Source organism: Centruroides vittatus, unplaced genomic scaffold, assembly GCF_030686945.1.
Source record: "Centruroides vittatus isolate TY-2023 unplaced genomic scaffold, ASM3068694v2 scaffold_3315, whole genome shotgun sequence".
NCBI classification, from domain to species: Eukaryota; Metazoa; Arthropoda; class Arachnida; order Scorpiones; family Buthidae; genus Centruroides; species Centruroides vittatus.
The window spans coordinates 31,911-101,882 of NW_027122703.1; the positions used below are offsets into that span (position 1 = coordinate 31,911).

General features: G+C 30.9%; 2 protein-coding genes and 1 long non-coding RNA gene across 3 annotated transcripts; all 3 read right to left on the reverse strand.

Annotated features, from left to right (window-relative positions):
* Positions 1-6,166: 6,166 nt before the first annotated feature.
* LOC136988433 (uncharacterized) lies at positions 6,167-9,083 on the reverse strand. The gene is made up of 2 exons (XR_010882759.1): positions 7,819-9,083; positions 6,167-6,313 (listed from the first exon to the last, which is right to left on the reverse strand). It is a non-coding gene; the product is annotated as an uncharacterized lncRNA (long non-coding RNA).
* Positions 9,084-9,127: 44 nt separating this feature from the next.
* On the reverse strand, positions 9,128-60,671 carry LOC136988420 (PR domain zinc finger protein 15-like). The gene is made up of 16 exons (XM_067286264.1): positions 60,613-60,671; positions 60,306-60,361; positions 53,472-53,719; positions 48,473-48,683; positions 47,129-47,292; positions 44,936-45,364; positions 42,106-42,300; positions 39,705-39,828; positions 32,292-32,710; positions 31,969-32,220; positions 27,444-27,659; positions 24,719-24,888; positions 21,657-21,867; positions 20,076-20,252; positions 12,683-12,920; positions 9,128-9,902 (listed from the first exon to the last, which is right to left on the reverse strand). Exons 2-16 carry the CDS (start codon positions 60,349-60,351, stop codon positions 9,514-9,516), a joined length of 3,489 nt encoding a protein of 1,162 aa, XP_067142365.1. The 5' UTR covers positions 60,352-60,361; positions 60,613-60,671; the 3' UTR covers positions 9,128-9,513.
* Positions 13,576-14,388, reverse strand: LOC136988508 (uncharacterized). The gene has a single exon (XM_067286385.1). The coding sequence runs from the start codon at positions 14,386-14,388 to the stop codon at positions 13,576-13,578; it is 813 nt and encodes a 270-aa protein (XP_067142486.1).
* Positions 60,672-69,972: the final 9,301 nt, after the last annotated feature.

Consider the following 69,972-nt stretch of genomic DNA (forward strand, 5'->3'; position numbering starts at 1 on the left):
CGACAACGCCCACAATAGGAAGGCCAGATGGAGAGGGACGGAGCCCGACATATATCTAGGACCAACCACACCCTAAAAATGCTTGATATTTTTTGATTGCTTAGGATTTCCAGAGCGGAAGACCGACTCCTTATCCGCCTGGGTCGTCCGGCTGCATATAAATGTTGTAACATTCCACAGTTCACAACAACGCAGTGGCGTAGCGTGGGTATCAGCCGCCCGGGGCGGAAGAAAATTTCGCCTCCCCCTTATTTAGGTATCTCAATTTAAAAGACTAAAATATACAGTAATTCTAAAGAACTTTTCAGCAAGAACAATTATCATTATTGTGTATTGTACAGGTTCAAATTTTTACAAGATATTATTATTATTTATTGTGAAATTTTGCCGCCCCTAAAAGTGCCGCCCCTGCCGCCCCCACTACGCTACGCCACTGCAACAACGAACGTTTATTTAGATCGACGATTCCTCATCTTCAGGGAGGCGCGCCTCCTCGAAGATGAGGAATCGTCCGGTGACATTAAAAATCATTCTTGATGCATGCTTTGCACTTGTGCCATAGACTGGTGGTTCCTAGTATAAAACGAAGAAAATTTATTGATAAAATGAAAAACAAGTTGCATACATTTCTTCGCGTATATAAACATTTAGAATATGTAACAATTATAATTTAATTTTTTGTTAAGGGGCACCTCTGCATCCAAATCCGCCTATGTCTGTCAATGCATTTTTTCCCCCCCCTAAATCCAGCGTCGAGTTGCTTAACTTTCCCGGCAACATTTGATGGCGCTATCTGTTATATTTTTATTTACAAACTTTATATTTTTAATTTTTATAAGATGGCAAAAACCTTAATTTTGAGGATAGGGATGGGTTTTATAAAAAAAATTGTAAATGCTAATAACGAGTAAAATCGTCATTAAGAGTCATTAAGTCCGACCCTACTGGAAATACACATTGCCCACTTTATCTCCCCACCCCCGCGACCTTTTTTTTTTTTAAAAACTCTTTTCGCCCTGTGGGCACCAAGAGGGCCTCTTTTAGTAGGCCCATTATGGGTTCGGCCAGGCCCACAATGGGGCGACCGGGTGGTGAGGGACGGGGCCCGACATATCCGAACGGACCACCCCCCGAAAAATTTCTGGGAATTATTCGACTCGTTCGGATTCGATCCCGGGTCCCCCAGAGCGGTAGGCTGCCATGTCCGCGACCTTTAACCATCAAACTTTAATAGCATCAATCCCCCCTAATAGAGAAACCTCCCGGCAAAATTTCAGAAATTTTCGACAAGAGTTATTAAACTTCAAAGAGGCTCTCCACATACACACACTAAAATTCATACAGAAATTAGCCGCGAATTTTAAGGTCCCGTCTCCAAAAAAGTGTAAAATTGGAGAGGATCATTTTTTGCCCGATCGCCATATTTTCCCCCCGTTATATATAACAGAGCCGGGAAAGTAAAATAACATGTTAAATAAATGACATTTAAGAATTTTGCAAATTTTATTCTCTTATCGCTTTACATAAATACGACGAGCCGAAAAATTTTATTACAATGCCAAGTAAATCTCAGATATGTTTTCTTCGTGTATTTTAAATTGTTGGTGGCTACGTAAACCATCCTTGAAAATCGAAGAGACATTTAATGACGGAAGAGCAAGTGCTGGTTTTACAAGAATTTTCCATTAGAGATAACAGAGAAGATGTCAGAAAGTAAGTTACTAACAAGGGTACTAGGATGTGGATTAATAACTGGAGAAAAGATGTCATCACTTCTGTTAAAATCTTTGCCAGGTTCACCATGATGATCGATGCAATCAGAGCCGTAAGAAAATCGAATAGATCTTTCACATCTAAATAAATGCAAAGAATTGCCATGCATACCACAAAGACCAAGCTCCAAAGCAAAGACTTCATTGTGCCCATTTGTTTCTTCTTTTTTTTTAATGCTTCTGTAATCTAATGGAATTTAAATGATGCCAACAAACGAAACTTTACTTTGAACTTCCGATTAGAAATTTAACAATGATGATTGATGATAAATTCTTGAAAACGTGTTAATCAATTGTTATCAATATAATTAACAACAATAACATCTTTATCTAACAATACGTTTCTACTTTTTAAATATTTGAATAATACAGCACATCCAAGCGCTTTTAATATATGTTTTTAAAACTTATTCGATTTAACGGACTTTCGACAACAGCGGATATTTCTTTACCCAATTTGTTCGTTAAATCGAGGGTTTACTGTATTTCTTCTCGTTAGCATTAACGGCAACGGTAATTCATTTATGTTAACTATACAATATTTCGAATTTAGTCCCGATGTCCGAGCGGCTAAAATAGCAGCCCATTGATCGGGTGTACCCGGATATAGCAGTCCGGACGAGTCGAAAAACCCTAGGAATTTTTCGGTGGTGGTCCATCCGAAGACGTCGGGTCGCGGGCCTTCACTACACCTATTGCTTTTCTTCTTCGTGGTGGATACGTTCCAGAGAATGCCACGTAAAAAAGTATTGCTTAAAAAATTAAAGTAAATACATCCCGAAGAAGAATGCTTGATAGGATTCACAACTTCAATGGAACAAAAAACTAAGTAATTTAGAAAAGAAATATGGGCTTTTTTAAACTAATGGTTTTATCAAAAATTTAAGTTTAAAAATTTTCAATAAACTGTTTATTTCCGTGAAAAAAGGATTAGTTTTCTTTTGTCAACCACATTATTTCAAAAGCACATAAAAAAGGTATATTATTAACAAAATCGTGTTTTAATCATAAAAATGAACTTAAAGGAAACTTCAGGAATGTCATTTTTGATATATGGTACACAAAACAGTATGGTCTATCAGATGATCACTCCTCAAAGTATTATCATCATTTTGCCCAACCAGATAATAGTAGTGTTCATACTGATCTGTCAATGTCATAAATTATGATAAAGAATGTGAAATTTATTACAATGCTCATCCAATTATTCATAATGGTTGGGCAATATAAATAATGCCTGTATTAACCACTTTGCTCGTATGTATATAGATTAATCATTAATCAAGATATATATATATATATATATACAGTTGGTGATCGGTTAACGAACATAATCCGTTCCAAGACCGTGTTCGCTACCCGAATTGTTCGTTAACCGATTATCGATTTACCATAGGTTTTTATGGGAATTTGATTAATTCGTTCTGGAGATCCCAAAAATAAAAAATAAAAAAAAATACACTGCTGGCCATTAAAATTGCTATACCAGGAAGGAATGCAAATAACAGAATGATATTTATTAGACACATACATTATAGTGGGAAGAAGAAGTAATTAAATTTTAAGGAAATCTGGAGGTATAGATCTTGAGAAATCAATACCCAGAGCAGTCACCACTGGCAGCATTAACAGCACTTATCCGCCTGGGTATGGAGTTGTGAGATCCAGGATTTTAGGATATCATATACTCCCCCTTTGCACGAAAATTTAACATAATTTCGTCGCAATACTTAGAAAGACATCGCACAAGAAACGGATCGAATGACGCTCTTTCTGTCAACGAATGGACGAGAATTCTAACAGTCAATTGCAAAATGATAACATCAGATTGTAAAAAAAAAAAAAACGGGAAAGTCAAATGAGGTTCGAATGAAGTTTTGCAGCGGATGATATTGAGGAATCTTTTCGGGTAATATGATTTTTCATTCAGCAGTAGCTACGTTTCAATGTTAGGTTAATGTTACCTATGGTAGCGAGCATGGCGGCTCGTCTCTGAAACAGTCGGGATGCACATTCTAATCTAACCTAACCTATTCTAATAAATCACCATAATTATTGCCAACCAAATTATTAGAATAGGTTAGAACTTGCGTCCCCACTGTTTCAGAGACGAGCCGCCATGTTCGCTACCATAGGTAACATTAACCCAATTGTATTATTCTAATTTTAATTTACATTAATTTGTTAGTAGAAAAAACAATTTATTTGTGAATATTGATCAAGTTTACATACAGATCATATTGTTCTTTTAAAATATTTGAAAATTAAAACCAACACAAGAAAATAATTACAAAAAACACCACGTAAACTTTTCTTTTTGTATTATTTTCTATTCTGTGACTGATTTAAGTGTCATCCAACTTATCGTCCAAGTCAGTTATATTTTAATTAATATATTTACTTTTATATATATATATAAATTTATTTATTTAAAGTTTTCAGTAATTCATTTCTATAAGCTACGACCTATCAAGAATTATATATTGTTGTTATTATATAAACATATCTTAATTCAAACCTGTTTATCCAAATTAGCTGTTCCACATCATCACCGGAAGTTCCACTCTTTAAGTGATTTCAACATCATTGGCAGTTAATTGATCAACAGAAATATGAAGCAACATTTACAAATAACACAATATCAAAATCACTGCAAGACATCAAAGATGGTGTTGTTGAGTTTGCAAACAGCTATCTGAAAAACAGTCAGCAAAAAAATGACTACAGAGAATTCACGGAACTTGTTATTATCTTTCTTGGTTCAATATCACAGAGTGGGATCTGATTTATGGCACCAGGAGCAATGCATCTTGCATGCTGGCTCTCAGAGGTAATTTACAGTTTGAAGGTGTAAATGTTTAGCAGCCAGTTCAACTTAAAAAAAGAAGAGAAGGGATTACAGGATGTGTGTCTTTGCTGCACACGTGTACTTGAAAGCCTTGACTCCATTGGCAGCCAGTGTTCCTAACAATGACCTTCATCTTCTGAAATCACTTCTTGAATACTCGGCAACAACGTGACAATATCCAAGGCAGCATCTCTCAAATTTTCTAAACACATATGGTATTTGTAGCCAGATTTGGTTGCTTTAACTTTTTTCGACAACCATGAAAATTTCTGTTAAAAAGAGGCTAATGATTACAGCGATGCAAAGTGATTATGACACTGAACAGGGTCACACGAAGAGAATCAATGTTGACCTGGAAACATTCGTGAGAAAAAAATCTTGGACTTTATATCTGCAAAGTGGCAGACTCTATTTGAATTAATGAAACTTCCAGATACATTTCTCACTGTAGATCCTGATCTGTGGAAAGACAGAGAGGACTGCCAGAAGGCTGCAGAGTCAGTACATGCCATTAAAGTTGTTAACAACCATCAGAACACAGAACGCATGGTTGCACTCATCCAGGAATTCATTGGCCTAATGACTCACGATGAATTACAACTTCAGTGTTTGATACAAGTTGTTCAACAGCACCATTAGGCTTATCCAGGCAGCAAGAAAGAGATGCACTACCTCTACCAAAATAAACTGATAAAGTTGCATTGAACGTTGTACTGAAAATTTCAAATTTTGTAAATTGTGACATTTAAAAATTTTTTCGTTGCATTTTTGGTTTGTAACCCATTAAGTTTTTAAATATTGTACAGTTTACATGACTATTTAATTTGTCTGTAATTGTTGAAAAAAGTGAAACAAGTCTGGTTTACCAAAAAGGTCTTATATGTTTTCATTTGTCATAAATCACTCTTTTTATAAAGTTTGTGGTCATTAAGCTATCTCTAAATATTAATACACCAAGTTCAAATTTCTTCTTGAATAATTTGAGACCAGTTGGAAAAGTTCTGGAGAGTAGAACCACAAAAAAGTAAGCAATTTATTTTTTTCCTATTTTAAGCACCACACTAATATACTAATATTAAAAAAATCATAATTTAAGAATTCATAACTTCATGGCTATTTATATTTATTGTCTTAATTAAATGTATATTGTTTAATTTTCTATACCAATAATCAAAATCAAATGTATCACCTGTAATTTTATGATTATAAATAAAATATCAAATAAAACATCTCCCCAAGCCAATACAACAAGCAGCTTTATCGATAACTTGATTTGAAAAATGGACCGAAGTCAAAAGTCTAAAACTATCTGCTGATTGTATTGTAAAAATTTGGGACTGATCGAAATAAAATTTATTTCAAGGGAGAAAAACAAATTACAAAGTGTTATAGTATACCGAGTTATAAATTTTAAATATAATGCAAAATATTACGATCTCGAGACAGTTTATAACGAGAATCTGAATACAGTATATGTATAACTATATACCGTACAGTGTACAGTATATTTATAATATAAGGTTTTTAAAATAATGATGTTCAAGAAAACAAAATAATGGAATTTATTTTATCAATATAATACATATTTACATAAAGCAGTTTTATATATTGACTGCTATGTAATTTATTTCTCACAAAATTATAGCATATTCTTCGGGCTCATTCCAAAGAAAGATTTCTTTGCCAAATGTATCTGGAATAAATTTTAATAATTAAATTTAATAAATAAATTATATCATATAAAATTATATGAATATATTAATTTTACAATCTCTATATTTTTGAGAAGTTCATAAATATATTGACCAGATAAATGTTGTTATACAAGTACTATATAAATGTACTGTTTACTAGTGTTGTAAGCCTACTGAAAATGCATATTTCTTGCTAAATATAGCATTAATGAGAATAGTAATTTAACTAAGTTATTAAAACATTGAACCAACATTACATTATCTCATTGCAAAGTTGCATTATACATATTGTGCAGTGCTATATCATCCATTGATATAAACGAAAGACACATACTAAATTGGTCATTTCGATGTCAGCTAATGCTGTGTGCAGTTTGAGCATGTAACTATTGTGTTGACAACTAACTGTATGCCCAACATATGCAAGATGAATCCTAGAATGAAGAAATGCACTGAAAGTTTTACACAAGGAAGGTCTGAATATGACTCAAATTGTTCTGAGAGTGAATTGTTCCTGTTCCAGTATTATTTAAGTATTTAAAACCATAGATATTTTATGCCATATTGGACAACCACATTTATCCTCATGGAGGAATGATAAAATTCTCATATTGTATATGTCTGTCATATAAGAATAAATTACAGTAAATCAAACTTTGCAGGTCTTATCTTTCTTCTATATTTATCACCACTTATAACATCAGATAGTCCAACCTGAATATCTGATTCATCTTCAGACATCACACTACATGATGCATTTAAACTTCCATGTGTTGTGACAGCAACTTTCATGTTGAATCTGAGCCAAGGTTCAAAGGACTCAATGACTAGCCAATTGACTCAAATGGAGCCTGATTTGATCCTCCCATTTATACAAAGCAAGGGCCAAAGCAGTGTGTTGGGAACAGTATGTCATCCCTCAACTGCAAGGATCCCTCTATTCGTCACATGGGTCACCACATATAGCAAACACGTGGGTGAGCGTTCAGATCCCAAAGATAGGTTGTGCATTTTGAAGCACAAAGGTTTAATGTTTAATGTCAATATGACAAAAAGACATTTGAACAGTTGATTTTAAGCAGTGCAAGCTTATTTTAAGATGTTAACTGTTGTTAATTTGCTCAAAATATTTTAAATTATATAGATTAAATGAAACAATGCATGAAAAATTTTAGTGTGTACCGTACATGTAAATAATATATCAAATTTAGACTGTTTACAAAGAATTATTTTAAATTATTAGTTATAAAACTGAAGATCATCATAAAGTGATACAAAACATTGTGATTGAATCACTGAAAATGATCAGAAGCAGAGACTATAGCGTATCATAATGAAGTTAAACTAGTTAAGTTAATATTTAACAAATAAAAAAGAGCAATTAATAAAAGGCTAAAGAATTTTCTATCAGTTTCAAATGTTTGTATTTTTTCTTTAGTAGTAGTAATAAAGCAATTTATTTCTTAATTTTTATTATGCATTATATTATAACTAAAACACTCACCTTGATTATGATTATATGATATAATTTTCTTGATAATTTGCTTATATACAATGCAAATATTTCTACTGTAAAAGTTATTTCCAAATACAATGTTGATCAATGCTATCTTGCATGTCAAACTTTATATTATGCCATTCATCCTTTCTTTTTATTCAGTTTTTTTGCTTCCAAAATGTTTCTTCATGCTGATGAACCAGTTAAAAGTTTCATACATTCATTAATCAGTTAAAATCCATGGTTTGTGATTCTATGTATTCTTTAATGTGATCTTTATCTATGGCAACATAATTTAAAGTTCAAATAAACACATTCAGTTCAAAGATTGATTTTAAGACTATAGTCTCCTTTTTCCTGCTGCTCACCCTTATCAGATTGGGCATAAGGATATGTATGTATGTAAACAAATACATTACTACTATAATAAATAAATAAATATGAACACAATCATTTAACAGTAAATATATTCTTATATAGGCTTACCAGACGTCCCGTTTTGACTGGGATTATCCCGGCATCCCTGCCAGTTTGTCGTTTTGTCCCGGTTATTTGGTAAAATTTTAAAAGTGCCGAATATACAAGAAGTAAAAATAGTGCTGCCACAAGTAAAATGGCAATTCGGCAACTAAATAATCCCCTCTGTTACATTCACTGTTGCCAATTTAAATATTTTGTATCTAGATCTATGTACTTTTAATGTTGTCTAGATGTTTTCCCCAAAATTTATAATGGCATTTAGCCTATGAGATCCAGATATTTTTATTTCATTTTTTAGATATTTTGTTTCAATTAGAGTTGGAAACGCGTCACTGTTGCACGTCTTATCTTAGTGGAGTTCAAATTGCTAGTCGGCATTTGAGACTATTTTATACTGTACATTAAATTAATTAATTTAATCTCCAAAATGCCAAAAAGAAACTGTGTGTTTACTGATGATTTAAAAAATGATTATCCGTTTTTGAAAAAAGTCTGTGATCGTATTGACGAAGTGAAATATGAACCATGCTTTTCAGAATTTTCCGTAACTTGTCGGTGTTCAGACATTAAAAATCATTCGAAATGTGCGAAACACAAAGCAAGCCTAGTAACAATAGGAACTTCCTCAAATATATTGTCATATTTTAAAAGTTCTGATTTAAGTGACAGAGAATTTTTAAAGGAAGTTTACCCTAGTAATAAATATTAATAACTTCTTAATAATAAGGTATGTTCAGTTGAGTTATTAAAAATTGCTTTTAACTCACTTTTTTGTTAACAACTTTTTATACAGCCTTTTCAATCATAGGCACTTATCCTAGTAGGTTTTATTTTCTCAAAATTGTCCCAGTTTAAAAAAAAAAATATGATGGTAAGCCTACTGTTATATATAATTTGCATCCATATTTATTTATTTAGTGAGTGCTACCAAACAGAATAAATTTCCAAAGAAAATCTGATTACACATCATTACAAATAATAGTATACTTTATCTTATTCAGAATGATTGTTGAAGTGATTGAAATACTTTTGGAAATTTACTCAGCAAATTTCAAAATAAAACAAAATTGCTTATTATTTTTTGTTTAATTTCGAGAAATGCTGAACTAACTTGAAATAAACAATGCAAATTAAATTATATAAATAATGATTTAGTAAAAATACTGAATCTTAATTTCAAACAAATATTTCTTTGTTTCACGTTATTAAACTATCTGATACTTAATGACTTTCCGAAATTATCTCTTCTGTTTGTAAATTGACTTCACATTCTTCTCTCATACTGTTGAATTTTTGAACTGAATTTCCAACTGTCTGTATTTTCTTTAAATCATTTTCAGAATCCAAATCATTACAGTTATCAACTGAATGTGTGATATGTTCATTCTCATTTGGCAAACTTTCTTCTTCTACATGATTATTTGGTTCTTCTGTATCAGCAGTACAGGAAGTTGAAATAATCTGTCCACTGTTTTTATCACCAGATCGTTCACTATTTAAAGGCACTGATATTTCACAAACATCCGACGACACTGTTTTGTTTATTATTTTGTTACACGTTACTTTTTGTCCTCCTTGATTTGCATACGTTGATAATGAAGATTTTATTCCTGTAAAAAAATAAATGATCAAAAACAAGATTAAATGGAAATATCTTACAACTAATCTCAATATTGAGTTATCATTATTTCAGATAAATAGGTATTTTTTTTAAGCTATCCGCTTCAACATATGGCTGATCTAACAAAACCAGAATTTATACTAATTAGTCTTATTTTACTTATCCCACTTTACTGTTGAATATAACAGATTGTCAACATGTAATCACTTTGGCAGTTGTTAAAGAAAATTTACTGTATTTTTTTTTCTACGGTATTAAAGATACAGCAGACATTATACAGACAGCAACAATTTATGATATGTCATTTCTTGGCACATATCTGCTGCATGTAATACCATAGAAAAAATTACAGTATATATATAAAGAAAAACAAAATGTATATTCTCTCTGATAATTTCAAATTCAAACAAGGTTTATTTTTATTATGAAGAATTAAGTTAATAATTGGAAAGATATACACAACAATCTTACCAGACTTCTTGATGAACATTTTGAGTCACTTATTTGTGGATGTTAACAATGCACAGTTTTGAATGATGAATAATTTGAAAACTTGTAGTTAGAATAAATCTTTATGATGTATGAAAAGTGCCTAAAATTATGATATAATAAAACATACAACTGAACTATCTAATTGATAATTTTTCAGCAAATCTTTAAAAAATGTGTGACTTGGCATCGGCAGTGTTTGTGTGCATATGTACTGTACATATACATACAGTAAAACTGAATTTTCCAAAATGGCTAAAAAAAGCCAGAACATATAGCATTGTACATACTTTAGAATATACACTGAAGAGCAATTGAATTAGGGATAGCTGGCATTATGAAAATTTTGAGTTGTGCGTAAGCGTGAAAGTGATTTGCAGATGAGATATGAGGCAGTTTGACAAGATAAGGAGTGCTGCTAACGGTATTAGTAATAGTCAGAAGCAAAATGGGTAAGAGTAAAGATCTAAGCACATTTGATTGTGGACAAATTGTCGGGGGGCCCAACGAATGAGTCACTCCATTTAGGAAGTAATGGAAATACTGGGATTTTCATCACCACTGTATTGAGGATGTACTGTGAGTACATCAATTCTGGTAAAACCATTGCTTCAGGGTCAACTGCCGCAGACAACTTAATGAATGGTGATCAACTTCTAAAGAGAAACTAGTGATGTGCATTTGATACATTTGAAACTGCATCACCAGAAATGAATGAGAAACATTAATCCACACCATGCCCGACAGATTGCAAGCACTAATTATGGCAAACGGCAACGTCACAAAATATTAAGTTTATTTTGTTGTATTTCCTATATTTAACCCACATTTAGCTAATATTCTAATTTTTTGTCATGGTCAAACTGTTATTCTATTTTTTTGTCATTTCATTTCCATTTGTAACAAAAAAACGTTTGAGTTAATTTGTCTGATTAATGAGTATAATAAATATAAATAGACATTGTTTATGTAGGGTCAAAAAAAAAGCTTCATATTCTGTGTTGTTTATGAGAAAATGTACACTGAACTTTCAGTTAGGTAAATATTCTAATCTTTTGTCTAGAAGTTGTAGTTGTTATTGTTGTTATTATAAATTCATTGTTAATTTCTAAATAAGCACTCAAAGAAAAATGAAATAACAATAATGAGAAACTTTTATTTCTATCATATATAATATTTAATTTATGACTGGTGTTGCCACCAGGCCAGTTTTTAAATTTATGGTCTGGATTAATTATTAATTTGTCCAGTTTTCATAGAAATTGTGAAATTATGATGAAACAAAATAAATTTATAAAAATATTTGCGAGTAATTTATTTTAGCAGTTAAAGACTAACTTCACACTCCCATCCAAACTTATCCCTAGGCTAAGAGTGACAAAAAAATGTACTTTTAAAATTCTAACTTGCGAATATCTCTGGCAAATATTACATCTGTTCCAACACAAGTTCCTAACTGGTTTAAAACTGGTCTGCACATTGTTCATTTCTTGGCTGTAAAATGAAAATAACATTGCGTGCGCCTCATATTTATATTATATATTGTATCAGATACAATGTATACTTTGTAACTTAATGTTATTAATGTTGGTATATGTTATTATTTATTATTCTTACTTTTATGTATTATTTTTGCAATCAATATCAACATCGGACTGTTATTAATTATTTTTGGATATGCCACATGATTATTGTATTACAGTACAGCGTCGTTTATCCGAAAGCCGGTTAACCGAAAGCTTTCCAGTCGGACTGTGTCATGCTGAATCAAACGTTTTTGATACTAGATTAACTTCTAAAGTATAATTTTTTTGTTTTTATGTTTTTCAATATATTTATTTTGTTTGTACAAAATAAAGAAATAATTTTTAACGATACAATAGCCTTGATTATTATAAAAATTTTCGTTAGGCTTAAACTCGATGAAAATTCAACACGAAGAGACACGCAACAGAGAAAAATTTCAGCATCGGATAGGTTAATATATTTTCTCGTACACAATCGGTTATCCGAACAATCCCAGTCCCCAACTGATTCAGATAAACGATGCTCTACTGTATTTTAATAATATATAATGTACATGTTTTCTTTCTAATAAAAAAAAATATTTATTTTCTACTCACAATAAAAAAACCTAATTTTTTTATTTCTAAGTATAACATCCTAATTTTAAAATGTCCAGGTCAGTAATTTTGAAAAGGTGGCAACACTGTTGATGACTGACAATTAAAAAATAATCTATTATATCATATAATTTTTAAATTTAATTAAAACCATTACCTAGACTATCATCTCCTTCTGAAGGTAATTTCGACTCGGGCAATTCTGAACCCTTTTTTTTCGTGATTATCATTGAATTTATAACACCTGCCTTTTTCCATTCACTCTCGTGTTCATTATGTTTTTCTTTAAGATGCCTTATCATGGATTGTCGTAATTTGACAGTCTGGCCACAATATTTGCAAATGTAACATTGATTACTATGAAACATTCTGTGATGGTTTCGAAGTTGTTCCTCCTGTAAATAAAAAAATTTTTTAATTATGCACTTTCATAAGACTGACAATTTTTATGTTATGAATTATGATAATCAGGGCTTCCACTTTCTTCTAGTCAAGTTGCTTTTGTAAATAAAATTATTTGTTTTGACTAACAAAATCAAGTATGCATTTGTCACATTGCAAAAGGATCTCTGAAGGTCCTTCATCAGACTGGAACCAATGTTCATTGGCAGCAATTCAAATTAAAAATTACGGAAAACGAGTGGTCATTCGACCCCTCGTTTTCCGTAATTTTTAATTTGAATTGCCACACATTGGCTTCTCATCAGTAAGTTGTGAATTACGTCATTTCACAATGTTGAGGCAGTTCAAATCAATAATTGTTTAAGCAGAAAAAAAGCTTAATGCTCGCTGTGTCTACCAATATACAGGGGTGTTTGTGGGACCCCAAAAAATCCCCTGAAACTTTTACGGACTTACTACCGACATTTTGGAGTTTCGAGAAGGGGGGAGAAATGAAAAATTACAATTATGAAGTATTGAATGACCTAATTATAAAAGTTCAATGAATTACTTTTTTTGCAAAATTAATAACCATAAATTTTCAAACATATAAACTACTACATTTTATGTAAATATTTTAAATTACCTGAATTAATTCTTTAAAAAAAATTATCTAATTTCTGCTGCTTTTTTTTTATTTTCTGATGTTTGTGGGCTTGTCTTTCTTTTGTGGTGAACTTCATAATTGCAGGAAGGTTGACTTTTATTTTCCTCATTTACAGTTGAAGAAATTTCCTCGAGAACTGCACATGCAGAGGTAGAAGCAGTTTGCTTTTCTGCTAATGTAGAAGGTTTTTCAGAGACTTTTATAGGTGACTCATCTGAAATACATGTTTTTAAGTCCTCTTGATATGTTTTCCAACTTCTGTTCATATTCAGTAAGAGATCTTTGTGAATTGGATCAGTCATTGGATTTTTTGAGCCATATTTTTCACATGAGGTTTCTTTAGAAGCCATTAAATCATATTTAATAGTCTGCACTGCATCTAGGGAATCAATCTTAAGAGAGGTTCTATAGTCAGTGACAAGTGTATCCATTAAGTTGAATGCACTTTCCACTAATGGGCCATGGAAGCAGCTAAGGCAGGCTTTGACCAATTTAGCCAATGTAGGATACTTATAATCATTTGTGAAATCATCTTTTAAATTAAAAACTTTAGACCAATATTTATCAATTGTACACTTGACTTGATTTCCACTTTCATCAGATGTGTAGAGCATTTCTTTGGTGATATCAATATCACTCTGGTATAACCTTATTTCAGCTTCTACTTTTGACTTTTCATTATCACTAAAAATATGGGACATAAAAGATGATAATTTTTCAAAAGCTAATATTGTACTGGTTTTACCTCTTAGCTCTGGATCTAATGCTGTAAAACTAATTAGATATGAATTTTTAAGGGGTAATTTCTGTTTCATATGCTGTGCTGTATTAGTATAAGCTTTCATCAGAGAAATTTGGAATTCTTTTGCTATTGGATGATTTTTTGATAATTTCTTCAGGAGAGTGGAAGCTTCTGCACCAGTAAATATTACTTTGCTAGGTAGATGGAATTCTGGATTTGTGACATCAACCTTTAATAAATCATTATAAGATGTGCACTCTATATTTTCTGGCTTCATAAAAAAAGAGAAAAATTTTGCCATCAATTTATAAATACTGGAATGTATTAAATGAAGCATTGGTTTTTTTGTTTCAAATAATTTAATATATGTGTTGAACTCTGGTAATACTGCTGAATATAATGCCATATGCAATAAAGTTTTGTTTTGCATAACAAATAACCCATTTAGTATTCTTTTTTTCCGAGCTAAAGCATCCTTTGTGAGTTGTTGGGAATGCAAGCAAGAATACACCCCTTCAACAATTTTTTTCTGAGCTGCAGAAATATTTCTTTTATTGTATACAGTTTCAACATAAGAAAAATAATCCCCTTTATCAGTTTTATCCAAGTAGTGAAAATAAAATGCAATAAGAGCATCCCACAGATCTTTGATTCTTTCTAAAACACATAAAATGTACACCCACCTATGGTCTGGTCTCTTCAAGGGCTTAAGTTTTTTAATGGCAAGGGATTCACAGATTTTGAAAAAATTTTCTCTTTTACTGCAGCTTTTCATATCAAAATAGATGTCATCAAACAAATCTTCTAAGTATCTATCAAAACATGAAGCAAATTTTTTTGCACAGTTATTAGCTGTGTGACATGTGTCACCATCAATATCTAATAAGTGGGGTGCTTTGTTTGATCGTAGTCTGGTTTCAACACCCTTTTTTTTCCACGCATGGTGTTACATGAGTCCATTAATACACTAATTAAGTTTGCCCATGGAATATTATTATCTTCAATAGTATTAACAACTGCTTTAAAAACAGCTTCTGAATTGCAAGATTCCATCTTTAGAGATGCAAAATGATGAACTACAACTTCATTTTGATTGTTGTCATAAAACTGCACCAATATTGCCAGTATACTTTCTTGAGCATTGCTAGTACTTTCATCCAAATTTAGAGAAAATGGAGTCTCCTTTAAAGTTTTAATGATATTTTCCTTAATAGTTTTTGCGAGCCCATATTTCATCTTATAACATGCAGTAGTCCTGGACATTTCCAACGAGTTTAGTGCCGTCTGATCGCGGCTCAACTGTTTGCAGAGTTCAATTAAATTGGGAGCTACATTGAAAGAAAGAGAATTCTCGGCGATAAACGAAGTTATTAATACCTCTTGGCGTGCTTTTCTTGTCACTATATCCAATGGCCGAGCATCAGTCTCCAGTAAGTCATCAGTATTTTTTGAATTAGCATAATTACTTAAAGTCATTGAATGTCTAATGCACTTTGAATATTTTATGTGCGTCACAGTTTTAGAATGATTTGTGAAAGCCTTGAATCCTTCCCCACCATACTTCAGCAGTGAGTTACAAAAAACACAATATGCTTGTCCAGCAACATTTATTTTCTTGCACCATGTGCCGATGGTATCCCCATTACCATCTCTCCGTTCAATCCAATTCCACCTAAATGCATTCCGGACACCTTCTTCTAATTGTATAATATCACTATTTATATCGAGAAATTTCATAGTGAAATTCTCTTGCGTACATAAATAAAAAAATATTTCAATAAACGAAACGAAAAATTTACACGTGCATCAATAAATGAAACGAAAATTTTACACAGCGGAGAAAAAAAAGTTGCGAAGCGATCAATGACAAATAGCTAATACGGCGAAAAATCCCCCTTCTCTACTTATTGGCGCCACGCCAGGAGAGATAAGACCTTTGAACCCAGAGTCACGTGATCGCACATCTGGTCGAACGAAGTCTCTCCCTTTTTTTTCTGCCGCGCCTACTTGCCGAAAAGAATCCAGAAGAGAATGTCCGAGAACCGGGGGAATGAGTCATAAAGGAGATGCACGACCACACAAGCGGCAATCCGTTTACATTTCGGCGCATGCATTCAGTATTCAAGATGGCGAACGATATCGACACTCCGCTATCCACGTGTTTACAAATTTTGTTTTGTACCGTTTGTTTTATTTAGCTAGAAGATTTCGTCGAAGATTCGAATGAATATTTTGGATTAGAGATATCGTATTGGCAAGAATCTTGCCGAGATATTTTGTTGGATCGATAAAGAACTGATGTACAAAATAGGCTTATTCTTCGATTAAGATCTCTCGATAAAGAATACTATTTCGAGTAAGATTCGGTTGTTTTGTTCTTTGAATTAAATAATATATGATTACTGTATCTGTGTAGAATTTGTGTTAAATTTATTATTCTTTCCTCTTTATTCTGATGTTAGTTATCTCGGTTAACCGCGTCGAACTTTCCGCCATTAAAACACCACGTGATAGTATTTTCTCACGTGACTGCCAGACGAAATGTTATTGGTTGATAGAAACGCGTCTTGGCGGCGGCCGCCGCGAAAGATAGAATTCGACCAACTTTCGCGGCATGAGAAAAGCGGCACGAAATAGACCTCCGCGGCGAGAAAAAGTGACGTCATTCTGCCGCTTTTCCTTGCCGCGCCGCATGTGTGCATCCGGCTTAACTCGCAATAAGGAAAGAACAAAAAAGAAGTTTTTTCCCCCTTTTCACGCATTATCACTGCCTTTGGAGAAAGAAAGGAAAAGTTTTCACCACACACACTGACCTTGCGTTTTCTGCTTTCAAAGCAAACAAAATTACCCAGATCAAAATAAATAATTCATTATTATTCCTACTTCCTTTTGAACGACGATCCCCGGAATTTCCAGGTATCGAAGTTCAAAATCCCCGGAATTCCGGGGTTTCCCGGAGCACAAACACCCCTGAATATAAGAAAATGGCAACAATGAACTTAACATTGTATCATAAAGACTAATATATTTAATAGTTTCTGTTCTGAAGACTTTGTAATATGTGAGAATGCATCAAACTGATGTCATTTTGTCACACACACAATCTTAAATCCAGCTTAATGCTTAAAAATCTATAATACATATATATATCATAAAAAATTATTTCAATCAAGTTATATATTAAATTAGATTTTAATATTAAAGTTTCACAAGTAGAAGGTTTAACAGAATTTATAGAAATAAACAGTGTGAAAATAACAGCTTTTATAAAAGAACTCAAAAGTAAAGTGAATGAGAAAAAATTTCTGAATATCTTAAATCATCACAATTTTATTTATTTGTTATTGATACAAGTACAAATACTGTACTTCCATACAAGGGGGAAATAAAACAAAATTAAATAATAAATAAACAGTCACACAATAGTCTCTCGATTGTGCTTAAACAATAAATCCTTGTACTGTTTGTGTTAAATGTAACGAAAAATTATACAATTTATATACATTTATAATTACAATTTATCACAATTTATAATACATTTTTAACATATAAATAATTCTCCGAAAAATCATCAGTGAGAACTTCTCTCTTTAACAAATATAAAACTGGACATGATGCAAAAGTATGTATTAGTATACAATCATGGTTGATAATACAATATGGGAAAAAATGCCCCTTAGAAATATCTATATACCAACCACTTGGCATAATCTGATATTTATTAAGACGTTGTGGCATAAACAAATTTTTCATAGAAAATTCAATGTTATAATTTAAGTAATTGGCTGTCTGCCAACCTGTACTTCTTTCATAAATATCATATTGCTGAAATGAAATGTAAGTTATATCTTGATTCCATAATTGATCACATCTAGTTTGTATTATATCACACAAATAACTTCTCAACTGTAGCTGTGAATGATTCAAAAAACAAAAGGATGGCCTAAATTATCAAAAATGTTTTTAATCGATAAGACCCAATTTCTCTTTCTTGAATTTATTTTCTTCAATAAATCACTAAGGGACATTTGCCAGTGAGTCAACACTATGCAAAAGCAAACTATTTTTGTTTTGAGATTCCTGCTTAAACTTAAAAATTTCCTCCAGTTCAGTTTCAATCTTAGTCAACTTCATCACTTTTGTTATGCAAATTAACAAGCCAATCAATTCTAACACATACCGTCGTTTTTTTCTGACTAAAAAACAGCGGATTTAAGCTTATACACCTGGTAAATATGAAAGTATTTCATTAGGAATCAGCTTACTTGATTTAGATTTAGCAGGAAAAAAAATCATCCAAATTTCACGATTTTCGACGTAGGTTCGCTAGAAGAACATCTCTTACTCTTAACATTAGGAAACTGAATCAGTGAATGAGGATGAGTATGGGATAAAGGACCAGGATTTTCCTCTATTCCACCAAGAATCAACAGAAATAATGGTAGAACTACAAAAAAAGCAATATTTTCCACAGTTTTTCACTTTCCAAAAGGTCACTAATAAATTTCACCAGCACTCTTGACTAACTACAGCACCTCTAAATCACCAAAATTAAGTGTTCAGTATTAAAAATGAAATAAATTAACATAAAATAGCCTAGTATCAAAAGTTTAGGTAAATATTTATTATATTTTACAAATATATTACACTATTATATTGATGTACAGATATTTCAGAAAAACTTGATTTATTTCAATAACTTATTTGTATTTAAGGCAAAAAAATAAAATTATGAAAACTTAATTTATCATTTAATCTATTTTGTTAATATTTGCAAAACAGTTCATAAATTAATTTTGTGAATAAATACAAAACATTTATCATATAATAATATAGTAGACATAAATACACTGTATGATGAAATTTATCATTAACTCTACTTTATAAATAAGGATATTTAAATTGAGACAAATAATACTTAAACTGAACATCAAACATCTAAACTAAGCATCTAAAATGGAGGAGAGTAAACCTAGAATCCAATTTGCAAAAAAATACTACAGAACTGTAGGGTGAAAACAAAAAATTCTCCATTTCTGTAGTATAAAAGGTTCAAAAATGTTTAACTTCTATACTGCCATACACAGAAACAGAAAGTCAAGATAACAGAAGTTAAGAAAAATTTCAACATAACATCACATATGATGTGATGTTGAAATTTTTACATCACATCATTGCATCTGTGATATTCCAACATCACATCATACTGGAATATCACAGATGCAACAAAACTAAAAACATTGACCACATTCAACAAAATACAAACATATTGCTACATAATAAAGTTTTTAGCTATTCACTGATATATAACATTTGAAAAAATGCACAAGAAAAAGAAAGTGAGAGTGAAACATTATATGATTAGTGAATAATTTGTCATCAACCATGCTGCCATCCAAAAGCTTGAAATTCGAATGACACCAATAGTAAAAGTTATTTTAATTTCTACTTCCCATTAAAAAAAATATTCTACATTTTAGCAAATTGGAACTGAATTTTTCTTCATTTCTGTTTGTTTTCCATTGCAATTTTTCTGTGAGTGGAAATTACATCTTCACCTAGATGTATGTCTTTTGATTAGCTTACAATTTAGAAATTTATTATTTATTTGAAACAATAAGCCATTATGTCCAGTCTAACATGTTTCAGACATATGAGAGTGATTCAAATCAAATTTTTACTTAAACTGATTATCAGTATGAAATCGTTTTTAAAGACAAAAGAAAAACTATAAACGTGATTACAAATTTTAATAATTACCTTCAGAAAAGTGCGTCCGCAAACTCCACAGGTTTTTGAATGTTCGAGGAGATGAAGATACTGATACTCCAGGCTAATAAAAGATTTTTGACAAATGGAACAAACGTATTTATAGCCTTTTCTATTATTATTATGAGTCTCTTCATGTCTATGTAAATTCTTCTTCTGAAAAAATTCCTAAAATTGAAAGAAACAATATAATTAAATTAAGATAATAGTAAAGAATAAAATATTAAAAATTTTTTATAAAAATACATATAGATACCATCATGGAAGTTTGACTATATTAGAAATATAGCCTATCAACATAGATATAACAAATATATGGTTGATTACCAAATAAGAAAGTTTGATAAGCAATGGAGTGATGGCAAGGAAAATCACAAAAAAGGACCAATAAAGGTAACAATATATAACAGAAGGCTGGGAAATAGAAACAGTAACAGGTAGCAACAATTTGTTTTAGAAGAATCCTAACTATGTTTCAGTTGCTAAGAAAATTCAGTGAAAAACACCAGACAGCTGATATAGTGATAGACATAGGGTGACAATCAGTGCTTTAAGGAGAAGCTTAAATAACACATATATTTGGTGAAGTAGGGTTTAATTATGATGGTCCTTGTGAACTGAAAGTGAAAGTACAAAGGAAAGTGACAAAGATTATACAACCTATGCAGGACATCGTGGACTTGTTTATGATAGAAAAAATTGAAATCTATAAATTGGCTGAGAAGGGAGAATGTGTCAACTCCAGAGATGTGAAGGACCTCTTGAATGCACAAGGGTGCATTATGAAATAGTGTAGTACATTCTTTAAGAAGATACACACTATAATAATTAATATTCTACAATATTTCATATGGTATATGTTTTTGTGAAATTGCTGGACTGCTGAGATAAGGTACACTAGTTATTGAAGTATTTAGAATTTTTGAAAATATCATTTAAATTACTAAAATTAACATATGACTGTTTATATTCTACTTAACATAAATTCAAATTTTTTAAAACTCTCTTTTGAAATTCACGATTCAAAAATTGAAACTCAAATGTTGGTTGAGATATTCAGATTCTACAGTTTAAACCATAAAAACCTGAAAAAGGATATTTAACACATCTAAAAACATTAGTATGTATTATGAATAGATTTTGCTGGACTTTATTAAGGTGTACTAGTTATTTTAAAGAGAGGTTAAGTGAACATAGGAAAAATGTATATAAGCATAAGATAAGCTTATGTTAAGTGCAAGAAGCATATGACAAGGAGATGAAGTAACATGGGATAAAGCAAAAGTAATTTACAAGGAGGATGTGTTTACAAATGTGAGAATGATGTTAAAATATGTATTTATTTGTTAAATATGGAAAATAATGTAGAAAATAAGAATGATGCAGATATGTTATTGGAAATTTGGAGCTGCTCTTAGCGAAGATAAAAATATGTTAATGCTGCTCTCAGTGTTTTTTGACTTTCTTTTTGTGATATTTGGTGTGAGATTCAAGCTATATGATGTTCAATATATGAAATAATAATATATTAAAATATAAAACAAAAATAATAATAATAAATTCTAAAATTACTTTTCCACATTTTCCACATTTAAATGGTTTCACTCCATCATGTATCATCTCATGTGTACACAAAGATCTCTTTGTTTTAAAGAGTTTATTACATGTTGGACAACGATAAGTTGGTTCTCTGTGTACAGCTTGATGCTGAGTTAACATATCTTTTCTATGAAATTTTTTCCCGCAGTCTTCACAAGAAAAATTCTTTTGACCATGAATAGTTCTGTAATAAAATATATAAAATAAATGTTTCAACATTCAATTAATAATAAATTATTATTTTGTAAAAAACCAATATTGCTTTCTGGCTTGATTACTAAACAATTAATACAAAACAAAAAAGTATTAATATTTTATTTTGATTTATTTTATGTAATATTAATAAATTATTTTATAAACATTTATAACTAAAGGAGACAAACTGCTTATATGAATTCAAGGATTAAACCAAAAATATTAATGTTTTTGGCTAATACTGGGTCTTCACACACCTTTAATGTGTGAAGGCTTCCACCTCTTTTACGGACCATCGGAGGTTGGAAAAAAACTGCCCTTGTATATGCTCTCCACCTCAAATTAGTAGTGATTTGCCCCTGTACATCATACTTTTCCATTAGCAACAGAGTCATGCTGGTCATCTATCTAACTCCTTTTGGGGGAAAATTTTTAAATTGAAATAACATGATTCCAGTTTGAACTGGAAGTCCATATATAGTTAATTGAGGCCTCCTGCCTCTAATCTTTCCATATTTAGTCTCAGCTTTCACCTGTCTAACTCTGTTCTTGAGATTAAGGAATGACAGATGGACATATGACAGTGGGAATTTGTAGGTCTACAATTTTTTAAAATTGAGACCTAATTATTTTAAGCTTTTTAGTTACAAAAAGCAATCTCAGACATATAATTTTTATCGCATATTCCTGCTTGAGTTTCTAAAATAAAAAAATATTTATTGATAATTATATATTAACTAGAAAATCCCCCATCAAACATGATGGAATACTTTTTATGAGAAAGGTAGAGATTGTAGAATTGAGAAGAGTAGGGATTTCAAGATATTCAAGAAGTGTTGTTAGTATTGTAAGGAACTGAGTCCAAGCGTTATTTTTATTTTATTATTATTTTTCATTTTATTATCTTTTGTTTGGGGCTTATGTTTATTTAGGACGAAGGTTCCCCACCACTCTCTTATTATTAACAAAAAAAGAAGATAAACCAACTCACACGGAAAAAATCTCGCGTACTGCGCTGCCCAGCAAAAGTAAACGGTCTGCAGGAAAAAAAAAATGGAGGGGGGAATCCCCACACTCACTAGCAAAGAACTTACTAAACCATCATAACATCCCAGAAAATTGTGCTAAATACTTTGTAAACGGTTTATAAGCTTTAGTCGGAAAATTAAAGCTGCCAGAAAGAAACTTAATGTTAGAAAACTAAGTATGTAAATAAGGGGAGTAACCCAGCTGAGTTGTGACGTCACCTCACAGCATAAAACCAGCACGTCAACCGAAGAAAGCGAGGTGAATTCCAGAGCGAGGTGATTCCTGGTCAAAGTCCAGATTGAGAATTAGGCGATCCAAGGTGTTAAAGAGGAATTCGATTGACGATTTGACGATAGCGAAAAGATTGAAAAAACAGGTTCCTAGTATAGTGAGGTGACGGATAGACGTTTAGTTTGTAAGAGATTCTGTTCATAGTTCCTAAGTATTTGATTTGTCGAATTTTCAAAGGGGAATTAATATTAAGTTAAGCTAAGTAGCTGAGTTTATTGTCGGGTTGACTTGTTGATTTTCGTTAATAAATTTTGTTTGAATTATAGACAATTGTACATAGTAAATTCTATTTACTAATTAAATATATTTGAAACTTTGACTTGATATTTGTCATTATTCTCACTAATTCTTTTCAGTGCACGCGTAAAAGCCCAGGCCTGGCAAACTAATCTCGAATCCGCGTAAAGTACCCGTTAGGTTAACGGAAGTTTTACCGGCCGCAGTTAGTGTCGGTTTCCTAAGATACTAAAAATAGTACTTTACAGTATAAACTACGGTACTTAATTTGTAGAAATATTATCTGTTGTAACAAACAACAACAAAACAAAACTTCACCTGGAGCAGACAAAAATAGCAGGAGTTATAGAAAATTCTTACACACTCAAACAGATTTAGGCCTTTATATTAAAATCTTTCTTTATAAAATTTCTTTATACACTAAATTCTGAGTAAACACTCTATTGTCTTTTAAAAGACTTCCTTTCTGTCTTTCTTTAGTAATAGACACCTTAATATTGTTTTGATGACCGATTCTGTTTCTGCAACCCTTGCCAAAGCCATTCTTACTCGACATTGCTCAAGTTGGACTTCGCGGCCTTCATGGACTCAGTTCTTATACTTTTAGATCTAGAATTTACCTTACCAATTTTACTCTTACACTTTCCCCTATGTATTTTTGTTTTAATTCCATATTGATAAAATACAGATGAATTGTATGTATATTAGTTAGATGAGTAATAACACTTTCTAAATAATAGGCTCATTAGATCGTTACTTCTGAATGGATAATAGAACGTCACGTGGTCACCATAGAAAGATTTTAAAAAAAATTTGTCATAGAAGTGACATGATATGGCTATCTTCTTTTAAAGTTTAAATTTAATGAAGTAAATTTAAAATATGCCATTTGCCAAAATATTTAAAAATGCAACTTAAGGGAAATCATCTTGTCAAGCATAAACTAAACGAGGTCACTGCAATGTAAATGCGATCACTGATCCAAAAATCAATAAAACGTTTATTCTATAGCTAATATTTCTGCAAAATAAGTAGCCCATACTTTCTGTCAGAACATAAAATGAATATAACCAAAATTTCATCTGTATTGGACAAAAATTGCAAGAGTTATAAGGAATTCACATATACACACACACAGATAATGGCTTTATATTAATATTTGATTATCATGTGATAATATGTTTTAAACTTCACCATAAAGTGTGTAATAATTATTATTAATTTTAAATACAACTTATAACTAGATTAGATATTAAATAATAGCAAGATAAATAAATTCTTACTTGTGGATTTTTAAACTACTGTTACAAGAAAAACTTGAGCCACAAATATCACAAATTAATGGCTTTAAGTTTGAGCTCTTTAAATTAGATGAAGTAACAATGTCTGGTTTCTTGCAAGAATGTTTTAAAAGGGAATCTTTCCAATGAAAAGTTTTTTCACAATCTGTGCACTAAAATTAAAATGAATTATAACAATTAATTTTTATAAACTCAATTTCTAAATTCCAATATTACATAAATACTTCTTGGCTCAATCTTAATGAAACAATGAAACACAAAGTTCTTTTATCTAATATGAATAATTTTGTAAACAACAACTTTACCAGAAACTAGAACTGTATAGAGTAGAGAATCACACTTAAATGCAAAATTTCCAGCAAAGAAACTCTTAACTTCAATGTTCTAATGTTTTCGGCCACTATTTCATCGGCCCTCGTCAAGAATTGTAAAATGGAAAAACCATTCTATAAATAGAATGCTGTTGCGTTCTAATTTTTAAATGTTTCAAATATGTTCGAATAAAGGCTGTGATGTATCTTTTATGACATATATTATGAGTCTAGATAGTATTTCCATGCATTTGGTACATGGATGGCATCAGTGTTGATGCAAGCTCTTGTCCACCCTGTACATCTCTATAGCTTCTAACGTTCTGATATTTTGCCGGTCGAAGACCCTGTATATTAGGGTAGCTTGGTCTCAACTGGGAGAAATCTCTGGATCATGTGCCAGAGCCTTATTAATGTTTCTTTTTTGTACGTCATATTTGTGATCTTTTAGTCTGGCTTGCAGAAATCTGTACATGGATCCTACATATGATAGTATTCTGTCAAACCTATTGTTATTATGCTATTTGTCCTGTTTTTATTTTGACAAACACACCTACATCCAAAATAGAGGAGTACCCATGAATAGCCCCATTTCAGGTGATCTATGTGAACTGGTCTTACAATTGGAGGAGTGGTCCTTAATAAACATCAAACATAATATCCTTATTTACACCTGATATGTTGATGATATTTTGATTGTATGGAGAAATAGACCAGATATTGGGGAAGTGTTAAAGGTGTTTAATAACAACAACTACGGATTAACACTAAAATTGGATCAAGAAAGCTACAATATCATTAATTTCTTAGACATCAAGATTCAAGTAGTGCATAATAAGTTCAACACCACAATTTACCACAAACCTACTTACATCCCCATATTCATACTGGCCAAGTCAGCTGACCCATGGTCATATAAGGCATCCTCATTCCACACACTGGTAGTGAGAGCCTACTCGCATTCTACAGAGATGTCAGATACTAGCAAGGAACTAGAGCATCTGAAACAAGTTGCATCCAACCATGGGTACAGCACCTCATTTATCAACAATTTAGCATCCAAACATCTGGCTTGGTCATCTAACACCAATAACAAAGTTAACAAAACAGAAGCTAATTGGGTGATCCTAAACTATGAACTGTCCCATCATCATGTATACAGGAGGATTGCAAATGATTTAAAGGTAATCGTAACATACAAAAGGAAACCCAACATTTTCCACTTCCTATCTAATGCAAAGGACAGCAAGAGCTCCTGGGATTTACTGCATCCCACTGTTGCAGTAAATCCCAGGAGCTCTTGATGATAGGTTTGACAGAATACTATCATATATAGGATCCATGTACAGATTGCTGCAAGCCAGACTAAAAGATCACAAATATGACGTACAAAAAAGAAACATTAATACAGCTCTGACACGTTATGCCAGCGATCCGGAGATTTCCCCGTTGGGACCAAGCTACCCTAATACACAGGGTCTTCGACCGGCAAAACATTAGAATGTTAGAAGCTATAGAGATCTACAGGGCAGACAAGACTGGAGCTTGCCTCAACACTGATGCCATCCATGTACCAAATGCATGGAAAACTATCTAGACTCATAATATACGTCATACAAGATATGCCACAGCCTTTATTCAAACGTATTTGAAATGTTTAAAAATTAGAATGCAACGGCATTCTATTTATAGAACAGTTTTTCCATTTTACAATTCCTGACGAAGGCTGATAAAATAGTGGCCGAAAACATTAGAACATTGAAGTTAAGTAAAGACCAACAACTGCCGAATTATCGGGCTAGCAAATGGCTATAGTAATATTAATAATTTAAGTTAATTTGGTACTAGAGTTAGGCATTAGGCGCCATCTCTTGCTAAATTTAATAATTAGAATTTTAATTAAATAATTTAAATAAATTTAGGCTTAACTGGAAGAAAAGAATCGGCCCGAAGCGGGATATTACTATAGCCCTTAATAATTAATATTAATATTACTATAGCCATTTGCTAGCCCGATAATTCGGCAGTTGTTGGTTTTTATATATAACGGGTTAGTTGTTGTTTATTTATTGAAGTTAAGTGTTTCTTTGCTGGAAATTTTGCACTTAGGTGTGATTCCCCACAATAATTTTGTAATTAAATAATGGAGAATAAACCAACTTTTCTTAAATTTAATAAAAGGTAGTGCCTAATGCCTACTTCTAGTCCTTTAGCATTTAGCATTTATTTACTAATTGTAGCAGTAATATAGCCCAATCTAATCTGGCAATCATTTGGCTTTAGTATAATTATTGGGCTTAAGACTTGTTTATATCAAATTACAATATTATTGCATAATTTAACGAACGTAATAAAAGCATGATTTATATAATTATTTAAAATAAAATGACAATTACCTTATAAACTGTTTTGCCATGATTGGATTTGTGCCGTTGTAAACTTTCATTATTAACAAAAATTTTATTACAAACATCACAGATTAAATCTTTACCCTGACAAACATGAAGTTTTAGGGAAAATCTTTGACGAAATCGTGCACCACATGTCTCACAAGCAAAAAGATGCGTATGCTCATATTGATGGTGTCTAAATTCAGCCACGTCTGTAAATATCTATAAAAAATATTTAAAAAATGTCCATTCATGTTAATTTTAAAGAAAATATTTAATGCATAATATCAACTGTTCAGAAAATATCGATTATGAAAGCAATATATAAAGCATAAATATAAAAATTTTATTGTTTAACTATTAATAATGTTTTAAAAATATCATGCAATAATGCTTGTTTCTCTTTAACAATTTTAAAATGTTTCAAATGAATAAACGTAGATATATTAGTTGATATATTTAATAAAAACACACATAACATTGTATGTGCATCTAGAAATTATTTTATGAATTCTATTTATAGTAGAATCTTCTTATTATAATTGTAACCGTAGTTAGTGAAAATTCTGGTTTTATTAAATCCGACATTAAAATGACACTCTTAAATAATTAAAAATGTTTATCTCAAAGATTTATAAGTTATAATTATCTTTAAATAGGTAGCCTGACAGTTCAATTAATGTTAACTCGCTTAAAATTAAAATTTTAAAAAGCAAGCAAATTTATAAATCAAAAATTAATGAAATTACTAAAACTAAAATAAATTTAAATTTGATTATCTTTTGTGCTAAACAACACTAAAAAAATTTCTATACTTATGTCGCAAAAGAAAAAAAGAGTTGCAATTTAAAAAATTGTAATTAAGGGTTCAAAAATGCAGGCACAATTAAATAAATACTAATAATAAATAATTATAAAAACTTAAACTAAATTAATATAAAATAAATTAAACCAAAAAATAATAAAATACTGTAATTAAAATTTTGGCCTTTACACCAAAACCGAAAATAAAATCAAAACTAATTAAAATCAAATCAATTGAAAATTTAAATGTTTTTAAAAACCATTTAAAAGTTGTTTTGAAATTTTCAAATTGTAAATCAAATTAATTTTTAAATTTACGTTATTTGTGTGTGGTGGTGACTGAACGTTTTGCTTTTAATATACAGTGGTGCCTCATATAACATACTTAATCTGTTTCAGCTGCACGTCCGTTAAGTGAAAAGTTCATTGTACGTAATGCATTTTTCCATAGAAATACATGTTAAAAAATCTACTTTGTTCCGCAGCATAAAACAACCATACAGTACCATTTAAAAAAATGAAAATGGAGCAGTCACCAATTATGCCGGGTAGTCATATGTTGTAAGGAGGAGGTGGAGGAACACTTTCTTCACACATTCATACACACACACAATTTCTGCACATTGCAGCTGGTCTCTTTTTATTGTTTTTTAATCAGAGTCAGATTCAGGAGAGGCTACCGGGGCTTGCAGGGTCAATTCCTCTTGTTCCATCCTTTGTTTTTTGGCAGCTGGCTGTAAGGAACTGAGTCCAAACGTTATTTTTATTTTATTATTATTTCTGTTTTATTATCTTTTGTTTGGGGTTTATGTTTATTTAGGATAAAGGTTCCCCACCACTCTCTTGTTAGTAATGAAAAATGAAGATAAAACAACTCACGGAGAAATAAGCGCCGTAGGAAAAATCTTGCGCACTTGCGCTGCCCGGCAGAAGTAACAGTCCGCAGAAAAAAAATGGAGGGGGGAGTCCCCACAATCACTAGTAGAGAAATACTTGATAAACCGTCTTAAACATCCCAGAAAATTATGATAAATATTTTGTAAATGGTTTATAAGCTTTGTCGGAAACTTAAAGCTGCCAGGAAAGAAAGTTAATGTTAGCAACTAAGTATGTAAATAAGGGGAGTAACCCAGCTCAAGTGTGACGTCACCTCACAGTATAAAACCCGTACGTTAACCGAAGAAGGAGAGGTGAATTCCAAATTGAGGCGACTGTGAGAGTGAGGTAGATTCGAAAGCGAAGTATTTTCTGATAGAAGTCCAGATTGATAATTGGACGATCCAAGGTGCTAAAGAGGAGTTCGATTGACAATTTGACGATATCAAAAGTATTGAGGAAATAGTTTTCTTCGTATAGTGAGGTGACGGATAGACGTTTAATTAGTAAGAGATTTTGTTCATAGTTTCTAAGTATTTGATTTGTCGAAATTCAAAGGGGAATTACTATTAAGTTAAGCTAAGTAGCTGAGTTTATTGTCGGGTTGACTTGTTGATTTTCGTTAATAAATTTGGTTTGGATTATTGATATTTGTACGTAGTACATTCTAGTTGCTAATTAAATATATTTGAACTTTTGATCTGACTTGATATTTATCGTTATTATTACTAATTTTTCGGTGCACGCTTAAAAGCCCAGGCCTGGCAAACTAATCTCGAATCCGCGTAAAGTACCCGTTAGGTTAACGGAAGTTTCACCGACCGTAATTATAGTCGGTTTCCTAAGATACTAAAATTAAGTACTTTACATGGCTTCTTGAAAAACATGTCCAAGGTGGTCTGTTTCTCTCTCTTCTTCAACACTTGTCGGAAATGATGGGCAAGGGTGTATTGTAGAGATCATTGATCCTGTTGGCCTCATCTGTGTTTGGATAGTGAGTGTTGGTAAACTCCTGAACCTCTCCCCATTTGACAAGGAAGTCCTTGATGGCAGCAGTTGAAATTGGTTGACTGGAAAGCTCCTCCTTGTCGTCAGATGAAGCTTCCCTTTGAGCTTCATCATGTTCCTAGGCAAGAAGTGCTTGGAGCTCTTCAGTTGTCAGCTCTTCTTGGTGTTCTTCAATAAGCTCCTCCACATCCTCTACCTCCACCTCCAATTCCAACTCTTGGGTCGTCGAGATAATCTCCTGCACCACTTCTGCATCCTCAGCTGGTTCTTCCTGGGTCCATTCAGGAATAAGCCTCTTCCAGGCTGGATTGAAGGTCTTCTGCGTGATTTCTCCCCAGGCCTTCTGGATGAGTCTGTTTGCCACAAGAACATCAAACGTCTCTTTCCAGAACTTTCGGACAGTCATGTCTCCACAAAGCTGACATTCTTCAAACACCTTCATGAAGAGAGCTCTGGTGTACAGTTTTTTGAAGTTGGCAATGACTTGCTGATCTATTGGCTGAAGGATGGCAGTGGTGTTTACTGGCAGATACTGCACCTTGATGAAAGGATAGCTCGTCCTTGTTCTTCCAGGATCTCCTCCAGGTATTTTGGGTGACCAAGAGCTTTGTCCAGTATCAGCAGGGCTTTGAGTGGCAGCTCTTTCAAAGGCTCCCAAAATGCCTATTTCAAAGAAGCTATTCTGGGATGCCAAGAAGAGGAAAACATCTAAAAATAGCAGGTTGTCATTGGCAACGGCAAAAGAGTAGAAACATCATTCGCACTTGTTCACAGAAAGTCCGTTGTTCGCTTCATGTAACTGCCGAACGGAAAGTTTGTTGTTTGCAGTCAGTTCGTTGCTCGAGTCACGTAACGGCCAAACAGAAAGTCCGTTGTTCGCAACGTCTATTATTCGAGGCGTACGTTATACAAGGCATCACTGTATATATATTATTAAAAAATAATATAAATACTAAAACTAAATCTGTATATGTGGTGGATTTTGTATATAACCAAACGTTATTATCCAAAAATCAAACTTAAAGAACAGTTGCTACGGAACAAACGAATAGCCATCTCTTCAACTCCAAGTCGGAGTCAAAAGTGAAATCTTTTCTTGTCTCCTATCCCTATGCAAAGATCTTCCTTTCCCTTTGTTAATTAACCCTTTCCATAAATTCATGCCAAGTCCATAGAAGAAGTTAATGTATGATCCTTTTGAGGAACAAATTCTAGACCACACAGGCAACCCTGTATGATCTACTCACATGCTTCTTTGTAAAGTGTTGGTTTCGGTTTTGATGGGGACAGAACATTTTGCTTTTAATATACTGTATATACAGATTATAGTAATTCGTCTAGCATATAACTGAAATAACAAATGCCAGGTTATTTTCAAGATATATTAAGGCTAATTTAATTTACTGCTATCAGAATCTAGCTTAAAAGTTAAATGATTATGTTACTATCATGTATAATTAGAAATTAAATTTGAATTTTTAACTAATTTATAAATTTCTTAAAAATTTAAATTTAGAATTCCTTAAATAAAAAATTTCTTCATATAAGACAGGCAAGAGGCAAGTGATATATATATATATATATTTTTTTAGTGTGATCTCTGCTTCTGGCAAATATAGATTTAATAGTTAATGAGGATGGTTATACATAACACCATATTGTTGGAGACATCCAACATCCACAACCCTCAATTTTAACATAAGAAATAATATGGCAATTTAGGTATTTTATTCAGTTTGCAAAATATTTGCAAAGAAATAAATCAAATGTATCATAAGCTAATGCAGTGGTGCCTGCATATTACACCATAAACTAGAAAGTGTTTAATTTACAAAATAATTACCATATTGCAATTTGGGCATTTTGCTTGACCACTGACTTCAATTTCTTTAACTTGACCACATATTCTCATATGATTAGTAAGAGAAGCTAAAGAACTCAGCCACTTTCCACATATAGGACAAGAATGTTTCCCTGTATGAACTGGTAAATGTTTAAACAAATATCTTTCTTTAGAAAAAGTTTTACTGCAGATAGTACAAGTGAATTCTTCAACATTTGGCTTCATAGGACAAATATGATTTGTCAAAATTTCCTGAAATAAACATTTATCTCAAATTACTAAAACAAAATTTTTTATCATTGAATTAATTATAATTTACCAACCTTTGTAGCAAAGCTTTTTTTACATTCAGTGCAAGTGAATTCACCAGTGTGTTTTATTTTGTGTCTTTCCAAAAGCTTTTCTGTGAAAAATGACATTTTACAATACTCACAAGGATATTCAATTCTACTTTTTCTATTATCAGTTTCATTTTCACTTTCGGTTTCACTTGGCAAATTAGTTCCTGCCGAACAACTGTGTTTAAGCAAATTTTCTTTTCGAGCGAATGCTTTATGACATTTCTTGCACATGTACTTTCCAGTGTGCTTTATTATGTGACGAAAAAGGCAAATTGTTTTATCAAATGATTTGTTACACAAATCACATTTATATAATCTAACTTTTCTGGAATAAGCCTTTCTTAGTTTTGGTTTACTTTCACCTTCTTCTGATGTATCAGAATCATTATGAATAAATTTCTCTGAAATATTCAAAATTTAACAATTTTATATTCAATATTATTGTTAAAATTTTTCCAATTTCAAATATTTTAATCATCTCCTAAACTAATTAAGGCAATAATAACCCACACTCAAATCTCCTTTTGAATCAGCAGATCAAAATACAGCAAAACTCCAATTATCTGAATTAATTGGAATCTTGGCCATCTGGATATGCAAATATCCAGCTAATTGGATTTTTGCATAAAATAGTCATTTTTTTCTATCCAAACATCTCATTATGCATCTGTATACATAATTATAAGCAAATGAAATATTAAATGTACTTACAAATGAATATGGATTATTTTCTACACGTAGAAAAACAATTACTTTTTCGTGCAAATAAAATACATATACACACATGCCTATTTATTTTTGACAAAATCAGAAGGCAATTCAAACAATAGGGTTTCACTGTACTTTAATTTAAATCAATACAAACATTTTGGTCCTTTTTAAAAGACTATCAGGCTATCACAGAAAGAATATACTGAATTTATACTATGTTTGAGAATCTAAAAATTGTTCTAATTATATTTATTTCTTGTTCATGCTCAGTTAGTTTAAATATATTTGTTCAGTAACAGCCTGATGCTGGCCTTGTAAAAAGGGACAAAAACATTTGTGTTAATTAAAATAAAGTATTTTAATAACGAACAACTACACACCAGGGTGTATAAAACAAAAATGTTACTCACAAAAACCTTTAATCGGTGCATAACACACAATATCAGTCACTACAAACATTTTCAAAACCCCTCCTGGGTTCTTCTTCAGGTAAAAATTAACTGGAACGATTTTTGAAGATGAAAAAAGGAAGCAAATCACATGCCGAACAGCATCGAACGTCGAAGTTTTACATAAGGCCGAATGTTATTTTAAAAAATATCGATGTCACAAGGCATCATGGGAAATAAATCGTAAATGCTTCCCTAGCTCCTCCACAAACCATCCTTTATGTAAAAGATATTGTTAAAGCTCCGTATGCATTAGGGCCTGCCAAGCCAAGGAAAGAGTGATCTCATCCTTAGAATTGATGGTTATCAAACAAATCGATATTTCTAAAAATAGTTTTCGATCTTATGTTAAAGCTATGACAATTTGTTTCCCATGATGCCTTGTGACATCAATATTTTTTAAAATAACATTCGGCCTTATGTAAAACTTCGACGTCCGATGCTGTTTGGCATGTGATTAGCTTCCTTTTTTCATCTTCAAAAATTGTTCCAGTTAATTTTTAATTCTGAAGAAGAACCCAGGAGGGGTTTTGAAAATGTTTGTAGTGACTGATATTGTGTGTTATGCACCGGTTAAAGGTTTTTGTGAGTAACATTTTATTTTAAAGTATTTTGATCTGCTAATTCAAAAGATGGTTTAAGTGTGGGTTATCAAACATCTTAGCCTAAAAGTATAAAAATCATATTTTTAAGAATCAAAATATAAATCATTAAACCAAATTTTGTAAGTAAATTAACAATTGTAAAGCTATTACTATAGCTAAAATTTATTTATTTATTTATTTCAAATGCTCTTCTATTAATAGCAACTATACTTTACTAAAAAGTACTTGCAATTAAATATCATTAGCCCTCAAGCAAATTAACAATCATAATACTTACTACAATTAATATTGTAATTAAAATAATCACTGAATAATTAGTAAATTAAAATTCATCCATTTATTGCAAATACTCTTCAATTAACAAGTACAATTATGGGACAGAAAAACTGTTTGTAACTTGAGTTTTGTACAACTTTAAAGTCATTTTCATTCTTAACAAATAGACACAAATCATTAATGAATGTATATAAATGTGACAAAAACATGTCAATATATAAAACTGTACTAATAGTATAAAATACCATGTTAAATATATAAATAAAAACAACTGGATATAGTATACTACTAAAATTCTGAGTTTGGTTGTAATTAAATATAGAAGAAACAATACAAAATACAACACATTTTAAAGAATCTTATAACTCAAATGAGAATATAGGTATACCTCGCCTTACATCGGTAATTGGTTCCAAGAGAGGCGATGTAAGTTGAATTTACTTGTGTAGTTATGACGTAAGTCGAAACTACGGCGGAAAACACCAATAATGAGCACTTAAAGACCACTAAATAAGACGAAAACACAGAAACACAGATGTTTTCATGTTTCGTTCTCTAGGATTTATGATGATTATATTAACATTTACCGTAAATGTACATATTTTAATATGATTTATGTGCTTTTAACGCTTTTCTAGTGATATTATGACTTCAATATTTGTGGCGGATGAATTTAAAGTCTAATAAAATGACTTAAACTTGATTTTTATTTTTCCATATACTTTTTTGACAAACGATGTATAATCGAGAACGACGTAACTCGAGGTATACCTGTAGAAACAAAATAAAACAAGTTTCATTAAAATTGGTGGATGAATTACCAAGGTTATCATTATGTTTTCTGCTGATAATATCCTGTATGACGTCACTTTTAAAATTTCCAATTTCATTTTTGAAACCCCACAAAAGCATTTGTTTCAAATTTACATCACTTTGCTGATGTGAACCCAATGTATACAGAATGAATATTTAGTCTGTATACATTGGATTCATGATGGAATGGGTTAGCTGGCGTGTTCTCAAAATTGAATTCAGATGGATAAAGGATAAGGATCTGAACATTGAACAGCAAATGAACAAACTTTTATGGTGCTCAATATAAGCTTCTAATCTGTATTATCAATTAATTAGTAATAAATAACTATGAGCCTCGTCGGCCTTATTGTTATAAGGCCAACAAAGCTCATAGTTATTTATTAATAATTTTATGGTGTTGTTGTAAAATTTATGAAGAAAAAAGGAAACTTATGAAGGAGATCATATTAATGAGATTCTTCTTGAAAGCTACACCCAGGACTTCTATCTCTATAAATACTTCCATTTCTTCACAGTCATCTCCCTTACCCAGGCCTTCTGAAGCTTCTGATAACCCAGCTGATAACTTCAATGGTGACACAAGTGCTTTGAAACCATTACCACCTTTTGAAGGATTCAATGACTAAAATATTAATCTAAATGACTTAAATGAATGAACTTTATTTTTCTTGGTACATTTTAATAATTTTTGCTGATTGTATTTTTATGTTCTCTGATACGTAAGAAATGCAAATTAAAGAAAAATTATCAAGTTGGAGTTTCCTTTAAACTATTTCTTTACAGAGAATAAATAAAGCAATTAAGCTCTTCATCAGTTCACTTAACAACCTAGTTGTAAGAATGGAATTCAGTCATTAAATGATGAGTGTCTATATTTCAAATATATTATTTATATATAAAATAGAATGGCAATCTGTCTGTCTTCTATACACTTGTAATCCTTCAACCAATATGCATCCATACTTTACTGACATTCATTGGAAATAAATTACAAATCAAATGTCAGTTGCATTCAAATAGAACAAAAATTTTTAACATTCTAGAATAAATATTTCAAATGTTGATAGCCAGACCTTTAAAGTTACAAATAAATGAAAATATAACAATACATGCATAAAACATATATAAAAAAATTTAAGAACAAATAATAATAGCTGAGTAAGAGCATTACCCCAATGCACATGCTGTAAGTTCATATAGTGTCATTTGACATATATTCCAAAAAAGGCTCTCATGTCATAGGATATGGCATCAACTCTCACCAAGTCCTACAGGACCAAGGTTTGATCCAAGGCTTATTTCAAGGGGAAATCTATAGGCATTACATATCTATAAAATGCTACTATTACCTATTACAGTATCTTCTATTCTTTATAAATTTTAAGTCTACAGGTGGTTTAATATAATCTATATATCAAACTTTTCATAATATGCATACACATAAGCAATGAAACCCAAACCTCATACTTATCAAATCATTAACTTTTAGATTAATTTCAGGCTAGAACTTTGGCATGGCAAATAATCTGAAGTAACTTGTGTAGTTATACCTGTTTATTTCTTAATTTGGAAGTAAAGATCAGAGATCTGTGTAATATTACTGGCAATACATCTTTACAGTAAACAGCAGTTGTTGGTTTGAGTACTTCTCCAGATCAATCTTCTCTTCCAGAATATTTTAAATTATTAAATTTACTACAAGATTGGCAGTCTAATCACAACCTTCTGATCAAATCTTTTTGAACTGATTATTAGCAGTAGCCAAGTTCTAGTCTGAAATGAATATGTGAGAGCCCGGACTCAAAAAAAAGATTTTTGGATGAAAAAATTATTTTTGAAATTAAATTGTGTTCAAATTTTTATAGCAAAAAATTAATATTTAATTGTAAAGGATATGATTGTATCTTTCACTGAAGTCACTTCTTTCCCAGGTGACACATCAAATGTGTCACCAGGAACCTAACAACAAAAATCACTATTAGACGGGAAAATCAACATTACCAAAAAAGGGCAATAGAAGAAAGAGGGGAGAACCCCCCAAATAAAAGGCAATGTCTGATGATGACACAAAAGTTCATCATCATCATGAGTTCACTGATCAACAACTGTATGCTGTGTTCTAGCCATGCTCCACCGCTTCCATTTGCTGGACTGTAGTCAAACTGTATCAAGAATTCAACAAGAACTGTATCATCAAGTCTATCCAACCTAGCAGAAACCTCTTATCAAGACTACCTTTGATCAGGCTGATTCGACCAACAAACGTATTTACACTTCACAAAGTGTAAACTCTCTCTCTCTCAGCTAGGGACTAGCTACAATGGTACTAAGCATTATATAAAAAGATATGTATTATCTTATGCATATATGTATAAATAGTTTATGACCAATAAATGGGTATCTGTTATGTTAATCTGTAGTGGAGTGCATTTTTCTGAGCACGCTGTCTCTTGAACCATCTCCATCCAAAGTCCAACTGCCTGCAAACGTGACCGCTTGCACAAGAAAGTGAACTTAATGGCCATTGAAATTTCTGTCTCTGTCCTTAAAGACACAGTGGTGTCAGTCCTGATAATTTAGTCATTGCCAACGCAATGTCGATCCTTCAGTCAAGTGGTGACGAAGCATAGGGGGTACTTCGTGCATTGTCATGTTAATAGCAGATATTGCCTGAACACAGGCAACGTCTGACTATATATATATATATGTATGTATGTAAGTGGTTTCCCAAGGTTATAATATTAGAGAATGGGAAATTCTGATCAATGTTTCTCAAGATTTCTAAGGAAACATTGGCCTAATATGATGAAAAATGTAATTGATCCAGAAGTATCTAAAAACTAACTTAAAAATTAAAAATTTTTGAAAAAAATCAATAAATGCCTTTTATTAACATATGCTTGATGATCATATTGCAGATGGTCCAATAAACCATATCTGCCATCATTATGCTGTATCACAATTAAAATGTTTTAAACATTTTGAAGCTTGAACAAATAAATGTTAATTTTTTTGCATTAATGAAGAAGGCTTAAGTTCCTGTAGTACTTCCCTTGTATCCGCAACTGGTAATTTATATATGAGAAAAGCTTGTTAAGGATCTATAAACACTGATCTAATGTCTCTTGTGTACAAAGTGATTGTACTGCCAGACAAAAATTACTGTATACTAGGCCATAAAATTTAAAATTTTCACATATATCCAGATTTAAAATAATTATTATGTAACAAATAAAAAAATTATGACCCACATAAATAACTGTATAATAAACATTTTAATAAATACTATGTGTAAAATGTCTTGGATATTTAGACAATACATCTTTAGACAATTATATAGCTTTTAAATAAATTATAGCCCATATAGCTTTTAAATAAATTATTTTAAAATACAAAACAATTCCATTTCATTTAATCTATTAGATGAAAATTACTAAATCAAAATCAAAAACATTTCTACTTTCGCAGTTGATTTGTTTCATTATTAGTGAACAAAAAATAAATGCAGACAAAATATTCATTAAAACAAATACAAATATATTAGCGAGGTTGAGGCCAAAGTTTTAAATGCGAAAACGTGTACGTCGGACGTTCAGCACCACTTTCCTGTAGGCCTAGAAGTTTGACAATGGCGTTTGGAAAGTCAGTGAAATCATGCTCGACATTCCAAAGGACATATATTTTGTATTCATTAATATTTTGTGATATCACTTTTGGCTTTAATCGGCTTTTGCATGCTGTCAATCAGGCTTTGATTGACAGTAAGGCAGTTGATAAAATTTACATACTTCTAATGTACTTTTTATATAATTAACTAAATAAATTAGCATAAGAACTGGAAGTTTAAATCTTAGTCTGAGACATTTCTTTTCCAAATTTTTTTTACATATTATTATTATATTAAATAAAATTATGACTACAATTACTGAATATTCAAAGCAACATTATCTAGTGTAATTCAATGTTTTATGATCCAAAGATTTTCACTGCATCTTATTTAAATAGATGCAGAAAACATTTATACTATTAATCAACAATACTCTTAAAACCATGAAAATTTTTACTGTTGGTGAATGCTTTCAGCTTTAAACTCATCCATTTTCAGACTATATCAATCCATAATGGATCATATTTTAATTTAGGATTTGTAATTCATTACAGAACAATTTAGCCTAAAAATGGATGCCATTAAAATTAACATTAAAAAAATCTGCTGGTTTTAAAGATATCGTTAATTAATATAATATTTACCAATTGTGATTGTATTGTTCAGAAAGCAGTTGAAAATACTACATGGTCTGATATATGGTTGATATTATAATGTTATTTGAATGAATAATTGTCAATTCATATTGATTTTTTACATAAAAACGTTTTATAATCAAATATAAAATGAAATTACTGTAGTTCAAATAAGAATATTCTTAAGAAATTTTGTACATTAAGTTATATTATTGTGGAAATTGTAACATATTTATAAACATTCTAATTGCTTAATAAGAATTTTTTCATCTAAATTTCAAATTCAAAATTCTTACTTTTTTTTATTCCATCTTCAATATATGAATATTCTTCCTCTTTACTTTCATCAACATCATCATCTTCGTCGTCGTCGTCGTCGTCATCATCATCGCTTTCAGATGCTTCTTTCTCATTAGGTCCCTTAGAAATAAAATAATATTTAAGTAATTACTCTATTCATGGAACTTTATTGTATTTGTGTCAAAATAATGAAATTAAATTGAAAAAATTTAATAGAGAGAAAGAGCTAAGTAAACTCCAAAATCAGATGGGACTAGATATAAAATAAAAAATAAACACCAGTCAAGATGTAAATCTATGCAACCCTTTAAAGTAAGCTGATGCCTTTATGAGACAATGTCCTGGTTCCAATTGAGGCATTCTGGTTCAAAGTTTTCATTAATTTTTATTAAATACTTATAAATTGTCTAGTGATTTGCAAATTGCGAATAACTGTGCTAAATATTTGAAGTAAGTAAAAACATTGCTACTTTTAATTGAATATATTAAAGTTTTATTCATTTTAATATAAGTTTGAAAATAAAATGAATTAGATTCCTACGGAAACAAATTCCAATGTGATTATTCCTAAAACTAACAAACTAATGGAGTTTGTTAGTTTTAGGAACTTATTAATTTTTCTAGATTAGTCAAGAAAAGCTACAAATATCTAGTAAACATTTGCTATTTGCAAACATTTAACCAAGTAAATTAATCCAAAATATCTAATAATGTGGAAAAAAGAGGTATCATTTAGATATTCAGCAGCAATTCTTTTTTTATTCAGGATATAACATCTATAGAGAAACTTAAAAATTTTTTACATTAAAATTATATAAATTTTAAATATTTATGTAAAAGGACAGTATACTATTATTAAACTTCTTGTTTGTTATTTTATGTGGTTTGCTGTTCTTTTTGGGAAGGTTTTCTTTGCCTAAATGGGCATTACCTTTAATAAATACATTTTTGAACTTTTTATAGTCACTTTTTCAAATCTATTACAAAAACTTTTTAAATAAAGCAACTTATATATTATAAGATAAAGTATAATGTATAAAAAACAAAATTGGCAACTGTTTTACAACTGATCAAAGTTTTTTCAACAAACAAAATCTTTATTTAATATATTAATCATATTTAAAAAGCAATTCTGTATGTATAAATTGCTAAGCATAAGAAAATTAAACATATATTTTTAAAAATAAAACTATTATATATATACTGTACTTATTCTAACAAACAGCACACTAACTTTTTTCATCTTGCAGTTGCATTGTTTACCAGGTGATTATTATTAAAGGGCACAGTTTATTAAAATTAGTAATCTGTGACATTTACTGTACATGACAGAGTAATGCTTTTCAGTCTTCTTTCTACACACATTTTCTGGGCTGCAATTTTCAATTTTCAGACCTGTAAATTCCTACTGGTGTCTTTCCAGCTGTCTGTCCTTCCTTAATCTCAAGAGCAGAGTTAGATATATGAAAGTCGAGACCAGATATGGAAAGCATTGAGGCAAGAGGATTCAATTCCATATATAAACTTCCAGTTTGGATCAGAAGTTATGTTATTTAAATTCAAAAATTTTCTCCAGAATGGCATTAGTTAGATGACCAGGACTGTTGTTAATAGGAAAAGTATGATGTACAGGGGCAAGACACTACTAAAATTGAAAGCATATATTTTAAATTACAGGTACTCCTCACTTTACGAACGAGTTCCGTTCCAACGACTATGTTGTTAAGCGAATTGGTTGATAAGCGAGGAGCTTGCGCCAGGAATATAGGATCGTTGTAAAATTATCCAAATTATGCAACAAACTTCAAATTTATTCATAAAAAGACTATTATAATACACTATTAGCCTATTATAGTACTATAAGACTATTACAGTACATGCAAGCCTATTATAGTACGCTTAGTGCACATGTCACCATTCGCCACTGACCAACACTCAAGCTGAGAAAGGGGATTCCCTGAATTGCAGGTTGAAACTCGATTGGTCATAAGTGCGAGTGGTCGTTAAGCAGATAGGTCGTAAAGTGAGGAGTACCTGTAAATAAATTGAAAATATGATTAAAAATTGCAGCCTGGCATTATGATGATGTCAAAATAAATAATTGTTTGTTCCCTCTGCATTACCAGAAGCATCTTGCATAGTTTGTAATTAACAAACAAAACAAAAAAAGAATACACAAAGATTTTTTAAAAAATGATAAAAACAAGTCCAGTGAAACTGAAATTTGATTGTAAATAACATTCTATATAATTGTTAATCATGTTTATCATGCTCTTGCTGGTACATTTTCTGCACTTACATATTTAATTACTTTGCATTGTTATTCACACTAAATTTCAAATATTTCTCATAGATATTTAAATCTAAAATAATTATTATAGTTTTGTGTTAACTTACATCAATTAAAATTAATGCTTTCCTTCTACTCCTAAGATTATATTTTCCAAATGCTGATTGAGAAATTTTTCTGGATACAATCTCAAATTTTTTTTCTTTAAATTGCTGTTGTTCTTTAATGATTTCACTCTTTCTCTTCTTCATACTATTGTCAGTAATATCATTCGGAGTTGTATTCTCATCTTGAAGAGTAGGCTATAAATAATTAATTTTTATTAAAAAATTTTTTAAATCACAGAATTTTACTTAAGTTATTTTCTGAGAAACAAAAATTTCATAGTTATAGAGAAGGTGTCTAAGAAAATATATGCATGCTTCAATAACCCTAAATCCAATTTTCTTTCTTAATACAAAATCTATATAATTAAAGTAAACAATTGAAGAGACATAGTCTTTACAGGCTTCATGAATAACAGGCCTTTACCATATATTTTGGCAGATAGGCAACAATTGTATCATTAAAGAAAAAAGTCGTGGATCATCTTGTAGAATTTAGACGAAAGCCTAAAATTTTGTTTTTGAGATAGGTAAGGACATGTGCCTGCAGAGAAAAGTAAAAAATTGGAGTTTGAAAAGTTTTGGAAAGTTCTAAAATGTTTTATAGTTTGGGATTATTTTTATGCTTTGAGAATTTTTGGAAAGTTTTAATGCAATCAAACTTCCATATCTTGAACTTCTATACAGTAAATTTCTTCGTATAACCAATTTTTGCATTGTACGCTGCTCCTTCAGCCAAAAATATGTGTAAAATTGCTTCTAAATAATGAAGTTAAATTTCTATATAACAAATTTTTTTAATTTGTAAGGACCATCGATCATTGAAAGTCAATTACTCTCTCTGAATAGAGTTCAAATTTAAGTTAAATTTCAGGTATCAATCTAAACTCTTTGTAAAACCACAGCCCAGGTGTGAGAAATACTGGTCATTAGTTTTTAAAACCATCATGTAACCTGCCCCCCATGTGGCTATCAATTGTAAAGAAGGGGAGAGAGATTAGGTCCAAATGCCATCATTGCCAGATGAATGATTTACAATTAATATGTTGAAAACATTAGAAAGGTGGACTCTACTGCTAGACTAATTTTTGAAGTTAGTGAGATTTTATTTTATTTAATAAGTCGTCCAATTGGAATTTGGAAAACTTAATATTGTATAGTGTTTAAGTCTTATTAAAAAATTTAATGTATTGTGGGAAATTAATAAAGGCTCAAAAAAGAGACATTATAGCAAAGTTTGGAATTCCTGTAAGTAGTTTATCAACCATAATAACAAATCAATTTTGAAATTAGCCTATGATGAAAGACTTACAGGAAAAGATGCTACAACCTGCATTTATGTTGATGTAGATGAAGCAGTTTTAATGCTTTTAATAAATGTGAAGCATATTAGGAAGAGAGAACGATTATGAAAATGTATTTAAAAAAGTTGTAAGTATTTTAACACAAATGTAAACTTACTTAAAATTAAAACTATGTTTATATTATGTTATTACCGTATATTACATTTACATTAATTTAAATTATGTAAAATAATGAAAAAAAATTATGTCAAAATGATAATTTATTTACCAAAAAGTGTAAATTTCAGTATAACAAAATTTCCCTACAGCAAATTTTTTTCAGGAGTTAGCAACTTCATTATATAGAAGTTTGACTCTACTTCCAATAACTCTCTTAGTGATATTTTTATCGTTAAGGATCAAAACATGTCTGATAATAAAGTTCTCTTTGAATGAAATTTTGTAATTTTCAATAAAATATATTTCTAATAAAATTACAATTAAAAATTCATTCAATTTCCCTCCTATATTTTAAAAACTTTATTTTCAGCATTGAACTCACCTTACCCTCTTGAGGTTTATATCCTCATCTATCTCAAAAAACATCTACTAATGTCATTAACCAATTTTCATTTTATTATCTAGTTAGAAGGGTTTCAAATAAATGTTTGAAAGTAAAAAATTCTCCACAATTATAAAGTTACAGAAAATTACTTTTTAGCTTTTACAGGTACTCCTCACTTTACAACCAAGTTCCGTTCCGACGACTATGTCGTTAAGCGAATTGGTCGATAAGCGAGGAGCTTGCTCCGGGAATATAGGATCATCATAAAAGTATACAAATTATGCAACAAACTTCAAATTTATTCATAAAAAGACTATTATAGTATGCTATTAGCCTATTATAGTACACTTAGTGCACATGTCACCACTTGCCACTGACCGACACTCAAGCTGAGAAAGGGGATTCCCCGAATTGCAGGTCAAAACTCGATTGGTCGTAAGTGCGAGTGGTCGTTAAGCAGATAGGTCGTAAAGTGGGGAGCACCTGTACTTGATTCCCACCTAGTCGAAAATTCTAATATTCTAGTACTATGTGCAGTTCAGTGTTCTATCATTTCCCACAATTTACTCAAAATTGTTCTCACAATATTATAAAAATCCTTATGAAATAATGTCCTTTAAAAATAAGTTATATGATTACAATACACCTTCTGTACATAAGCAATATTACACAGGCCTAAGCACAGCTTTGAAAACCATACTTGTAACAGTGATTCCAGAATGATATCCTATTGATAATAAGTTGAAGACTACATGTATTAAAATAACACATAACTGAATTATCATATATTTTTGAAATTTTTCGGAAAAAAATAAAAATTTGTAAAAAATGTCAATCATTAAAATGGATGTAAACATTTTTTGAGACACCCTATATGACAGTAACTTTAATATCATTTTACAGTAATATTCAATCTAACATTATCGAAAATAAATCAAAACTCTAAATGAAAATTAACTATAAAGTAACAGAATTAATATATTACCTGAGTTTTTATTATTTCTTCTTCTTCTTGAATTGTATCAGTACTCTTAGTGTCCTGCATGGAATGACTAGATTCTTGTTCTGTTTCATTTATTTCATTTTCTGAATTATTTTTTGAAGGTTCATTGTGTGCATTTTCTGAAGTTGTCAAATTACTATTAGTTTCTAATTCATTATTCTCTAAAGTTTCATCATTAACTTTTTCATTATCTTGTAATATATTATTAACCTCTTTTTCTTTATCACAATATTGTTGGTCTTGTGAAAATTCTGAACAAGCTCTTCTCTTTCTTGATGGCTTATAATGACTTTGTAAATGTTTGGCAAATTCTATACAATCAAAAAATATTTGAGTGCACTGAGAACAAATCCATTTTTCCTTTTCATTTTTAATACCTAAAGCTTTGGCCTTTGAGATCTTTCCTTCCTTCTATCAATACAGAAATAAAATTTTTTTAAACTATATTTTTACATTTATTATTATTATTAACAAATACAGTCGAGTCTGCATAAGTCAACATCCGGATAACTCGACACCATTGGTTAAGTAGTCACTTTTCTGTGGTCCCGGCCGACTTACATAGGCATTAATGTTAAAAAACTCTGGTTTATTCGACACTGTTTAATTCGTCACTACTGGATAAGTTAACATACTTTCGCTGTCCCACACTCTGATAAGTTGTCACCCCTCCTGAAAAAATGAATACACTCCTCACGTGTGGTGCAAACTCATTTTTTTTCGGGAGGGGGAGTCTATTTATTTATTAATATATAATTATTATATTTAATAATATAATAATATATTATTATAATATATATATATATATATTATAATATAATAATTATTATAATATATATAATATTATATAATAATAATATATATATATATATATACATATATATTAATAAAAATGCCTTAATATTTTATGTATTTTTATGTATAAAATAATAACAGATAAACAAAAAGAAAATATACAATCTATATTTATGTCACACCAGAATCCAATTTTGCATTTTCTCATGCCAGAGGCATTAAGAATCCGTAGATGTTACTTGCCAACAATTGACAATTGCGAAGATGATGTTTTCAAGGCATTCGTGATCGTTGAAAAAGAAAATTGAGACAGTTAAGTGCTCAAAACAAACAACACTAAACAAATTTTTCAGTTTTTCATCTACAGAGTAATTGTAAATGGAGGACACAATGTATTGTAAGCCTATACTACTGCATAACACACTACTGTATTTTATTAATTGTAGTTTTGTGGTATTTTTTCCAACTTCGCTTTAGTCGTCACATCGGATAACTCGACACATTTCCACTTCCCCTTGGGGTGTCGACTTATGTGGACTTGACTGTATATCCAATTTTTCAACTAAATATTAGAAACTTAAATTTATAAATAATGACAGAATGTATACTCTGTCAAACAAGTCTAGTCTTAGAAGTGAGTAGATTGAATACAGGAGACCAATCAAATGATCATCCAGATCTCCAGACTCCATTTCCCTAGAAGTCATCATTTATTTGCAGTATACACCTATGTATTATTGAATGATTTTGAGGAACAAATCCATGTCAACAAATCACGACTGATACTTCCAAATATGTACAATGCAGCACCATATCATTCTATGTATACAACAGAAGGGTTAACAATTAGAATATTTGTTTTCATAACGATTTTGCTCATGAGACCAGATTGAATGGATGGATAGCATACATATTTTAGTAATACATATATATCAAATATGATCTGGTAGAAATATAACTAGATATTTTTTTTATAATTTTTTTCTTATAAACAATGATACAATAACTTTTTAGCAAAGAGATTCATCTATTTAATGGGATAAAAATGATTTGCACAAAGCGGCATTTTTTCAGAACCTAACTACCATGTTATACAGATATCTATATTAGCTTTCAAAATGTATTTTTATTATTAATCCAAAATTAAAAGATGCAAACATGTTTCAATGTCTTTTTATTTTTTAATTTTGGTCAAATATGGACTAGATAAAATTATATTGATAACTATATTTAATCATAGATTAAGTTGCCATTCTTTGTATTTAAGGATATTTATTACTTCTGAAAAATTTATTGAAACATTTACATATTTAAAATGTGAAGTATTTATATCATTTCAATCTTCTCTTAATTAATATATAACTAATCAATTATACAAACCTCAGGTGTTTTTGAGGGTTCATTGTTTACTGGAGATGTTTGTGGTACTTTACGAGGTCTTCCTCGCTTTCTTTTAGGAGGCGAAATCGTATTTTCATCATTATCTTCAAAAATATTTGTTGACAGTTTAAGATTCTGTACTAGCTTCTTTATTCCTGTTGAAGCTGAAAAATAGTACTAAACAATTAATTTTTAGTTATTTGTCCTATAAAATAACAAAATATAATTACAAAAAATAACTAAAGATCTTTATAATCCAGCAAATACTTATTTAAGAAATACAACCATGGAATTAAATTAAAGAATAAAAAAGGAAGAATGTTAATAATTTTACTATTATATTTAAAATGTAATAAAATGTGTAACCAATTTGTTTTATAATTATTTTACATAAATAATATTTAATAAAATAAGACAATAGTCATAAACTAAAATTAAAAACATATTTGAAAACAGCGGTATAATGAAGAAGCCCAAACAACATGGGCCTGATTGAGGTCTTCATGGTTTTCTGGCAAACTGTGTAAGGATGTCTGTTGGGTCTTTTTTCCTTCTCTCCTCTAACATGTTGTAATATGGTTTGAGAGTATTTCTTATAACTCTTTAGATCAGGGGTCGCCAAAGTGGTCGATATCGACCCCCTGGGGTTGATAAAACATTATTTGGGGGCCGATGAAAAGACTAAAACTTACAAAGTTTAAACCGAATGTTGCTAATCTTGCTAAGGATCATCAAGCTCATCTGTCTCATTGATTGTCAGTTACAAAAATTATTATTAACATATATACAATAAATGTAAAATTAAAAAATATATATTAAAATAGTAGAAGCTTTTTTTTGCTTGTAACACAAACTTTTTGGTGGGGATCGACGTGAGGTTTCAAAATGTTGTAGGGAGTCAGTGATCAAAAAAGTTTGCCGACCCCTGCTTTAGATAGAAGAGCTGCATTCCCAGTCAGGATCATTATCACAAAGAGCATTTTTTTAAATATTTATTTGAGGAAAGGAATTAGCTACTAATCTATTTCCAACTCATATCACATATGGTTGCACATTATTTAGAATCTTTTTATCAGGTCAATCACCATTCTTATTTAGACTAGCTAATCAAAACTCTGCTGTACTATAAAGAAAATATTAATTTTCTATGCAATAGTTCAGAAGTACATACATCATAAAATGTATTTTTGATATTAAAAGTTATTTTAGCAAAGTCTGTATTAATTACATTCAATAAAATTTAATTTTAATATCCTAACTTTAATTTCTATATTACCTTGATATTTACTTTACTTTATCTTATATTTAGAATTTTAAATGAATAATGATATATAAAAATATTACCTATTCTTTTACCATAGGGAACCGAATATGCCAATTTCAACTCTTCTCCTTCAAGTAGTTCTTTTTGTGTGCTAAAATAAATGCTTTTGTTTACTTGATAAGCAATAAGATTTGCATCTTTTTCATTTTTAACTGATAAATAACACATCCAATTGCATCTGTTTTCATCAGTTGTGTCAAGAACATCATAATTTCCACCTTTTGAAAATACCTGTATAAAGAAAAAAATTACTCATAATTTTGTAAACATTACAAATCTTTAAACGTGGAAACTGCTTTCAATGATTAAATAGTAATACAGAAAACATTGACAAGTATAAAATGTAATATAAAAGGAATCAATCCTTCTACTACTGTAAGAATATTCATGTTAAAAAGCTTTTCATGTATACAGATAGCATTGATATTTTCCTGAAATCATTTGTCAAGTGACAAAAAACAGGAACAACTGCAACTAAATGATACTATTAATATACCAAAAGGGTAAAGGAAAAAAGAATATCTTTATTAAGAGAAAGAGTATCTTTATTAAAATTGAATTCAGCATAACTTGCTGAATTCAGAGAGTCACCAAAAAAATTATTAAAGCTTTTTACATTAAGAGATAAAACATATTTTTATGAAAGATCTGAAGTATGTAAATCTGATATTTAGTACTTACAAGAGGATGGCCAGACATTTGGGTCTCTGATTCAAACAAAACTTGGTGAGCATGTAGCCCTAAACACAAACAGCTCCTTCTCCAAATAATATGACCCACTTCTCAAGTGTTTTCAAAAAATAGCCAATGATACTGTAAAATAATTTTACAGTATCATTGGCATTATTATTACTATTATCATTCCTTATGTTTATAGCTTATAAAACAAGATATTAAAAAATCATGACATCATTTCCTGTTTGGCAAAAATACAGTCTCTTGTATGTCATTAAATACAATTTTTATTTCTTCATTTATTTTCAGATATTTTCACTCATGTTATATACTAGGGTTTCCCAAACGGGATCCTGGGATCCCAGTTGTTTTTTTAATCCGGGAAAGTCTTCTCATCCCAGGAAATCCCGAAAATTTCTTAAAAATTCACTTTTTTCTTATTTTGTGTTAAGGTTGAGGAAATTTTGCAAATAGAAAGTATAATTAAATCATAAACTGTCAGAATTTATTTCTACTTATTAATTTTAAACCTACTTATTAGCAGTGGTGATATTCAGCGGGTTCTCACAGATTCAGCCAAACCCGTTGTTAAAATTTTCAGTTTTCCGAACCTTGTTAAACACATGGAACATTTCTCAGTGGTTTTGTTTTTTTTTTTTTTTTTTTTAAATATATTAAAATATATGTATTATACTCTGTAATACTACTAAACTAGAGCCTTATACCCCGTTCGCACCAAGCATTTCAATCTAGATTGTGAGCAAGGTCGGGGACTATGTCTTGGTGCGATCTCTCTTGACCGTTTCTATCTCGACCGAAATGAGGTTTAATCGCAATCGATTCAAGAGAGTTCTTGAAACTAGATCCAGTCATAAGAGAGATCCCGCGTGAGATCCCCCGTGTTATCTCCTAGAGATAAGCGCGAAGATAATACAAGATGCCTGTGGAACACGTGTCGGGCTATGGACAGCAAAATAAAAACGATATTGTATTTCGAGAGATGATGACATCTGTCTATTATCAGCAATGCCATTCGGGGTAAAAATTTCTCTGCTTAAAAAAAAAAAAAAAAAAAAAAAAAGTCAACAGCACTAATATACTATTGTTACCTGGTCTTCGCCCAAGGCTCGTTACGTTCCAAATACGCCACTGATTATTAGATATATCACAAGAAAAGGTATTGTATTTATTTCTAGCCAAAACTTCCATTTCGTTTGTTGGTGATTGTCAGGGAAAAATTTTCTGCTAGCGAACCCTTTGTTAACTATTTCGAATATCACCACTGCTTATTAGTTTTTTAAATTTTTGCTCATTATGGCATGTCACAAATGGTCAATAATCAATATGTTGCTTATTTGTGGCAGGACTCTGAAAATTCTTTACTTGTCAGAATCTGTAATATCTGGAATAACTGTGCTTATGCTGTCTTAATTTTTGACCATGTCCAGCTTAGCTTCAATAACTGCATAATGCCAGGTTGTGCAAATTGTGCAAGGATACAAACGAGTACGAAGTCTGCAAGTATGAAGTTTTTCTTCATAAACCTAATTATTAAAGACAAATGATCTGCCAAATTATTGGGCTATAAGCTTGATGTTTCTATTAAAACATTCAAGGTAGACAAATCAAGAATACTAGAGAGCAAAAGAAGTACTACAATCTCGAAAACAAACTAGAAGTCTTCCAGGCTACAGGTGAAAAAACACATAACATCTGTCTTCTCTTAAATGCATTAAACATGATTCCACTCACATCAATTGAATTGGAAAGGGCATTCTCAGTAGCAGGATTTTTCATTACTAAAATAAGAATCAGATTGTGTGATCAGAGTATTGACCATCTTTGCTTTTTAAGCTAGAATCCAACCAAATGCCAAATTCTATTGGGCTAGATATGGTTAAATACTAAATAAATTATGCAACCAATTTGGCACTAGAGGGAAGCATTAGGTGCCATTCCTTATTAAATTCAATAATTATAATATTTAATTAATTAATTTAAATAATTTAGAATAACTGGAAGAAAATTTGCTTTTTAAAATCTTATTATAAAAATTCACAATAATATTTTGTATTATGTTTTATTTGAAAAACAAAAATTACCTTTTAAGTCAGAAGTTTGATCTAAGTTCATTTTTTTTTAAATTTTCAACTCAATTCAAAACATTTTTTGTTGTTGTTGTGTGCAGTTTCCAGCAAACTAATAAATTTTTTATATTTGTGAAAATCTCTACGTAATTCAAAGGTAATTTTTAATATATATCGTACACAGCATTATTAATATGATTTTGGAGGTTGCAGAACATAATAAATTACTTTAAAATATGAAAAATAATTACTGTATATTTCCGCAGATAAGACAATAGTTGAATGATAAAAAAAGGCCCCCAAAATCCGGACAGATACAAAAAATTAGATTGAAATTTATATAAATTAAAACCATTATAAAAAAATGGACAAATCATAATTATTTACTAGTAGAGAGTATGGCATGTCCAAAAAATGGAATAGCCCGTACGTTTTTGTGAATAGTCAAGGTCATTGCCCGAATCAGTGCAAACATTTGCAACAATAGCAAGGCAGAAAATAAAATTTGTTCATTCAAAAAATTATGAATATGACAATTCCATATACGCTATATAGTATTATTATCCAGATGATGATTGCGGATCTAAACTAAATTCATAGGCCATTGATAGTTTGGGGGTCGTCTTATAGGACAGATATATGCTAAAACTATGAGACTTTGACGAAAATTTATACCTCGTCTTATCTGTGGAAATATACGGTATATCATTTGATTTCAAGTTATTTTGTATATCTTAAAAATAATTATTTCTATCCCAAGAAACAGTTCACTTTTATCCCAGAATCCCAGGACAAGCAAAAGACCAGGAAATAAGAAACCCTATTATATACTATGTCAACACAAGCAAATAAGCTTCAGACATTACTGTGGATGAACACAAATGACAAATCTAATATGAAAATAGGATAGTATAGATGCAGCATTTTTTTTTAATTGTTAATGTTATGGACAATCTCTTCATGCACTCTTGTTTCTTATACTTCAAATATAATAATATCACTGAATCTGAAAACAAATATGAAGATATAAAATTTTATTTGACATGAAAGAGTTAAAGCTACAGCATATTGCATTTTTTGCCAAACAGGAAATGACATCACAATTTCTTAATCTTTTGTTTTATAAGCTTTAAATGTGAGCAATAATATAGTAATAATAATGCTAGTTGATATAGTAAAATAATAAAATAATTTTGTTACATATAAAAAAAAATTAAAATTGCAAAAGGCTTGAACCTACATCATGTAGCTCCAATGAATAGTGTCTTATCCATTTGGCTATCACCATTAGAAAGAGAAGTGAAACTTATAAACTAAACACTCAATTTTCAGAGGTCTACTTTTTGGAAATGCTTGAAAAGTGGGTCCTATTATTTGGTCAAGGAGCTGTTTGTGTTTAGAGCTATGTGCACACCAAATTTTGTTCAAATCAGAAACCTGAATGTCTATGTCTGGCCATCTCCTTGTTAGTAGGAATGTAAAGTTTGAGTCAGAGCCAGATTTCTATTTCAATTCAAAAATTTTTCCTGAAAGGTGTTAGATAAATATGTCACTCACCAAACCATTACCAGTTCACGACACGAAAAAAGAAAACTTCTTACAAACATTTTCGTCTATACAGAATAGACATCTTCAGGTCTCAACGATATCAAACCAACGGCTAGTAAAATAGAATGTGATAGTTTGGTGAGCGATATATTTACAACAACCCAGTTTTTGAGATTTATTGAAGGTGTTAGATAGATCACCAGCATGACTCTATTGTTAAAGGAAAAGTATGATGTACAGGGGCAAGCCACTACTAATTTGAGGTGGAGAGCATATATTTTAAATTAAATAAATTAAAAATACGATTAAAAATTGCAGCCCGGCATTGTGACTATGTCACAATAAATATTGTTTGTTGCTTATATATGTTCAGAATGAAGTGGTATCACGGAAATATCCCTAAATTGCCTAAACAATGGCAAAAATGCATTTATGAAAATGAAAATTTCATTTAAAAATATAAAAGTATTTACAGTCCTTTTTTTAGTATATTCATTTTCCCTCTGTGGACCAGAGTTTCATGTAAACAAATTGGTAATTATTATTTTTGGTGCAAGCCTTGTAATTTATTATTTTATTTTTACTGCAATACAATACATTAAAAAACAATAAAAACTTTTACTGATTTTATTTTATTAAAAGATAAACATATTTTTGATAAATAATGATAAAATAAATCAATTCTATAACAATGCTGAAAAATAAATACCAGTAATGGAAAGTCAATGCCATCAACCAATTTATTACAAGTTGGTGCTTCTAATGGTCCAAACTGTGTCCCTGATGGTATATTTGCTTTTGTAAGAACAGAAAATTTTCCATTCCTTTTTATCAATTTTAAATTCTCTGGCAAAGTAAGTCTAGCTCTGGAAGGAACAGGCACGTCTCTTACTTTTTTAACAGCTTTTAAAAGTGGACACTGTGAGGTATCATGTTGATCTCCACAGACATCACATTCTGAAATTACAAAAAAAAAATTATAAGTATATAAAAGTTTTAGAAGTTAGATAATAAAAAATATAAAATGAAATTTGAATACATGTAAGTCCAGGCTATTCAAAGTAATGTGTAAATGGACGAAAGCCAGATGACCAAGATGGTTAAGGCATCAGCCTACCGCTCTGAGGACCTGAGAGTGAGTCTGATTGGCTGAAAAATCTCAAACTTTTTTCATGGACAATCTGTCACAAATATGTCAGGCTCTATCTCTCACCAATTATCTTTAAACATGGAAATTGCTTTTTATGGGCACTGAAAAAGCTCTTTTGTTCCCAGATAAAGGAAAAAGTTCCTTCCTGTTTCCAAAGTTTCCAGAAAGGTTAGGAAAAAAGTGGACTGATGAAATCACAGATAATCAAAATCTTGAAAACACAAAATGCAAAGTGATTAATTTTATAACAACATTTATGTGCTTTGTCAAAGTTCTATGATATTTACAATTAAGATTTATGATAAGATAATTTATTATTTTTACTCTATGCAGTTTGGTAGTCTTATATGATGCATTGTTTTTTCAAGTTTTGAGCTATGTTTTCCTAGCTTCATTGATGAAAGCTTAATTTATATAGTGCAAATTATAGTAGAAATGTGGACTAATGATCTTATAATTAATCATTCTTCAATTCATAGATGTTATAAAACAATGAAAAAGAATACGGTAGAATTAGTAAAAATAAGCTTTCTATAAGCTCAACAGACTTTTGTTTATTGGGACAGTAACTTGACATTTACATCAAAACAATTAAACATCTGCCTAACGTATTGGACTGATAAAAAAAATTAATTCATTTTTTTCATAGCTGTTCAATACAAAAATGAACACTGCACAAACGTTTTACAACTCCTTCCAAGTTCTTCAAGTGCGACTGAATGGTTATCGAATGGAATGTTATCGAAACTAATGCCTATTTGTAAAAGTTTTTAAAACAATGTAATTTGAACGACCATTTGAAAATATAAATATAAAATTAATATTATATAAGTGTTGTAATGCGCATAACGATCATTCAACTAATAACTACTATGTTGTGTCAAACAGGGCCTGCCAGGCCATTGACAGCACCATTTCCTCCTTAAAATTTATACAGAATGACTCAAAGTTAGCTTTAAAAATTTCTATGGCCCCCAACCATCTGAGATGCTCTGTGTGCAATGTTGTGAGGAGGAGTTGAAGTTTGCACTATTTCCAGGTCTGCTGTATAGATAGAGGGTTGTGGATGTTCTGGCATGTTGCACATCTGAGATATGCTCTTGTATTCTTCTTCTCATAAAATGTTTAGTGAACCCAACATACAGAAAGTCCTTATTGCATCTGATGTCTCTGATAGGGACACTGTATATGCCAAGAAGTCTGATAGGGTTGGCAGAGTCCTTTCCATTTTGAAGAATGGTAAAAATAAATGGGTAAAAGAGCATCTCAGATGGTTGAAAGCCATAGAAATTTTTAAAGCTAACTTTGAGTCATTCTGTGTAAATTTTAAGGAGGAAATGGTGTTGTCGATGGCCTGGAGGCCCTGTTTGACACAACATTGTAGTCATTAGTTGAATGATCATTATGCGCATGACAATGCTTACACAACATTAAATTTATATTAGATGAAAAGCAATATGAATTGCACGTTTACTGGCAATTTTTGCAAATAATGAACATAGGAAGGGGTGGTAGGTTATACAAAGCCATTCCATCTTCCTACCATGGTCTGTTATAAAGGTGTCTACCTTTGGTGTGGATTCTGGAGAAATTGTGGATCCGGTGGAATTGATCCACTATGTATATTTTCAAATGGTTATTCAAATTACATTGTTTTAAAATTTTTTACAAATAGCCATTAGTTCTGATAACGTTCCATCAGGTAACCATTCAGTCAAACCTGATGAAGAACTCTGAAGGAGTTGAAAAACGTCTTTGCAGTGTTCGTTTTTTGTATTATATGCACCAGAAATTGGTTTTATGTCTGTTGTACATATATTCTGGTGTGAAGTGGTGTGTATATAAACAAGAACACCTGGAAAAAGACATAACAGGAGCAGACCTGTAACTGGAGTGTATAAATTCAAGTTGAACTGCATATAAGATTAGTATATGAACAATACAGCAATAATATTAATATTACATTAATACAAAACAGTTTACTGCAGTTAATAAAATGTTGAAATATTGGGTATTAAACTCAATATCTCAGCATTGGTGGTCATTCATCTCTTTGTAAACACAAAAGTTACAAAGTGTTAATTGATTGTGATAATATTGCTGTTGATAGATGATGATATTTATGAAAAATTAAGAAAAATCTGGAATCCAGTTATCCACATCCAATCATATATCTTAACAAAACTTGGATATTTATGTAGTGATTGTGTACAGTTTATAGTATTACACACTGGAAATGAAAATGGATGGATTTCAAATGCAAATTTGTTATAGACCACTCAACCATCACCAGTTCATAACCAAACAGAAAAAATTCTTGCTATGAACATTTTCATCTACATTAATAGACATCCTCAGGTATTGACGATATTGAACTAACGACGATATCGAACTAACAAATATTCAAAAGTACATAGTTAATCGGAACTTTTAAAAACATTCTATTCTACTAGCCGTTAGTTCGATATCATCAATACCTGAGGATGTCTATTACATATAGATGAAAACATTCATAGCAAGAATTTTTTCTGTTTGGTTATGAACTGATGATGGTTTATTTGGTGAGTGGTCTATAAATAAGTACCCAGTTTTTTAAAATTTATCAAATTTGTTATTCCATTCTAAATCTTAGTATGCAAATTTGATCAATCAACTTGAATTCTGAGAATTTTCAGCATAGGCTTGTTAACAAACTCATACCCAATATTCCAAAGAGAAATATTATTGTGATGAACAATGTCTCATATTATTCACATCAAATTAACAATGCCCCTACATGTGCATGGAAAAAAGGTAATATTGTGTCTTGACTATACCATCATAACATTTTGTATCCTCCCAATCCCTTGAAGAGGGTGTTGGGTGGATACTAATTCTAGTTAAAGAAAATAAGATAAAAACTAAGTTTTACATCATTCATGAGATATTAAAAGAACATGGCCATTCAGTTTTACATCTACTGTCATACTATTGCAGCTGAATCTTATCAAGCTTTGTTCAGCACAGGCTAAACAGTATTTTGAAAAAAAATGTTAATAGAAATGCTACATTTTATGAAAACAATGTAAAAATGATATGGCAAGAACCTCTCAATAACATAACTGCAGACAGATGAGCTGACTGCATTAAGCATGGGAGAGAGACTGAGAATTACTAGTATAAGGGCAGCTAACAGAAGACAATATAATTGATCCAATTATATTTTCTATAAGTAATACCAATGATAAAATAGATAATTCAGTGAAGAAATTGATGAGTGAAACAATCTGATATATCTGTTAACATCATTTGAGCAATATTTTTATTTAAACAAACAGCTCTTTTCAGAACTATTAATAATTGCTAAAGAAATTAATTTTGTTATTTCACATTTTTATAATATTCAGATAAAACCATAATCATGAAACTTGATTCATTGTTTAAGTGAATAAATATTTTAATCTGTCTTACATAAAGCTTCAACATTTACTTATTTTCAGTTTTTTAAGTTTTCAACCTTCCATGAGGGAATGAAGGAGGGTACATTTTGTCCAGCAAAGAGAAAAATAATCAATACAGTACATTATTAAGTTCTTTTTCCCTTAATCTGATGCTAAATGTTACTACAACAGATTCTTGGTTGCTAAGAAATATGGTAAAGGTGAATCATGTATATAGTATGTGATTTGATCACTTTGGCATTGCTATCAGTATTTATAACATGTTTAGATAAACTCTCTAAAAACTGCAGTTACTCTTAGAGATTAATCCAAAACTTTCAAAGAACAAGACTATTTTCCAAAATTTGTTTTTTTACATACACTCCTGTATACAACTTGCTTCACACCTATCAGTCACTGATTTGTCTTCACACTTCACTTGTTCCAGACAAAAAAGTGATTTCAACTAAAGATGGGAGTATATGAATGCAAGAATTGAGAACTATTAAATTGAAAAAAGTTTGTTGTGTTCCTAAGAATTTGCACTAGGTACAGTACTTGAATACTGAAATTTCTCAGATGCATTCCTTATGAACTCACTCAACAGCAAACAGGCCAATTTGAGAACCAAGAACTAGTGTATGGTTCTACCATTGAAAATTCTACTTGCATTGTAATAATCCTAATATGACTAAATCAAATACCATTATACATGTTATTCTGTGCTCTGACTTCTCAAGAAATTTTAATAATTTAATTAATTGTTAACTTTAATCTCTATACTAGTTTCAGAATTGAACTCTTGATAGTTTCTCTGTAATAAAATATACTCACTTTCTATTCTTGGAGATGTTTATTTTTATCAACCTCTCCCTTTTCAGATTTTTGATTGAATCTAAAAATTCTTTAAGCGGACTATGTGCATCTTTATCCATATTTCCATATTGCTTTTATATTTTACTTTTGTTTTTATTTCATTACTAGTTTAATTACTATGTTAATTTAATGTGCATTTCTTTCATTTTACAAATATGCCAAATAGTAAATTTAAAACAAACTGATGCTTTTACACTGAGATATTTTAAATCAAAACAAGTTTAAAACTGTTTACAGATTCAAATTTTTTCTTAAACACAACAGAAATTTACACATTTCTTAATCAAATTTTCCCAATTCAAATATTTTTGGGGGGTAATTATGGGATTGAGTAAGTTCCAAAACATGTTTAATCCATTAAAAACATTAATCTTTATAATTATTAATAATGTTTATAAATTTGTTCTCAAATATTCAATATCAAAACAAGTAAATAAATGCACCCTACACACAACACCATCTGTGGCCATCCGGTAAACCTGTCTAGCGGTACAAGAATTTCAAGTTTCCTCTCATGACTTTGTTTGGACGGCAGACCATCAGTTGCCAGAAATTTGGGGTGGTAACCGATGGTATATCATAATTAATAAAATTCCATACAGAAGAAGTGTTGAAAATATTTGGTTTCTTTATTTAACAAACTTTTTAAGCAAAGAAAAAGAAGATTGATTAATCATTATTAATTAATTTAGCAAATATTTATTTGAATTTAAACTTAATGAAGAATTTAAGCATAATGATGTAAAGAGACATTTTTATATGCTCATCTATAATAAATAAATCAATTTATCTTAGTTAATAATTAAATATGAGATTCGTAAATTTATGATACAGTTGTTAAAAATTACGTAAAGATAGCCATACTGGTACAAATGCAGCTCTCAATAAAGTAGTTGGGACCCTATCATAGCTGTAGACCAGCGTTTCTCAAAGTGGGCGATAACGCCCCCTTGTGGGCGGTGAGTAAATCTAGGGGGCGCTGGAGGCAGGGCACTGAACGGTGATCAAAGGTAAAAGTTCCCTTTCCTCTGTCAAACGGATAAGAGGAAATATTGCATTTAATGGTTTCCAGATGTCGAGAACAATGTACGGTAAGGGCACAAAGTGTGAGATTCATAGAAAAGTTTTCCTAAGAATATTTCCAATCCTTTCTCACACGGGGGGCGTTGGGTATAACTTTATGGAACAAAGGGGGTGGTGAATCGAAAAAGTTTGAGAATCACTGCTGTAGACCATGCCCATAGAAGTAAAAAACAAGCCAAAGGAATCAATGATCTACAAGACAAGTGACCTTTTACATGTAGCTTCTTAAAATCAGCCTATCAGGAATTTTGAAGGCACTCAAAATATTTTTATTAATGATTTTTTTTTTTTGCTATTATTTATACACTCATCAACAGATGAGAATATAAATATTGAGATTCAAATATCTCAATGATCTTAATCTAATATTTATATCATCTATAATGTGTGAAATGGAAGAGAAATTGTCATCAGTAATGCCAGTTATTTTGTAGAATAAGAAAAGATAATAATTAAAGAATCATTTTCATAAGAAGTATGGAAATGTAAGATAAAAATAAAAAGAAGTAGAAAGACAAGTCTAAGAATCAACTCAAACTGAAGAGGGTAGAATATGTAAAGGAAAACAACAAAGCAATGAGGAAGAAATAATGATGATTGAAAGATAAAGCATGTCAATACATCTATTTCATCAGAAACTGTTTAAGCTCTCTTCTGTTTACATTACATTAAGATTTAAATAAAAATGATGTTTTATATGGCAATAAAAAAAAGACAACAGTTCATCCAACTACTTTAATACATTAAAATTTTGAATGTATTATCAGTTTTCTTATTTGTATTAAATTATTTATTTTTAAAATAAATACAATACATCATCAACTTTCATTAAATAATAATAATAATATTCACTACATTTAACCACATTTTTATAAATAAATAAATATTATTATTATTTAAACTGAAATTGAAAAAAATTTAAATAATCTGTTTCAAAGATAACACAGGAATACAACACAATACACTTAGCAAATATTAAAAGGAGAAATCAAACGAAACGAACGGAAATTCCTACCTTCTAGTTCATCAACAGTCTTTGTTGGTGAATCAACTTTTCCCATCCTATTTTTGCTGCAAATAAAAATTATTATATTAATATATAACATTGGTTTTATTATACAAATTATAACGATAATAAATCAATAGATAATCGTCGATGACCATTACTCTGCTATTTACTTTGATAAAATATAAAATACAAACAGTCGTTTTACATCGAAATTTTATGTTTATATTATAAAATCATAATTCAAATTATTTTATTAAATTGAGATTAAACGGAAAAGTAGCGATAATCGAAATATTTGAACAATTTAATTTACCTCCGTTTTATTCGTCTACTACATGTTTTACCAATACCGAAATATCAGGGCGCCATAAATGCCATCTCGCTAAACTACAATAGGCATGAACAGATAAGAAATCGATTAATTAATAGTCTTCATTAATGTGAAATTCAGTTTAAAATAATTTTTCGGGACAAATGTAAATGTAATAGTTTATTCTTTGTATAGAGTATTTTTACAATTTTTACATTATTCAAATTTTATAAAAATCAAAATAATCAGGCCGTGTTGTTATGGCGTTACTCTGCCGCTCTGAGGGACCGGGATCGAATCCGGGCAAGCAACTCACTAGGATCAGTGCATCTCTTGGTTTTTTTTTTTTTTTTAAGTAAACCAAATTTTTACGCCATTAAACTAAAAAATAACCCATTTTAAACACAATCAAAAATAACGCCCCGTGGTAAATTAAAATATTATCCACAATCAACGAGCTATAATATACTCCATTAGAGTGGTTGTGAATATATAAATATGTATTCGACTTTTACTTTCCCGGCTGTTATATATAACAGAGGAAAAGCGTAGCAATCGGTCAAAAAATGGTTCCAGCCCAAATTTTTACAAGTTTGGACTCAGGACACCTCGTAATGTCGAGATATGCAAAATATTCAGGGTTTTTTTCCTGTACGTACGAATGTTAGACTGTATGGGGGGGCACGATTTTGAATCGGAGTCGGATGGTTTAAAACAGGAGTTATTAAGCTTTAAAATGGTTGAACTAAATCGTTTGGTAGACATTCTAACATCCGTGCGTACAGAAAAAATCCCGAATGTTTTTGCACTTCTCTACGTTTCGAGGCTTCCCGAGTCCAAGAGTAAAAATCTGGGAAAGTCATTTTTTGACCGATCGTCATTCTTTTCCTTTGTTATAAGTTTATACTGTATAACAGCCAGGAAAGTAATAATGACGACGATTCTGATTATTTTAACAAATACAAAATAAAACGATTTTAAAAAATTAATTAAACATTAAAATTTGACAGATCTACTGAATATATAAATTCACATTTATTGACTTGTTTGATGATGGCAATCGTATAAAAAAAAAGTCGTCATTTCTTAATGTAAACCCTTAGACCACGTGATGACAGTCGACAGAACATGGCGGCGATGACTCGTGTGTCGCTACTCTGAGATCTAGGGGTGCATATACTTTTGGAATCAAACTGATCCAAGATCACTTCGATCGTTCAAATTGTGTATACAAAGGAACTACTGCGATCCGATCAATCTCTATTTTCGTATACAAACGCCATCTAGGATCAACTGGATCGCGATCGAACTAATCCGAGCGGAGGGTAGGATCGTTTGGATCGGATAAGAGATTAAAGATGACGGCTTCCATGGTTGAAGTTAAGCTTACAGTAAATAACGAAGAAACACGTTTTATTGTTGACAACGAAACTTATTTAAAACTTATAAATGACAAGTAAAAACATCATTATTAAAATGTCCGATAAACTGAGACGAAAAAATAAGTATTTAGAAACAATTTTGCTAGATTGTACAGCAAGAATGTATGGCGTGTACTTTCACCTTTTCTGCAAGTTTTATTTTTAAATTTGTAAAATTTCTATTTAAATTTTATTTTGTGGAAAACAATTTTATTCACAGAGTAATACGATTTAAAAATTCGCATGAATGAGCACAAACAATTTTGTCAAATAAATGATAATTCATAACAGCGTATGTCGTTTAGTACCAACTACTGTTTTAATATCGAGGGATAAAATGGATTATTTTAATTTAATTAATTGATCCTTGTTAGTTAACATATGCAGAGTTTCAAAGATATTATACGTATAATATTTTTAAAAATCAGTATACGTTAACTAACAAGCAGAGACTATTATTAACTAACAAATGTTTGTCGCCATCTTCGATCCTACTTGTATATTTTCTGCTATGACAGAAGCTATCTTTATCACGTGACAAGGGCTGATCCGATTTTACAGATCGATCCATACAAAACTAAAAGTATATGCACCCTAGGTACTCTAAGCCAGATTATGGGCATTGACGCATGCGCTTTACAGAGCACAAACCTCAACCAGTTTAGCTGGTGGAAACTACACACATGTAACGCTTCCAACGATTCTATCCCTTAGCCACTGGGTAGGGAGCTATCTGACTAAGTGAATTGTTTAAGATTTAAAAAGTAAAGAGTATTCAATGTTATTTTTATGTACGTTTTTTTGCAAAGTTATATTTAATTACAGTATAATTAAAAGAAAATTATAAGTATATTGACAGATTTTCAGACATAAAATCTTTAGAATTTTTATCACTTTTAGATGTTTTTCATAATATTAAAATTATTAACAATTTTTCCAAGCGTGTTTTAATTCTTTAAATGAAGTAAATTTTATGGGAAATTTTTTGATTTATCTAAATTACGTATTGAATCGCAATATTTATATTCGTGTCCGGACTATATTGACAAGTAACTCTTAGACATAAAACACATTATAATTAATGTCGATCCGAACAAAGACGTACTAAAAGAATTATATAATTTAATATCATCAATATTTACGGAGCGCAGTTTTTCGACCACAGAGAGAATTCATACATTGGCCAGGAACACTGGGTCGGAGGAAAAATTGTCGTCGCTAGCGTTGCTTCCGATAGAAAAAGAGCTTTTAAATACGTTGATGGAGTCGTGACCAGCGACTTTTATGATAAAGTAATGTTGCGTCGCGAACTTATTCTTGTAAAAACGGTCGCGGATTAATTACTGTAAGGTGGTAAAAAGGCCAGAGGGAGCGTAGGAGGACAGTAAGACAAAAGAAAACGGCATTCCTGAACTAGCCGCCCCGGCGTCCACAGGTAGTTAGCTACGCTCCCCAAGTTCTTCACGTATTTACCGCACCAAAGTCGTACACTATTCGTGATTGTTGTCGGATGTATCAACTGTATTTTTTAACCGGTGAATAAAGACTATATTTTTTATGGATACAGACGTGGTAATTGCTAGTAATACCAAACCGTTGGGAACGACCCAACAGTAATTCTACTTTCACTCAGACTATATTAAACTGTAATACAAACAACACCTTAATGCTGAGAATCTTTGAATTTAAATAAAGTAATTAACGACTTTGCGGAAAAAATCGCCGAATAGAATTAGTTTATAAAAAATTTAAAAAAAACAAGTTTTTCGATCATTGTTTGTATCATATCAATTTGTATTATGCATGTATTATTTGTATTTTACAACTAAAATACATAAATTGTTTATTTTTGTCATTTCCAGTATTTGTTTAAAACTTTTATGGAAATGCCATGTACCGGACAGGTCTGACCCGTTACGAAAGAGGCGAGATTTAGAGAAGAATTTATTAGTTTAAAAAGACATAGGTAAAAGACGTTTGTAGTCGGACATCCATTGTTTATATCAAACTGCCAGGCAGAAACCATAAACCACGGAAGGAAGTCGTCCTATGATCGGTGGAAGATCGAATTCATCTTCTATTTTGACTTTTCTCCGGCTCCAGGTAAGAGTCTCGTTACGCTTAGTAACCAGGGACCACCACTCGGGAAGCGTGATTGAGGGAGAGTGACCAATCAAATGGACGAAAGAAAGAACGGAGATTGATATTATATCAATCTCCGTTTATATATTATATTATATCTTCGACAATCCCACCACGCACGTACGAATGGACCCTAGATCATTACTGACGCGCAATTAACTAGTCCCTGGAAGTCGGTTTCTTACAGAAACACAGCTTCCCTATCATCAAACGTCACGGCATGCCACTGCCGTGTTATATACACAAGAAGCCGACAAAGTAAGTTGGAAGATTGGTTCAAGTTGTTTACAAACCAATAAAAATGAAAAGTTAAACCAATTAATAGAAGGGTTCCTAATCTTTTTTGTGTATTGTCCCTATTTAAAAAAGTATTTTTTCTGTCCACTCATTCAATGTTAAGTACTATATATAATATAACTTCTTATATAATTTTTAAGAAAACATTTATTTAAGAGCAAGAAGAAAAATGTGTAAAATTGTAAATATTTGCAAAGTCGTAGCTATCCCCTAACTTTCATTGACCCCTGAAGGGTCAATACCGACCCATCAAGAAAGCAGGAGTTAATATAATAGAATGTATTTAACAAAATATTTCAGTTTTAGAATTAATAAATCACAGGAGGGACAATCGTAAATTACTTATCAGCAGTTTATAATAAATTTAAATTTGATTTTGTACTCGACTATTTTAACCAAACACCGAAACACTTAGGGTTTTCAACGTCAATCGGCATAAGAAAGCTGCGCAGCAGCACCGAATGGATAAAATGGAACAAGCAGCTCTTCGCCTGCCGTTCGTCATTACCAGACGAACGACAACCCAGAACTCACCACGTGGAGGTGGCTGCTTCAGAGTTCCACCAAGAGTTGGAAAGAATCCAACTCCACAAGTGACCAATATCGCTTGTCGAGTCGAGTTCTTCCTAACTCGCACGATGAAAATATTCATAATTACCTCTGAATACTCCAAATTCAGCTATTCGAAACTCGCTGTATTATTACTATCTAAACTAAGAAATGCAATATTACAACAACTAGTAATAAAGAAAGACGGAAATCTATAAATACACCTGGTCGTAATAAAATGCACGTTAGAGCCACAAAATTTAGTTCAATCTCATACCGAACTTCATTAATAAAAAACAAAAGAAAAAAAATACTCGCCCTGCGCGGGATTTAATAAATCGGGACACAGAAAGCCCTCTCCATTTCTGATTGGCCTCTTTACTCGAGCGAACCTTAAAAATACAAAACACAGAGTCCTCTAAGCCTCACCGTCTTTTGTCTTCACTCCAGCGAGCCTTGAAGATGGGACACAGGAAACTTTCTCCGCCTCTCCTGTCTTCGCCCGAGCGGGCCTTAAAGCCCTGTGTCCCGCATCTTTAAGGCCCGCTCGAAGGAAGACAGGGGATTTGACCGGAGGCGAAGAACGTTCCTTGTGTCCCCCATCTTTAAGGCTTGCTCGACCTTAAAGATGCGGGACACAAGCCACCTTCTCCGCCTCCTGTCAAATCTCCTGTCTTCGTCCGAGCGGGCCTTGAAGATGCGGACACAGGGTGCCTTCTACGCCTACGGTCAAATCTCCTGTCTTCGTCCGAGCGGGCCTTGAAGATGCGAGACACAGGGAGCCTTCTACGCCTCCGGTCAAATCTCCTGTCTTCGTCCGAGCGGGCCTTGAAGATGGGGGACACAAAATGTTAGTTTGAATAAAAAGTAACTCGAGTAAAAAGGCCGACGGGAGATTCCATCCCTTTTCTCGAGCGGGCCTAAGAGAAAGGCGACACAAAGAGTCCTTTCTGCGTCCCGTACATTACCGAAGTTTACTTAATCGCAATTTTTTCGCGAAATCTCAAAGAAACGCGGAACTTTCGAACAAATTTACGCTTAATAACAATTGCCTACAAAAGCCAACAATGCATTCCAACAATTCGTTACGTATTGTTAGAATGTATTGTTTAGAACGCGTGACGTGTTACGATCCCGTCATATTTTTACGTCACGTGTTACGTAAAACGTTAATCGGTTTGAAATATTTTAGAAAAGATCATTTTATTAAATTATTTAATATCCATTAGAAACAGGATCACTTTCAGTTTTTTAATTAAGTTAAAATAATGCTTTTTTTTCTAATTTTGTAAATAAAATTATAGAAATGTCGAATCATTCATTTATTCTAAAAGTAATGTCTGTATTTTTGAAAATCCAAAAATCCAAAGAGGAATTTGTAATAGCGAGGTTGAGGCCGAAGTTTTAAACGCGAAAACGTGTACGTGGGACGTTCAGCGCCGCTTTCCTGTAAGCCTAGAAGTTTGACAATGGCGTTTGGAATGTCGAGCATGATTCCACTGAAGAAGAAGAAGAAGAAGACCAACTCGTTGATGGTTTATTTTTCAATGAAGAAAGTTAATTAATACTTTGCATCCTGAGGAAATTATTTCTCACGTTTCAGTTTTTGGAACATTTATTTAATGTGGAACGAATTTAGTTTCTCACGGTAGCTGTTGTTGAAGCAATTTCTGATAATGGAAAATACTACAATATGTGATATGTGGGAGGCAGATGCTGACCTCTTCTTGTCGATGCCACCAGGACATGTTTTGGACTGTTAGCCGCCTGCGTGCTACACATATTTGACCGCCCCTATCAATGCTGATCGCGAGTAAATTCAAAACCCATGAGAGCGTTTCATGTAGTCGACAGGGGTTAAAAAATCCATTAAAATTAATTTTAATTTTATTCAAATCAAACCTCCCCGTTGATAATAGGCGCCTTTCTGCACTGCCATGAAATACAAGCTGCAAATTAAAATAAAATTTTTCTTATTTAGTATATGAGTATGTGTATATAAAAATTTATTTAATTTATTATTTTATATCTCTGTTATAAACTGAGTTACTCCTTACAAAAAATCACTTCTATTAATACTTTTTCTTGTTGTTTTCGGTTTAACGAAATTCCGATTAAATTTTTGCTTATTGATTGTATTTTTTATGCAACAAAACAATGATCTGCTTGTATAATACATCTCAGACTTATCCGATCAATAGTTTCTGAGGTATCGGACAAATTAATCGATACTTTCGCTGTCTTTAAGGCTTACTATTTTTCTGTTCTTTCATAATTCCGAGATTCAAAAGTTGTAAATCCTAGAATTTTATTTATTTTTTCTCGAGACACACTACTTTCTTACTCTTTTGGATTTTAATAATTTTTTTTATTGTTAGAACGCGTATAGATAAAGTTAACTTAATAATAGACAATTTACTACTTTCAAAAATTGAAGTAATTTAATTTCGTGTTTTATTTCAAGCACTTTTTGAGGAATCTAATTTTGTCCGTGGGCAGTGTTTTTTCTCCGTATCAATCACCTTAGTTTACGATAAATTCTTACAAATTTTCATTCATTTTTTTAAACTTAAACTTGTCATCTGAGCTTAAAAAATATAGCAATATGTAAATACTTACGTGAAAATTTCATTCAATTGCGGTACTTATAGAATAACTTATAAGTACAAAATCACACACACAAACTCCACTTATGACTTATTTTATTGTAACCGTATTATGTTCGTATTGTTTGACGTAAAATATAATTATTCAAAATTATTTGGTATTATAATTATTTGGTGTTTTCAGACACCATAAAGACTTTCTGGATACAACGGGAATTCCAACGATTTTCAATGGATTTCCCACTTATTGGGAAATTCACTTTTCCTTCTGGCTTTTCGCGCTATTTACATTGTATCCTTTGAACTTCGATAAATTTAGTGTTTCTGACCGGGGGGTCTATTCTACGTTCTATCGTTATACTAATGAATGAGAGACAAACTAGTTTCTATGGAATTACACTTAACGAGGAGTTTTGGGAACTAGACAAGATGAAATTTTTCTCTTTTGTCCGCTTAATACAGGTTAAAAAAATACTAATCACTTGCGACTGAAAGTTTTGTCCGTTAAATCCACGTTCCACTTTAATTCTTTTATATTAAAAGAATATAAGTTGGGCACATAACATAATATTCATTATAAGAGTTCATTTATCAATTAAACGGTTCTAACTAGAAGTTTCAAAAACATTTTTACTGATTACTAACAACAATACTAACTCTATCAGTGTCAAGAACTTACCTGTCATCAATACTTTTATATATATGAAGACTATTTCTTAAGAATGAATTATATTTTATTAGTATAAAATAAGATTTGCTTTTTCTAATATACTTATCTTATAGGATAAATTTATTTTATACTATTTGAGCCAATTCTTTTCGTCCTTATCTTACTTTTATACATAAATTATCTAAACATGCATATATAAAGAGATACAAACATAACACAAACAAATTTACAAAAAATAAAACTATAAACCTTAAATGTAGATCACTGTGTATATTTTTTATAAGCATTATAGATCTACACATGTAAAAACATTACAGTCAAACATACATACATATATGAACACAACACAAATACAAGTATTCGCATCAAAATGAAAAATGTAACTGAATATATACAGAATTAGACAAATACACAAGTATTTGATTAATTATGGCGGAACTGACCTTTCAGTTCCGCCGTAGACTTGTTATTGCCTCTAAAAAGTGTGTGAAGGGACTGGAAGGATAAGGACTCAAGTAAATGTATAGTCTTGTAAGAAATATATATTTTTTTTCTTAAATATGAATTTGTCCCGGCAATTTTTAATATACAAATTTAGTTTAAAAATTAATAATTAGAAGAATGGAAAAGAAAGTAGTGAAAATGTGATATCATTTGGAGAATAGAAAATACCGTTTAACACTAGAAACCCGAAAAAACTAATTTTAAAAATAAAAATAGATTCATTGATAGAAAAAATAATAATCAAATCTGAATGAACAATATAAGTCAATTCAGATTTGATTATATTTTGTTTTTGCAGATAATAATTATGTACAGAAACATCAAATAAATTATCCTTTCCATCAATTTTTGTGTTCATCCAATAACAAAATGCTTGCATGACTTTGAATTTAGAATATTATCAATGACAAAAAGTTAGTTCCAAAAATATTTCAACGATTTTTCACTTCTTGGAAAGTCCAAAAAGACTTGGACATTGTCATAAATGTATAAAAATAAATTATTGCAAAACAAAGATTACCACAAGAAAATGAAATAATGCTAAAATATTTAAATAAAATTTACTTTATTAATCACAGAATTGAACTGATGTAATTTAATTATCTTGCAATTTTTTTTTTATATAAACAATTTTAAAATTTGCACATTGGTTTACATAGAACTCTAATCATTTTTTTTTTAAACATTTAAACAAGACATAACTTGTGATAAAATAAAATTATGGTATAAAAATCATCCTTAGATTTTATTATTATTATTATTATTCTAAAAAGAACTAAATTTATATTTTATGCATTTTATTTGCTGACAAAATATTTATATATTTATATATATATATATATAATTTTTTTCCCTTAAAAATTATATTCTTATATGCAGATAAAGACATTAATATTTGCGCTTTGGAAATTCATTTGCAGTACAAAGTATATTATAATTTGTGCATGCTACAAATTTCTTGGTGAAAAAATCTAACAAACATATTAGATAATTTGAATTATTTTCAGTAGGAACATAGGTAATGATTCTTTTTCTTTTATATCATTATGAGATAAATACAATTAGACCATTAATTTACAAACAAACAATGCAATTTACAGATTTTTTTCTTGGATGACTAAGTACACAATATAGACTGCAAATTAAAAAAAAATATATATGCATTCTACAAAAA

Coding starts and splice junctions, on each gene's coding strand:
- LOC136988508 (XM_067286385.1), bottom strand. CDS start 14,388: ATGAAACAGAAATTACCCCTTAAAAATTCATATCTAATTAGTTTTACA.
- LOC136988420 (XM_067286264.1), bottom strand. CDS start 60,351: ATGGGAAAAGTTGATTCACCAACAAAGACTGTTGATGAACTAGAAG. Junction 45,365..47,128: donor AACCCTCAAAAACACCTGAG/GTTTGTATAATT, acceptor CTGTATTGATAG/AAGGAAGGAAAGATCTCAAA. Junction 42,301..44,935: donor AAGAAATAATAAAAACTCAG/GTAATATATTAA, acceptor AATTATTTATAG/CCTACTCTTCAAGATGAGAA.